Source organism: Helianthus annuus, chromosome 10 (genome assembly GCF_002127325.2).
Source record: "Helianthus annuus cultivar XRQ/B chromosome 10, HanXRQr2.0-SUNRISE, whole genome shotgun sequence".
NCBI lineage: Eukaryota > Viridiplantae > Streptophyta > Magnoliopsida > Asterales > Asteraceae > Helianthus > Helianthus annuus.
This window is the reverse complement of record NC_035442.2, coordinates 141,496,468-141,568,556: the sequence shown is the minus strand read 5'-3', so window position 1 is coordinate 141,568,556 and position 72,089 is coordinate 141,496,468. Positions and strand designations below refer to the sequence as shown.

At 33.7% G+C, this 72,089-nt stretch overlaps 6 protein-coding genes across 8 annotated transcripts; 3 read left to right on the top strand and 3 right to left on the bottom strand.

Moving 5' to 3' along the window:
- Nucleotides 1-6,080: 6,080 nt before the first annotated feature.
- Nucleotides 6,081-6,713, bottom strand: LOC110882567. The gene has a single exon (XM_022130556.1). The coding sequence runs from the start codon at nt 6,711-6,713 to the stop codon at nt 6,081-6,083; it is 633 nt and encodes a 210-aa protein (XP_021986248.1).
- Nucleotides 6,714-34,723: 28,010 nt separating this feature from the next.
- Nucleotides 34,724-37,454, top strand: LOC110885721 (beta-glucuronosyltransferase GlcAT14B). The gene is made up of 4 exons (XM_022133431.2): nt 34,724-34,993; nt 35,324-36,027; nt 36,104-36,179; nt 36,700-37,454. Exons 2-4 carry the CDS (start codon nt 35,442-35,444, stop codon nt 37,313-37,315), a joined length of 1,278 nt encoding a protein of 425 aa, XP_021989123.1. The 5' UTR covers nt 34,724-34,993; nt 35,324-35,441; the 3' UTR covers nt 37,316-37,454.
- Nucleotides 37,392-41,346, bottom strand: LOC110885719 (protein SPA1-RELATED 4). 2 transcript variants are annotated; one of them, XM_022133429.2, is made up of 8 exons: nt 41,107-41,346; nt 40,380-40,998; nt 40,111-40,268; nt 38,919-39,642; nt 38,662-38,805; nt 38,263-38,574; nt 38,119-38,178; nt 37,392-37,761 (listed from the first exon to the last, which is right to left on the bottom strand). In XM_022133429.2, exons 2-8 carry the CDS (start codon nt 40,899-40,901, stop codon nt 37,573-37,575), a joined length of 2,109 nt encoding a protein of 702 aa, XP_021989121.1. In that variant the 5' UTR covers nt 40,902-40,998; nt 41,107-41,346; the 3' UTR covers nt 37,392-37,572. The 2 variants fall into 2 exon arrangements, with proteins under 2 accessions (XP_021989121.1, XP_021989122.1); XM_022133430.2 differs by having other exon boundaries at nt 40,111-40,251; nt 41,107-41,325.
- A 2,910-nt stretch (nt 41,347-44,256) lies between these two features.
- LOC110885722 (putative ubiquitin-conjugating enzyme E2 38) lies at nt 44,257-48,047 on the top strand. 2 transcript variants are annotated; one of them, XM_035978656.1, is made up of 9 exons: nt 44,257-44,378; nt 44,421-44,457; nt 44,534-44,645; nt 45,432-45,599; nt 45,690-46,076; nt 46,712-46,775; nt 46,861-47,000; nt 47,085-47,396; nt 47,666-48,047. In XM_035978656.1, coding segments are annotated over exons 1-9 (1,479 nt in total). In that variant the 5' UTR covers nt 44,257-44,377; the 3' UTR covers nt 47,924-48,047. The 2 variants fall into 2 exon arrangements, with proteins under 2 accessions (XP_035834549.1, XP_021989124.1); XM_022133432.2 differs by having other exon boundaries at nt 44,259-44,457.
- Nucleotides 48,048-51,186: 3,139 nt separating this feature from the next.
- LOC110885723 (thioredoxin 1) lies at nt 51,187-53,141 on the top strand. Its single transcript, XM_022133434.2, has 2 exons — nt 51,187-51,490; nt 52,589-53,141. The coding sequence occupies exons 1-2, from the start codon at nt 51,247-51,249 to the stop codon at nt 52,900-52,902; spliced, it is 558 nt and encodes a 185-aa protein (XP_021989126.1). The 5' UTR covers nt 51,187-51,246; the 3' UTR covers nt 52,903-53,141.
- Nucleotides 53,142-59,620: 6,479 nt separating this feature from the next.
- Nucleotides 59,621-64,346, bottom strand: LOC110885724 (MLO-like protein 11). The gene is made up of 14 exons (XM_022133435.2): nt 63,659-64,346; nt 63,390-63,447; nt 63,071-63,297; nt 62,853-62,969; nt 62,256-62,316; nt 61,991-62,160; nt 61,329-61,414; nt 61,195-61,244; nt 61,074-61,114; nt 60,838-61,008; nt 60,697-60,732; nt 60,553-60,620; nt 60,343-60,403; nt 59,621-60,262 (listed from the first exon to the last, which is right to left on the bottom strand). Exons 1-14 carry the CDS (start codon nt 63,788-63,790, stop codon nt 59,849-59,851), a joined length of 1,692 nt encoding a protein of 563 aa, XP_021989127.1. The 5' UTR covers nt 63,791-64,346; the 3' UTR covers nt 59,621-59,848.
- Between the last annotated feature and the right edge of the window lie 7,743 nt (nt 64,347-72,089).

Sequence of the window (72,089 nt, the reverse complement as noted above, 5' to 3'; positions counted from 1 at the left end):
TATACTTCAGATATAAATGATTTATGTTAGTTATCATAAACGGACTATACGGATAAAATTATAATGGCAATCTGAATTTAAAATACTAAAAAAACAAACGCATTGTACCACAAACGTAAATAAAGGGGGATCGAAAAGTAAATGTAAGATATATGTTTTTTCGGGTTTTAAATAAAAACTGAAAGTCTATTACTGTAGCGCTTCTGCTTGCTGGAGTTTCGTAACCAATAACTTGGAATTCGTTTTAGACCAGTTGGAATTCGTAACCTAAGGAAATATGTTCAGCTTCAAGTATATCATGTCATCCAACAACACCGTACCTATGGTAGAAAAAATATGAAAAAATTTGTTAGTAATACATATACAAATAGGGTAAAAGATAAATAATAAATAAGATAATAAATTGATTGACAAACCTTCTTTGACCATCAGTATTGTGTGTACGAAGATTCTTAACCCAAGTATTTCCTTTAAGAACTTTGATCTTTAGTTCAGAAAACTCATTTAAACCACTTAAGTCAGTAATCAATTTGGGAAGGATCTACATTTTGTAAGAATATTAAAAATATGTAAATGTTATTAAATGAAAAACACTAAAAATAAACAAAAAAATAAACATAAAACAGCATAATATAATACCAATTCATTAGTTACTGTCATTGCGAAAAAAGGATAGTTAGGATCGTCACTAACTTGTCGATAACCTTCCACATTGCTAATATGTTCATATTCTTGCTCAATCAAAGGAGTGTTGTTTAACAAAACTTGACGACCGTGTTTATTGAATATGGTAATATTAAAATGTTTCACATCGTTTATTTTAAAACACAGAATATCCCCAGGATTTAAACTTAGATCTTCAATAAATTTAAACCAACCATCAACAAAACAATAATTTGGACCAATCTTTCTAATACGGACTTCCCATTTATGATTCTCGGATACGTTAAGTATAACCATGTTATCCGGTAAAGGCTAATCATAATGTTTTGAAAGAAAAGTATCTGGTAGAACCTGTAAAAAAAATCAATTATTACAAATTTATGTGTATTATGTTTTTTAATAAATCGATATAAAAAAAATTAAAATCTATAATAAAATTACGTACCATTGGACTATGTAAAGGATTTTGAATAATTTTACAAAACGGTTTTCCAAACTCTTTATTTGGATCATGACAGAAGAGCTTGAACTTGAAAGTACGATCACCAAGATAGTTGAAAATAATGAAGAAATATCCATGGCCAAAGTAGTTTAAAACCTCACACCATCCATCCGTAAAGTAGAATACATCTTCTATTAATATGATAACAACACACCATGAATGCAATTCATCAAATTTAAGATTAACAGTTGAGGATTCTAACTTATTCATCCATATAAATCTACTCATACATATAGGTATAGCCTGAAAACCAAAAAAAGAAACGGAAAATTTCTTTCGAATAAAAGATAAAACAATACGAATCATTAGTTTAAAAAAATAATAATGAAAGTTATGTACCTGTTGAAGGGATAGCGGATCAAGTATAGTTATGATAAAATACGGACCATGACGATACATGTTAACCCAAACACGAAAGTTCAGAAAGAAGACTAACAATCGAATAGTACTTGCAACACATAGAATGAAAGAAAAAATTATGAGTATGTATTTATAAGAGAAAATTGATAAATTATTCTTAAAAATACTATAGAATCAAAACTTGTTATAACTATTTATTTATGTAACATATAACAAATTGTAATACTTTGATTAGAATATATTCATTTTTATTCATTACTATAATTGTAAATATATTGTAAAATACTTGATTTTAAGTAAACATTTAACAAAAATATCAACCAAAATAACCTATATCTATTTATGTAAAATATTGAAATAAATAATGGGAAAAAATAAGTTAATGTAATATACTAAAACAGACGGATATAGCATACCAAAATGAAAAGATCAATATATATTTAAATATTATAAAATCTAATACAATCATAACATATCAACTCAAGTTCATTCAACCCTCTTATCATCTTCATTCACAAAGCTCAAGAAGCCTACAATCGGCGGTTGAAGAAATTGGTAAAGTTACTTTACCGACTTAATTTCCGATGACATGAACGGCATTCTACGGTTTGATTTACACACTTATTTTCCGATCACTTGAATCGCAATCTTCGCTTTGAGTTACTTTACCGACTTGTTTCCAGCGATTATTAACAAATTAGACGTGAAATAGGGTTTTAGGCTTTCATGAAATTTAATGTTGTTTATGTTAGGTGTATCTAAGAGGGATTAGATTCTATTGCATGTGTTTAAAAGTATAGAATTTCGGTTAATAATGTGATTTGGTTGATATATTTTATGCATATACTTGTGAAAAATAGAATTTCTTGGTTAAGATTGTTATTTGATTGATTGAATAGCTTATAAGTATCACATAAAACTTAAGATTGAGCATATTTTTTGTTGACTCGTAAGGTGTTTGTTTCCGGCTATTATTGAAAATTTAGACGTGAAATCGGGTTTTAGGTTTTTATAAAATTGAATGTTGTGTATGTTCTGTGTATCTAAGATGGATTATATTGTATTGCATGTGTTTGGAAGTATAGAATTTCGGTTAATAATGTTATTTGGTTGATATATTTTTTGGATCTTCTTGTGAAAAAATAGAATTTCTTGCTTAACATTGTTATTTAGTATGACATAAATTTTAAGATTGAGAATATTTTTTGTTGACTTATATTGAAGTAGGCTTACATTGATGTCATATACTTTTATATTTCATTATATATGATAATATATGTAGACAATAAGATTCAACACTAAAAAAGAGGATGTTGTTAAAAATTGATCAACTAAATTGAGTATATATTTATTTACTTGTAATCAAATACATTGATCTGATAACAGTTCCTTTGTTATTGTTTAAAGTCTACATAGACAGATTTTATGTACATTATGAATTAGGATTATTGTTGCTATAAAGGCATATTTATAAAATAGTGTGTATCTAGTATAGCTTAAGACGTATATGTATGCATTCAAGTTGAATACTAAATGTTTATAACAGTAGATGCTATGTTACAGGTATATAAAAATGAGTTCGTCATGCTTAACTGTGTTAGGTGAGGATTCCTCGTTCATACTGGTATGCTACAAATGTTACAAAAAAAGTATATATAAATTGTGTTAGATAATATCTAAAACATAAATTTAACCACAGGTGCTGCCAATTGACCTTGTTAAGGGTGTATATGGTGATTATTGGCAAAGAACCAAACTAATGATACATCATGAAAGTCGAAGAAGTTGGCCAGTTTATTTGAGAAGTATAAGCGGGGAATCTGTTATCACTGACGGAAGGAGTAATGTGGTAAGGGATCTTCATTTGACAAAGCAGACGTTCTTGTGCTTAAGGATAATGGAAGATAAAAATATTGAAATAGATTGTTTCGTCGAGAACATATGTGGTGAATCTTTGTTAAAAGTAAACCGTCACGGCATTTTAAAGATAATAGTAAGTATACTAATATGTATGAATGTATTTCTTTATTATAGTTGTAAAATAAATTCTATACATATATATTTGAGAATAAAATGCTACATAACTTTTCAGGTGATTCCAGAAGCTTATGTCACAAAATGTTACTCTTACACGCCAGTCAACGATTATTATAACATATGTGCAGCAGGTCAGATTTGGAAAGTTGAGACGAACAAAATAAATGATAATTATGTTTTTACAAAAGGTTGTCCGAAGTTATTTCATGATCTTGGGATAGAAGATGATGATATACTGTTGTTGATGAAGACGGACAGCAAAACATTTGAGTTAAAAATTTATCGTCGAGGAGTTGAGGTTGTTTTGACCAACAAAGAATAAAGTGAAGATGAGTCTCTACTGGAAATACCTAAAGACACATACTACAAAAACGTCCAGTTTGTAAGTATTTTCAACTTAAACTATAACAGTTTACTAATAAATACAACTTATTTATGTATCTTATTGTATACCAGACATTCTGTGATGATGATGACTCGATAGATCAGATGATTTTTGATGTACTAACCTTACATTTATGTAGATTAAAATACATTACAATCCGATTTTGTAATTTTATTAACTATCATACACAGATTCATGAAGGTAGTAAAAAAGAGGAGGTGAATAACCTTACATTTATGTAGATTAAAATACATTACAATCCGATTTTGTAATTTTATTAACTATCATACACAGATTCATGAAGGTAGTAAAAAAGAGCAGGTGAATAAGAACATTGCTGGAAAAGAAAAGTCGAAGGTAGAAACAAAGATTTCGATGACAGGAAAGACAAACCAACCAACAAAAGATGATGTAATTATTTCAAACATAATACTAGATGATTAGTTTCATTAATATATGTAGACATATTTAATTAATAGTCGTTGGTTATTGTTATCTAAAGTTAGTGGTTCTCTTAACAGCTTAAGAAGAAAGGAAAAACGGTAGAGGCATATTGTCATGCGGAGGTCAGTAAGGAGCTGATATGCGGGACAGAAGTTGAAATGCCAAACGTCTCAACAGTTGGACAGAGAACGCAGAAACGGATGTACGTATATGCTAAAATAACAATATTTAGTGATCAACATTTGTTATAATTTTAGATATTAGTCTAAATATAATGTATGTCTTAAAAAATAAGGTAAACGAAAAAAGAAAGAGAGATGATCATACATTGAAGATATTGGATGTTGAACGAAAAGTTGTTGCAAGGACAAATACTGTTGAGAAAAGTGGTAAATATGAATTCACACAGAAAGGAGAAAACCGCATGGTATGTTTTTTAACATAGTCAATAATAAACAGAAATACTATAACATGCATATGGCTGATTTACTTGTTAATTACGGCATTCATGCAGAGAATGCCTGCTAATGTTGTAAGATTTTCCGGATTCAGAAATATAGTACATGAGTTAAAAGTGAGGAACATGAATGGAAAAACCATCAATATGAATCTTAGGTGCCAGAAGAATGGAAATGCTGTAAGGTATGCAATCGAAGGTTGGCCAATGTTCATGAAGGAGAATGGCCTTCGTTTGGGTGACACACTACATTTCACATTTGTAAGTTCAGGAAATCTCCTGATCTTATCACACGTGGATGGGGTTAATGCAAGTTAACAGGTAATCTAATGATGAAGGTGTTTGTGCAGAAGAAATCATGACTCTTTTGTGCTAATGTTTTTATGTTTACTCTTTTTTGGACAAATCATCTATGATTATCATGTTTTATTTTGTTCCTAGGTAGTTTAAGGTTAAAGGCAATTACTATTATATCATCCAACCATGTACCATATTTCTGAATGTAATTAACAGTTGGTATCGTGTATAAACACTTGTTGGTTATCAATGTTTAAATATATATATTTACAAACTAACTTGTGGTTGTTTATATGTGCTTCGGATTGTTTATATAAATTGTAAGTAAGATGTATTACAAATGTAATGTAAAAAAAATCTGAAGTAAAAAGTAAAGATAAATATCGGAAAAAAGCAATGAATAAAATGACAGTTGGAAAGTAATATTAAAATAGTGAAACTATAAATCAAACTATAAATTTGAGAATATCTCTTTGTACACAACATTTGTAGTTTTATTAGTAACGTTCCCATCAGCGTCTAATATTAACATCCTTAAACCATCCATGCTTTTGACTCTTGAAGCTGCAACATATAGTTGTCCGTGAGTGAAAACAGGCTGCTTTAGAAACAAACCAACCTTCGATAATGACTGTCCCTGGCTTTTATTATCGTCATTGCAAAACACACAGCTATCGGGAATTGCCTTCTTTGAAGCTTGAAAGGTATTCGTTTGTCAGAGGGGGAAAGATTGATCATTGGAATAAAAGTTCTAGTCCCAATATTATTACCAGAAATAACTTTTGCTTCAATAATCCGATCACCAAGTGTAACGACTTGTAATCTTGTACCATTACACAGACCGTTTTTCTAATCAAGGTTACGTAAAAGCATGATGGGAACACCAACTTTTAATACCAACTTATGATTCGGCATTCCTGAAACTTTGAGACCATTTAGAACATCGGGGGGTAAACATTGTGTCGAATATGGTCATTTACATTCTCAGATTGGCAGATAGAATCTGAACTTAGATACTCTTTATGATCACCAGGAAACATTGCTAATAAGGTATCATTTATCTCGTGAACAACGTCGTTCTTTGGAGCAAGTATAGCTCTTTCTTGAAAATAATTTGGATCATTGAATGATTCAAGTATCGAAGGATACACAAAGTTGATCAGACTACCGATAGGGTTAGTGGAATTAGTAATCAACAGTTCTTGAGGTATATCAATAACAGCTTCCCCGTCATTGTGACCACCAAGTTTTCCCTCGCCAATATCCAAAAGCCATTTAGCAAACTCTTTCGTCTTGTCAATATCACCATGATTCATGCCAACAGTTAGCCTCATGTTTTTTGTTAGCGTTAGTAACTTGCAGTTATTCCATATATATGACGAACTCAGTGAAGCATTCACGATATCTTGTCTAGAGCCATTTGGAACAACAGGAAGAATCTGTCTAAAGTCACCACCAAATACAATTACCTTTCCTCCAAATGGTAAAGCTTCACTATTTGAACAATCAGGCATCAATATATCTTTTAAGGTTCTATCCAATGCTTCAAAGGCATGTTTATGAATCATTGGAGCCTCATCCCATATAATAAGTTGTGTTTTTTTAAAAGATATGCAACTTCAGATCCAGGCTTCATGCGGCAAAGAGAATCCTCATTTAGATTCAGAGGGATGGAAAACCGAGAATGGGCTATTCGACCTCCAGAAAGTAGCAAAGAAGCTATACCACTTGAAGCAACATTTAAAACAATTTCAGACTTACTCCGAATTGCTGCCGACAATGTCTTCCAAAGAAAGGTCTTACCGGTGCCACCATATCCGTAAAGAAAAAACACACCCCCTTTGTTCATTCTAACAGATTCAATAATCTGATCAAGAACATTACGTTGCTCATCTGTTAAAAGTACTAACATACTATTCAACTCATCTTCCATAGTATTTTGGTCATAAGATAACTCCTCGTTGATCAATCGATTGTTAGAGGAAGAAATAGACTCGTCATCAGGGTAAGGCATATTTGAATAGTTCCTCAGCGATGAGTTATTACGAAGTAAGAACTTTTCAATCTCTAACAATGCCAAATTTTTTATTTCCTCATCAGAGTAATGTAAATCTGCAAAAAAAAAAAATAGAAGATGTATTTAATAATACAATAAGTAGTACATTTGAATATTAAAATATAGTTTAGTAAATATGATATAAATGAATTTGAAGGGTAAATAATCAACATTTTTTTGATAAATAAAGTTTCTTTTATTTCATTCAAATAATATATTTATAAACAGAAAAATATTTAAATTGATAAATATATGACTTGAATAAATAGATAACATGCAAAAATTAAAAAAAAAGACATACCATCAACATGTAAATGTTTTTCTTGTCTATATAAAATGTCATCTGATAAATACGTCCATGTCTTCTCCCATACAAAATCTGGTCTAGACAAACTACCAGACATCAGCATTGTTCCAAATAATGTACGTAGATAAGTAGCGCTTCCATACACATTAGCTTCTTTAATAGCTTCAACGTACTCGTTGTCATCATCCAAAAGCCCTAGCGCATAACATGCGTCCCTGAAAGTTGGATACAAAGTACCATTTACAGTACGAATATCTTCAAAACATGTTGGTCCCTTTACTTTGTTCAATAATAATCTTAGGTAGTATGTTTCACCAGCTGAAGGAAACACCGAATGAATCCTACCGATTGAAGGATGTCGTTTCCTTACATCCCAACTGCGAGTATTTAATTTAAAAACAAACTTTGAAGGAAACTCAACATACGTAAACTCACGTGCCATCGGTAATCTTTCGTTACACTTCATCCAAGACAAGAACATAGTAGAAGCAACAGATGGTTTGTTAAGAACCTCGTCAATGTCATCGTCTGCACCATATACTACGTTTTGCTGACCAGGTAAATGAAACGGCAATCGAATAACTGGAGGATATCGAGAATGAATATCAAAGGAAAAAATCTTCCAAGCAGATTCGCATGTAGAAATATACCGGCAATCGTAATACTTTTCTATCTCATCGACTACAGGTTCCTGCTCATCATCATTTGCACTATCAACAACTCTAAGAGTAGTTCTAGCTGGGCCTTTGTTAATGTACTTGAACAAATATTTGATAGAACCAACTTGATTGCACCATTCAACATTAATATGCGCCTGGTATCTTTTTAACAGCTTTTTACTATATGGAACAACATATCTATTTTCTACGTTGACGCGTGATTTAACAACAGATACGCTAGAATCCCTTCTACGATAAACTGGAAATCCTTTTTTATCCAAACATGTTTCGTTAACAATTTTTTTAGGAAACTTCTTGGAACACTTACGTCGATCATGAAAGGACAATTCATATTGAGAGCACCACACGGACCATGAATCATGTAGTCTGCCACAAGTTTATATAACTCTGGATCCTCGGCTATGTCTGGAATTTCGGCAGAAATGATTGGATCTAGTTGGTCAACCGATAGTATCTTGCTGTCAGGATGCATGAATACACATATGTGTGCATGAGGAAGTCCGCATTTTTGAAATTCAATAGTATAGACAACTACAGAGTACAATAACAAAAGTATCATATATTAGAAAAAATTGTATAACTAACTCATATTATCAACAATAAACATAGATTAATAATAATACTATTAATAAAAAATAAAGTAACATTATTTAAAAACTTTACCCTTTAAATGTTAACGTATAAAATAAACATACCAGAATTAACTCTGCCCAGCAAGTTGCCTTCTTTCAAGTCTTTTGTTATGGAATCCAGTTTTATCTTGAAAATTCGACACAAAATGTTCGGTCTATCTTCAGGCCTTATGGTGGTATCTTTTAAAAACCTTTCAACTTCCGGCCATTTTAGATTACATGTAATAGTAATGAAAAAATCTGGATACCCAAACCATTTGCACAAAGACATTGCATCTAAGTAATTTTGCATCATATATCGAGAACCGCTAGTGAACGAAGAAGGAATAAAGATACGTGTTCCAATTTTTGACATATCTTTTTTGCCAGAATTATTTGCATTCTGTATATTCTGAAAACTTTCTGACCTCAAATGCGTTTGTTGTCACCATGTGTAAAACAACCTTTCACTCTCAATCATAGTGTAAGCATCAACAACAAATTGCTGGAAAAGTCATTCTGCATTATGAATAACAGAAAACTTATCGACACGATCTTGTAATCTATATGCAAAGAACTCACGCATAGTACACATTGGACGTTTGCTCTTCGTGTCTAGATTCAGACCTCTATGAAGAATGTCAACCCTGTACATATCTTCTCCATATGGAAATAGAAGAGGGTATTGTAGAGAAAGATAAGAAGGATGTAATTCACTTATGCGCTCAAGTCGACCAGATTTGGTTTTCACAACTATATCACGATTTTCAACAGCTTGAGTAAAATCTCCAATAACTAATGCAGCAACTTCAGAAGCTTCAGGAAGATTATATGTTCTACCATCTTTGGATCTTTTACCAATAAGACGAAGCTTCAAGTCGATGTAAGGGTTTTCATTTAAACAGTTTCTAGCTTGTCTATAACTTTGAACCAAAGCGTTGTGAGTGTCTAACATAACTTTGAGTTCCTCAATGATCTGAACATCAAAAGCATTCTCAGTTGTCGAAAAAGAAGTGTTTGAGCCCCCTGTAAAATTAACAAATAGTATGGATTAATAATGTTTACATCTGTATTACTAAAATTAATAGCATATAAAAAAATATATTACAATATAAAGAGTAAGACATAAAGACATACCCAACAACATTTTGTTGATTAAATATTTCATTATTTGTGTCGTATATATACAACTGGCTGAATTTTGGCTCATCTCCATCATCAGGTAACAGACTACCAATATTATGATAATTTTGACCACTTAATCGAAATATATAAGGCGCATTTCCACGGTTGATACTTTTGTCAATCCTTCCTCCCATAGATGTAAATGAGAACATAGAATTATAACGGCGAATGTATTTTTGAAAAAATTTGCTCTTCGCATTGGCGCCAACATATAGATCTTTCAAAATATCTGGAGGCTGTTTTAAATCAGGTAACAAAACTTTACCGTACGAACAGCAAATTGAATAGTTAACTTTATTTCGCTTTTTTTCTCCCCTATCCGCCTCTGCTTTCCAAATCTTTGCGTTACATGATCCACAAACGATGATCTGGTCACCATGATCCAAGTAGTCTATATTTTTTTTACTTAAAAGATTAATATTAAACGTTTAAAATCTATGTTGCTAAAATAAAATATAAAAAACAATATGTAAAGCAGTAATAAATAAAGGAGGATCCGCTTTACCTTTTGAAACTCCTTTTAAATGTTGATTTATAATATGAGGAACCTCGTTATCATCATCTGCTGTCAAATCAATAATAGGTATAGGTGTTAAGTCTCGACGTTTTCTTACTAATTTTCGCTTTCCAGATGACATTTTTGTCAATGTTGAAGCGTTGTCTGATGCGAGAACAGTATTTGTTGAAATTCTAGCTGAAGACGAAGGTATGATGTCAACACTTGAAGTTGATGATGAATTGCATGTAATATTTTTTATAATACCACTGGAAGATGCAATGTTTCCTAAAAAATAAGTATAACAAATAATATAAAATTAAGTAATAACAAAAAAAAATTAAACTGGATAAAAATATTCAATATTTAAAAATATATAAACATATGTTTCATAAAAGTAATGCTTCATAAAAAAAAAATTAATGTAAATAAATTACCTGGATTAGTAAAATTAGAGGGACTTAAAGAAGTTATGTCTTTAATCACGACACTTGATGATGGACAATTTCCTAAAGAAAAAAATACGTAGTCACATTAAAACATATCAATCAGAAAAATCTAATTTAAGAAATTAATAAGGACGAAAAAATAAAGTGATACCTGAATTGAATTTAGATGAACTGGAAGAGACATTGATGCTTGATAAGACGCTAAAAGATGATCTGTTCAACGTAAAAGTTGTGTTCGAATTAATATTCTCTTTATTTTTAGTATACGAAGTTACTGTCAATTGAGTCTGTGATGAGATTTTATTTAATCTTTTGCTATTCAAATATAAACGTCTAGCCTTCTTTCTTTTAGCAGCCTCATCCTTGTCTACATTACGTATATCAACTAAAATGAAATATCCATTAGTAAAATATATAAAATAATTTTTTTTAATAAAGTTACATATATAGAGTAAATAAAAGTTACCATTCGAAATATCATACAAAGGATATGATGAAGAAGCATTCGTGTTGATGTTTATTCCACGGGTATTAGATGATCTGTTATACATGGGAGGTGTGTACGGACTAGAATTATGTTTATTATTAGGAATTGAACAATTGAATGTGGATTGACTCTGCGATGATATTGTATTGAATCTTTTATTATTCGAATATATTTTTCTAGCTTTTGTTCTTTCAACAGCCTGAGAGTTGTCAATATTACTGCATATATTAACTGAGATGAGATTTTAATTAGTAAAAATTGAAATGAAATGAAAAAAAATGCAGCAATACTACTTCAAACAGATAATTAAATGACATACCGTTAGATATATCAGACAAAGGATTTGTTGAATCCACATTTATATTACGAATGTCGGGACTTGATGCGGATGTATGTTTACGAATTTGTGACATTTACTTCACAGAAAACTATAATGTGTTATCAAATAATGTTGCACATTAAGAAATGTATACTGATTTCAGAAGACGTACCTTATATAATCTGAAAGCGGTAGGTATAATATTATAGTTTGCCAAAGTAGATGAGTGATTTCTTTGTTGTGTGAAGAAATTCTTTGTTGTGTGAAGAAATGAGTGTACATATAAATAAGAATCTATAAGACTATAATAAAGAATTGAAAAGGAAATAAGCTTAATTATGGGTATAGATTAAAGTCATACCAATTAACAAATAAAGGCTTATTTAATTCACTAAATTTAGTAACTAATGTATTTAAGGTAATCATACGTTTTTATAATTTAAAGATTAGTTAACACGAAAGTTATATATGGAAATGAAAAAAATTTGTAATACGATAGGTAATATAATTGTTAAAAACAATATTATTTTTATCTTATTTTAAAAAAGATTAAAAAGATGTTATCAACTATAAGTCAACAATATTAATGTCTCTCAATAATATGTTTAAATATTTTTTTTTTAATTCTATAATCTAAGGAAAGAATTACATTTCTGTTATCATATTACGTTATTACATTAATAGTTATAATTTAATAGTTATAATATAGTATGCGTGGGATTTATGTGAAATGTAAACAACAATCATAAACCTGGAATTAACAATAAACTAAATTCAAATAATGCTTATTATTCATAACAAAATATCAAATTCTCCAAATTCAAACCATGTATTGTTTTAGACCACACCAATAAAAACCAAATAAAAAAACCACGAATTCAAACCATGTCTTGTTTTAGACGACACCAATAAAAATGAATATTTAGAACACAACCAATAACGTAATGATATGAAAACTTCCAAAACTATTTCTCGATTTTAGGAATGATGAGTTTCATCTTCTCTGCACTATTGGCATCCTTAACCTCGCCTGATTTATGGACCTTTGTTGCAGACATGTGAGAATCTTCCTCAACATCATAGACTTCAACCAAGTTTCGCTTCACGTCATCCTTAACTAACACGAAAGCAGGAGTATCAGTGACATCTAAAGCAATGACATCCAAAGCAATAGGTGAAACGGTGCTCGCAATGTTAGATACAGGAGTCGTGTTCTGGTTTTCTTTGACACCATAGTCCTAACAAAAGCAAAATTTAACAGGTTAGAAAGGCCCGGAATAGTTGAACATATATGAAATAAAACAATGGATAAGAAAAGAATAATTCACACAATTACCTTAAAACCATCAGATGACTCAGACTGAAATTCTGAAGCACCGATATTCATAGAACAATTCTGAGAAGACTGCATAATTTAAAAAAAAAAAACAGATATCTAGACTTCAGGATACTACAATGTTGAAAACGTAAAAGAAACAGGTCAAAATTTTTATATAACATACACTTATCTGGGAAGAAGATTGCTTGTCTTGAAGCTGAGATATAACGTTAGGATCCACAGTCAGCTTGAGTATACCATACTTATGGATGTTATACTTCAAGACATAGCTGGTAACGTCTATTTTAAAAGCAACAGTCTGGCCAACCAACGCATCTACTTCAGCAGGAATCTTCATAGCATCAGAGCGCTGCTGACAAAATATAATACTTATCAATTATCAACAAATATGAACATTTAAGTAAATTTCAAAGAAATTCAAAATGCCTACTAAATGTAAACTTACAAATTCAGGGTTGGCATTAAGAATCTCTTCAACAGACTTTGCTACCAACTTCCGTGCTTCACGATCAAACAAAGTAAGTGTAACAGAGGCAGAAGGGTCTTGAACTCTAAGTTGAATCTTGTACATAGTGAATATGGGTATGTTCATATTATAAAATAATAAATAATAGATAGTGAATGTAACAAAGGTTCGGAAGGTATATTCACTTACTTGAGAGAAGAATTTATAGTTTTAAAAGCACAACGATCAGAGATACAGGTAAGAACCTCTTTTGTTACAGCTGAACCTGATTCCTGTGTGTCATCACTCAGATTAACAACTTTGTTGATCTTCTTGTTACATCTACTGCAACCCTCATAGAACCATCCTTCATCTTTGTAAACACCCATTATATTACCCAAAACAATGACCTTGCAAACCTGAATAAGTATATAATAACTTAATAATATATACATCTAACTTGTAATGTAGAATTGAATATTAACAAAAAAATATACCGTCGTAAACGAAAATACATCACAAATATTGAAAAATATTTGCTCTCCAAGAATTCCTCTTCAACAGACTTTCCCATGGAACCAAGGCTCGTGGATTCAGTAACTTCAACAGAATTTTCAATCAAACTATTTAAGAAAAAAAATGAACATATATTATAATAAAGTATAGGCTCATCAGAATATTCATAAATATTAAAAGTTAAATAACGATAAGGTAAATAAGAAAGAATATATTGAATATTTTTATTAAACCTATTTCTGAACTCGTCGGCTTCAGGACAATCATGATTGCAAAAAAGACGACTAACCGTGTATGAATTTTTAACATACTCAACACCTAGAAAGAAAAAGTGGGATATTAAAAAGTAAAAAAAATAATATAATACATTTGAATATAAAGTTTACAATCGAATAATCATTTTACAGGGATACACCAGAAAAAAAAATTAATAAGGAAAGAAAACAAACCATTCCACCACTTGACCTTCCCAAATTGCAATATAATGATTGCATGAACATTTTTCCCTTTGATAGTCTCAAAAAACGACAAAACTTGATCACAGTATTGATCCCACAGAGTAAGAAATAATGTCCGACGCCTGTTGATTTCAAAAAAAAGGGTAAAGAATAAGTTTAGAATGTTTACTTATATATTTATGTTAAAACAATAAAACTATAATTACTATTAATTGTAACAATCATATGTATACTGCATTCTAAGATAATTATTACGATGCTTACTCCAGATCTAAAATCTCTATGGTAACTTTAACAGATTGCTTCCCACTTCCTTTGTTAGTTACAGTCTCTTTTGGAAATGAGCGAGTAAAATAACCAATGACATCTACAACAATACAATATCGATCAATAAGATTTGGTTAGTCAGTTAAAAACAAAAAAATTAATGAAACACAAAATTATATTTTAAAAACATAAATTAATATACATACCGACTGTAGAGTTTGAAACAGCATTACTGTTCAAGATGTCAGCAAAACTCATGAAATCAATGCCGTAAGGGGATCCACCAATATCTTCACATTGAATAGCTTCGGTTGTACCCTGGAAACATAGCCTGTTTTGATTGTCATCATACCTGTAAGTAGAGTTATTAAAACCGATAGTTGGATTCCTGATAATTAAACATTGCTTTTCCACTAATGATTGTTGAAATTGTCGTAACACTCGATTCAAGCATGTTGCTTCAATCTTTGTACCCTGTATAATGTATGAAAAAATAACAAAATAAATAATAATCAAATAGTATAATAGTATAATAAAGTACAAATTTGAATATATATTGATAAATTGATAAAAATTAAATAAACCTCTTCATCAATCAGAATCATGTCCAATGAGTATAGTTGACTGGGATTCCGCCTTTCAGGGTGTTCCCAAACCCTGATCACCCTAACCTTGACAGAAAACTGCTCTTGAAATGCATCAACAGCTCTCAACATAGTGATGTTATGGTTCTCCATAATATCTATGACACGGACCAAAACATACTTCAATATACGAATCACAAAAACGAAAGACCAACGCAAAATATTAAACAAAACAAAATGCAGAAACATTTTTAGACGGAAAACAGAGTTTAAAAAAAATTGTGTTTTCTTGCAAAAATAATATCATATATAAGAAAGTGCAAGAGTAAAACGTAACCTAACCAATGAGAAAATATGAATGACACAATGATGAAATGAATGGAGTTTTGAAACACTACTTATAGGAGCAATATGAAAAGGTATATAAGGAAAACATCAATTTATCAATTTAATCATAATCAAAATCAATCAATCAATATAATCTATAATCTATAATCAAAAAATGAATACAAAAAAATATATTAACCTTTTTTTAAGTAGAATTTTCTAGTATATTTATTAATAAAGTTCGACAATTAAATAAATTGTTATTGTTATTACATATAAATAAATATTAATTTACAGTTAATCAAAATTCAATCAATTAAATATTATTTCTAAAAATAAGTAAACATCATTTACGGTTATTATTATAATTACAGTTATTGTATCAAGCAATTACATATCAATAAATATTAAATTACAGTTATTCAACAATCAAATCAATTACATATTATTTCTAAAAATAAGCAAATCTATTTTAGGTTAAATTATATATTTTAAGGAATAGTATCAATCAATTATCAAGCATTATACTTATATAAATTATACTTATATATGAATCAGTTTTCTGTTTACCATTTTAATTTTGTATATATAATTTCTGTAGATATAAGATATAAGATATAAGATAGATTTATATAAACAAAATTACAATCATAAATAATAAATTTTATATTGAGAAGAATTGACAGTAACAAAAAAATAGGATCTGGATATCTTAAAATATTAATTTATACATTATAAGTATGATTGTTAAATGTAGTTATCAACAGGTAAGATAATAAAAGTTGTGGTAAATTAAATTTTTTTCTATATGGTTTATTTTGATTTATCTGTTTTAACATTTTAAATCAAATAACACAAAGTCAAATTTTAAATTTTATTTATGATATTATGCTAATTGCGATGCGACAATGGGGAATACAACATTACTTAAAACATATATTAAACTTTTTACCATAATCATTATATGTTGTCAGTATAGTCGTTGAAACAACAGGTAAGATAATAAAAGTTGTGGTAAATTAAACTTCAAAACCATAATCATTGTTAAATATAATAACCATAACTAATTTAATATACATATCATATCAAAACTAAACGACGAAAGTAAATGTCGAAAAAGTACTAAGTACACCTAATATGAGGAACAACCCTTTCAACAATCAAATGTTGTTCAAGTTCATCAAAACAAAAATAAACCGTGTCACCCACCTCAATGCCAGCGGTATTCATGAATCTTAACCAGCTCCTTAAAGCATAACGATAACCTTTCTCTTTCATCTCTCGTCTAGTACCGTTAGGAAACTCTATTGGAGGACTAAGGTGCATAAGTCTGATAGTGATACTTGTTAAACCCAAATGCAGTTTGGCCATTGCTGAAACATCATCAGGCAGAATCTGTATTGTTTTACAAAATATAAGTAATAAGAAAATTAATGTTAAAATATTTTTGTATTATGTCAATAAAAAGTATATAATATTTAATATTTATTAATTACTAAAAACATATTAACACTTACAAAATCTTCAGCAACCATACGAACAAAACGAATATAACATCCAACTTCTTGTTCAGCAAAAGCAGGTGGATCATCTGAAATCGGATTACCATCTTTTACACAATCAACAGGTGCAACTTCAACCATAAAACATTACATATAAAAATTATTAAATATATTTAATATTAATATAGTAACATATAATTAATATTATATAAAGAATCAGCGAAATGTATAGTTACCTCATCGACATTTACATCATCAAAATTCATTTCAACGCCATTTTTACCAAAAATTTTAACGTGGAAAGAATAACCAAACCATTTTGTAAAATAAAAATAACAACCCGCCTCCAATTGATATAGACTAACAATAACATCAATACCATTGGTAAAGCAAACTTTACCACCAACAGTTTCTATCTTAACATGAAACGTCTTGTCGCTTAAATGGATAGTTGAAATTAAATCACTAAGTGTATCATCATGGGACCTGGGCAGGATACACTCAGGTATTACCTGTAGGAATAATAAGAAAAACAAAGTAAAAATATTAGACTTGTAAACTGTTCTGAAAAAGTAATGTATTAAGATAAATTAACAGAAATTTAAAAATAATCTTACAGTAAAATAAGAAGATCTAGATAAGAGAGATGTCCAGAAACAGGTAGGACTCATACCATTAACACAACATGTTACTTTGAATCTGGTAGAATCTAAAGGATTGAAGATTACCAAGCAGCCTGTTTTAAGTCGTAAATGTGTAACGACATCTGACCAAACATTGAAAAGGAAAAACTTTCCTTTTGCTTCACTTATGAAAACAACAAATGTTCGTCCATCATCTGTTTCTATCAGAACATTAGTTGGACCTTTATCGACACCCCACATTTTAGCCGCAGCGTTAGATGGAATCGGCTTACAAAAACAACAATTAAAAATAAATTATAATCATATTATAATTAATACAAAACAAAAAACACAATAATAATACATATAATTTCATGACAGCAACAAAATAAAATTTATAATTCATGTTAGAATTTATGAATTACCATAAGAAGTTCATCCGATCGATTCATAATTCTACAGAAAGAAGGCTCCCTGATACTAATTCAATTTCAAAAAAGAATAAACTAATAAACAATAACATGTTAAGCATACTGTTCAAAACAATAAGATGAAATCGAATAAAGATTATAAAGGATTTTAAAAAAATAAATGCAAAACATATATAACATGAAATCTAATAAAGAAATCCTAAAACAATAAAGAGAAAACGATTAAAAACAGATTAAATAGAAAATATAATAAAGATATGATAAAAGAAAAATATAATAAACAAATCATACAAATCATAAACTTTACATAATTTATAAAAATTTATAGAGAATCTATATATAAAAAACAAATATTAAAACTTATAACCTACTGAAACTAATAAATTACCTTGATGAACTTTCCACCATCTTGAAAACCTACAAACAACAGGTAAAAAAAATAACAAAAAAACCCCAATCAGATTATATATTCAAAAATTAAAAAATAAGAACAAAAAGAAACAATGTCATGAAGTTGTTATAAATATAAATCTATACCAAAAAATCGATACACTGAACAGTATATTAACAGAAATTGATATTCATTTAAAATATGAAGATTACTGATAATAATGATTATGAACTTCAACTGAATATGTGTAGTGTAAATAGAAACTCTATTACTCTAATGATCGAATTATTATTGTTTTTTCAAGTCCGAGAAGAGAAACTAGGAGATCGAGTAACTGCGCTCCAACAATTTGTTTTGCTATTCGGAACAGTATATGTCTAATTAACATCGTTTTTTCATATATTCTTGCGAAATAGGATTATGTTGTACTTTTTATTGATAAATCATATATACAGACTGATACAACATCTATTATCTATAAACTCATAGAATACAGTAAGCTTCTTCATGTGACATGTATTATCTTTAATTTATTCATACACTTTATTGTATTGTTTGCTTTTGACATAGGCGATTTTGGATACTTACATTATAGATTTTGTTTCCCTTGGACGTTTTTGTAACGTGTGATCTATCTAATGTTTTTCTGGTCATACATTGTGTTTATCTTTATTAAATTTTTGTGGTTAATTTTTAGAATGATCTGTGAAAAAAAAAAACTTAACTTAGTTTAGCTTTATCGATTTCTACTTAGATTGTTAAGCCAATTTCAAACCTTTCTTATGTTTATGTTCTGTAATTTAGGCCTGTTGCTAGAGGAGTGGCATCCAGGTGCTACTTTTTTGTTATTTCAGTTAATTTAAGTTTGTAGCTGAAGGAGTTTCATCACTTTTATCCTTTTGATATTTTTCCGTTGCTTCAAGGGAGGAGTTTATATCGAGACTATTATGACACTAATTATTTAGTTTATAGAAGTATTTCAGTTGGGTTTTATTTCCTTGAAAATTTTTTGTTATCTATTTATCTAGGTATATATTGCAGAGAGTATCAGTGTCAAAAGTGACTGAAGAAGTCAAAGTCGTCGCAATCCTTTGGGTAAAAAAATAGATCGAAATAAGTTGTAATAGTTTTTTGGCTCTGTCTTGGCGCTTTATTTTGGGTTTGTATTGTAGTATGGCTGGTGGATTGCCTCCATGTACTGTATTATGTTTCTTTTTTGAGGATTCTATACAATTGGTGCTTGCTACTCGCAATATTTCTAAAGATATTATGTTGGCCTTTTAAAAAAACCTGGCTCAAGTTAAAAAAAAAAAGACTACATTTGGTAAGCGAAGTTTGAACGAGAGAGAATACACTCTTTTGGTAGATAATTGTTTAGATGGCAGAACAACTTTATAACTCTAATTGATATGTCATACATTTTGCATCACTTTAAGTATGTATTAATCATAAATAATAAGTATATTAATAACTTTCTCCAGCCCGGGAAGCAATCCCAGGTGATAACCTAGTCTATATATAAAAAACAAATATTAAAACTTATAACCTACTGAAACTAATAAATTACCTTGATGAACTTTCCATCATCTTGAAAACCTACAAACAACAGGTAAAAAAAATAACAAAAAAACCCCAATCAGATTATATATTCAAAAATTAAAAAATAAGAACAAAAAAAAACAATGTCATGAAGTTGTTATAAACATAAATCTATACCAAAAAATCGATACACTGAACAGTATATTAACAGAAATTGATATTCATTTAAAATATATGAAGATTACTGATAATAATGATTATGAACTTCAACCATATATCTTCCCTTATTTAGTGATAAGAACAAAAAATCAAGGATTCAAAGACGCCGTAAGAGAGGACTAAAATACATACCGTGATTGTTCGAATAATCAGTATATGCTTGCTGAAAAGAACGATACAAAACCAAAAAAACCCTAAGATTTCGATTATTCAGTGATAAGAAGAAAGAAATCAAAGATTCAAAGATGCAGTAAGAGAAAAGTAAAATACATACCGTGGATTTTGGAATAAGAAACCTAAGATCTTCAATTATTCGCACAATCGGCTGCTGAAAAAGAATGATACAAAAGGAAAAAACCCTAAGAATTCGAAAGAGTATGAGAGAAGAATAATAGATGGAAAAATTGATCGGATAATTGCTTTATATATGTAACGACAAAACAGGACCCGGATACATAATATGGATCCCGATTCGGGTTTCACATCAGGGAAAGTAGAGGAATAGAAAATGGCGGGAAAATGAGTTATAGAGGCTCTAGATGGGGGACATGTGTCCCATAGGTATGGCTTTTATTAGATTTAAAAGATATTAATAAACGAATTGAAATGAATAGTGATTTTAATACTATAATAATCTATAGTATTTTTAATACTTTTATTATTTTAATATTATTACTATATATTAACAAACGAATTGAAATGAATAGTGATTTTAATACTATTATAATAATAATTATTTTATTTACTTTTTTAACTTTAATTAATACTTTTTTTAATATCAGTGGTTGGGATAAGTTTGGTGTCAACCGGTATCGAACCAGTACTGGTATCGAAAATACCGGTAGGGTCCTGTTTGGTATCAGTACATGAAGGTAAAAACCGGCACTAATACAGAAAACGCCAAAAGTTGGTGCCGAATTGAAATTGGAAATCTTTTGTTTCAGAAAGTTCAGTGCTACTACCCGGTACCATTTGCTCATCCCTGATCACGGTTACCGTACGAACAACGGTATCGTACAACTTTTTTTTATTTTCTTCAACTTTTAATTTTTTTCTTTTTTTAGTTTCAGGGGTAGGGATGGGCTGGGTGCCAACCGATACAGAATCGGTACTGATACCAAAAATACTGGTTACGGTACCGGTGTATGAAGGTAAAAAACGGTAGTGAACCGGTACCAGGAACGTCAAAAGTCGGTACCGAATTAGTACTTAAGATCTTTCGGTTCGGCAAATTTGGTATCGGTACCAAGAACAATTTGCTCATATCTGACCACAGGTTTCATACGAACAACATCGTTACCATATAACTTTTTTGGTTGATTTTCTTTCGGTTATCTTTTAGTGTTTTTTTCTACATGTCAGCAGTTCCGTTCGCAACACGTTCGTAATGATTTCAAAACACATATAAACACAAAGTAAATAACAAAAGAAATTCGCCGCATAACTTCTTTAAACCTAGTTCCATTAAATCACCACTCATTGTATTTTTTATTCCCATGCACACCCTCATCAAAAACGTATACCCCACAAAAACAATCATTCCATATCTCCATAATTTACAAATATATTCTTCAAAAAATAACTCAAATTTCAAGTTTGAATTTTGGAATAATAAGCACAATTCCATCCAAAAATTTGAGAGTCAATCAAATCAATCAATAACCCACATCAAAGGAATTTAGAAATCAAATCCCTACAAACACTCCATTCAACATTGACCATCATCAAAATAGATCAAACGATCCAATAATTTCCAGGAACAATGTAAACAATTCAAGAACACCAAACTAGCATAAGAATATCATATGAACATTATAAGCATAAGAAATCAAAATTAAACAAAAGATCTAAATAATAGATCAATGATATGATTGATATACCTTTAATTTGGATTACCTTTGGTATTGTTTACAGAATCGGTTGAGATGACAGAAGAGAGATTAACATTAACATAAGCGGTCAAAAGAACCATCGTTCAAAATGAAAATCAAATAACAAAAAATCTGAACAAAAGATTATGATACAGTATACATACCTTTGATTTGGATGATCGTCCTGTAAAAACCCTAACTCAAAAACATCAACAAAATATTAAACCTTACCAAACATAACTAAAAAAATTACGGTTTCGTAAAAAAATGTTATTCACGAATCTTACAAATATGATGTCGACCATATTCGTATCGAGTGGATTTAACGATTAGAGTATGAGGTAAAGCCTAAAATTAAATGAGACAAATGAAAATTTGAAATAAAATTTACCACAAATCAAGGATTTATGAAACACATGATGATGATCAGAACAATGATCTCATCAATTTTGAAAGAATCCACCATCGAAGAGCGAGACGATGGAGAGAACGATTAGGGTTTGTGTGTGTGGATGTTGGAATGAATGTACGAAACGAATTTAATCGATTTATAACGAATCCAAAAATAAGCAAATGGAACTTGGAAACGGGAGGAAAGCCTGTGAATTTTTTAAGAATCGATTTATAAAGGATCCAAAAATAAGCAAATGGAACTTGGAAACGGGTGGAAAGCCTTTGAATTTTTTAAGAAAATGGTAAAAAAAAGTCAACAAAAGATGTGAACTTCGTGAGGGAATGACACGTGTCCCCCATGTGTTTTACTTTATTAGTATAGATAGAGATAAATTACGTGACATAATAAAAACCTTCATCATAATTCTTGAATTTATGCCCCATTAGGAAGCCAAGGACCTCGTGAACCACCATACTGTAACACCCTAACACGTTTTAACCAAAAACGTCGCAGCGGAAATATGAACCATAAAAATTTTCTTTCTTATGTTGTTCTAGCGTACTTTAAAACATTTAAATCAACTTTCTTTAACTAAGTTCATCATTCATTCTGGATTAAGATGACTATGTTCACATATGAATACAACTACGTGACCACTTCTCCGTACAATCCATGATATTCAACTCGATCTTTGTCCACTTATCTCCTATGATGATGATGATCTGAATCACCTGGGGTCACCATATACATAACCAACACGTTAGTAAAAGGTGACATCGTACATAATTATTTGAATATGTAAATAATCAATAACTACATAGCAATCTAACTATCTTTACTACACCATAATTATATCCTTTCAAACTTGTTCATTACACCAGACCTCGCACCATTGAAGGCCCAACGCTTGCATACCTGCATTCCTGTTTCATTCTCATTAGCAATAAGGTTAGCAAGACAACATCTCAAAGTATTGAAAACCTACAACTTCGCTTAAGCACATACCATTAATCTACATTAAAAAAGTTACAACCCGTGATTACAGTTGCATGTATCCATATACATACATACCTATCGCATACAAACGTCCCACATACAAATACGCAAAACATGTACTCATTAAGACTATATAATTAATATATACATGCAAGTCACGTTCATTTGTTCATATACAATTATCGTACTTAAATCATATACATCACAATTCATCACTAATTACACGCGCAAATAAGTTAATCCTTGCATTGCAACGTCAATGATTCATAAGATCAACATTAGCATACCTGTACCCTCATTTTATTCTCAAGTCACATGAATAGTAATGTTAACCTTCAAACATATTGAAGCTATGTATACATATATACAAGCCCTATTCTTTTCATGTACATTCAATGTCACTTCATACGTACGTACCTACATACATATATTTATACACATACATTGTGATACCCCAAGAAAACACACAACACAACTAGCTTCCTCAGTAACAGTGTGCTAAATTTCGGGACGAAATTTCTTTCAACTTGGGTATGATGTGACAACCCGTGCTTACGAAGTTAGCGTCGTTATACTTACCTTGTTTATAAAAATGCATGAACTTGTGTGACGAATAAATTATACTTATCTAATTTATTTTATACAAACAAGTATTCGAAGCAAAATCCATATCGTGGTTGAACCGACCCGAACCGTTTGAACCATGGCATAACCTGCGTAACTCGAACCTTATGAGGTCTGAACCATAGTATGAATCTTATACATTTATATCGTTGAACATTAATTATTCATAGTTGACTATTAGTTAAAAAAATTATTATAAACTTCTAATCACGTTGCTTGTCCAAATGCAACACATGTTGCATGGAATGTTATTTGTTTCTCTAGTATTGTATAAATAATAATAATAATAATAATAATAATAATAATAATAATAATAATAATAATAATAATAAGAAGAAGAAGAAGAATAAGTAAATAAGTATTAGTAATAAAATGACAGCAACAATTGCAGCCATTCTTTTCTTGTTTCCATGACTCACGGCCCAACCCGTACCCCAATATCCTTGTGTGTGGCCCACACACATACTCCAAATCCAATTCTATTTTGTGTTTTTATAGGATACGTAATGCATTAGTTGTATAACACCTCACAATTCAGAAAACCCTACAACACAAAACCACGATCATACCACCTCCTCTCCTGCTGTCGACCGAGATCAGGAACATCAAGGCTTCAAACTTTCGGTTCAAGGCTCAATCAAACTTCCTTCGCATCGCTAGGTATCATCCCTTGTCTGTTATCAATAGTTCTATTTGTTTATACATGTTTTTCGGTTGTAAACTTCTCATTCCTTGGCTGTATTTTCTGATTGATGTTGAGTTTTGATGTTATATGCTGATACATATGATCTATGTGTTAGGAAAATCATAAATTTATGATGGTTTGATCGATTATGGTGTTGGTTAGTCGGTAGGGTTTTGAGTATGGATTGAATCTAGTTGGTTCTTGATGCTTTAATGATAAATAATCTGAACATGACGATAACATGCGGTGTGTGATGTTTAAATGTCATTGTTGATCGCTAAACACGCTAACGGAACCACTCAAACTCGCATTTAGGCGTAGTTGGTTGTAAACAGATCGTTATAAATCGAAAAATTGATTTTCTGAAGTCTAAATTATATGTTTTCGAAAAACAAATCAAATGGCACTAGAATCATATTTTTTCGAGGTCGTTTGCTATTTTTAAAGGTCCATTTTGTACAGCAACAAAAGCTGCATTTTTCTGCAGAAAATGTTGGTTATGTTTTTCGTCATAGCTTGAAATATGTATAGAGTCAGGAAACGAAATTTGTACTGTAGATGACCACTGATGTCGTTGTAATTCTCCAACTGGAATTTCGTCAATCGGACTTACGATGAATTTTAAATAAATTTTTCCGTGGACTGCAGTCAGAAAGTGACGAATCTGATTACAGCCCGGTAAATGAATTTTATAAAATAATTGGTGATGAATTGGATCCCGAGATTTTGACACAATAATATTTGGATTGTTTAAAACATTCTGTAATTTATTCGGAATTTTTTTACACGAACTATTCCGGATAACAATCCGAAAACTGCCGAAAATGCACTATATTGCTGAAAATTTTATTTAAGAGTATTTTAAGTCTTTCGTGACACTTGTGTTGTCGCTAAGCTATGTCGTGATAAATGCATGCATGATATTTAGTATTGTATGATATAATGTACTATGTGCTAGATACGTGGAGGATTCGTGTTTCTGCGTGAGCACACCCACTAACCCTTAAACGGTAATCATGTTTGGACGTGATTGACCAATTCCACCTCACATATTTCTTTCCATAACTTAATCTGCCGAGCTAATCTAAGGTGAGTTCACACTTTCTACAAAGCATGGGATTCCCGGTGGTTGTGGAATGCGTTAAGGAATAATATTGAAACCTGCTTGTCCTCCTTGGGTAGGATACGTACCTCCATCCTTCTTGGGAAGGATGACAACATTGAAACCTGCGTATTCTCCTTGGGTAGAATTCGTACCTCCATCCTCCTTGGGAAGGATGAAAATATAGAACTTACTAGACAAAACTCTATCATGAAGTCCCTCCTTTTTATATCGACTTAATCGCCGGGCCATTGGCGAACGGGTCATTAGTTAAATAGCGCTATTAGGTCTGATAAGCCTCACACAGTGCCGCAGAGGACGGGAGTGGACTAATGTACTTAGGCACTTATTCAGTGATGATAGACATTGACGCATGGCACATAAACATGACTCCAGTCAGTAGTCGATATGGTAACGGGTCTAGTGGTTTACAACATGGGGTAGCCCCCACGGTATATGGTTTGGGAAACAAGGAACTGGGTAACTTATGGTTTTCGAAACATCTTATGGTTTTTGGAACAACTTTAAAATAGACAACCAACAGTGAACTCACTCAACATTTTTTTGTTGATTCGTTACTACATGCTTTACAGGTCGTTAGGTACTTAGCTGGAGCTTGCATAGAAGGAGTCATTGTGGAACATGGACCGTTGTGTGTTCATGATAAACTTATGAACTTTAAATTTATAATTTTGGGTTTTGAACTTAATGCTTCCGCTGATAACTTAGACTTTGTTAAGTTGTTTTGACACCAATTATATTGTTTGGTTTGGATTTTATTTATTTATTTATATTGTTCAATATGATTGGTGGCTTGATCCTGGTCAGTCACGCTCCCTGCGGTGATACTCCACTTGTGGATTTTGGGGGTGTGACATACATACAAACCTACATTCATGTTTATATCATTCATTCTACCTATGAATTTCATATCCCTCGTGAGCCAACATAATCGTTATTTGCATTCGTACATCATAATTAAGCTTTTGCAATCCTTGAGTAGGATATACTACTTTCCGGAAGTTCATCGGGGCCTTTACATTAGCCTTAGGGGATATGAAGGTTTCGGAATGTAACAATACCCAAAATCAACAACTTACATCTGATCTCCACCGTAAGCTACGGTGGCTACCATAGCTTACGGTGGCTTTGAAACGGGCTACGGTGAGAACTATACTGTCTTACGGTAGAGAATAAACCTTCAGTGCCTACCGTAGCTACGGTGGGTACCGTAAGCTACGGTAGAGCCTAGTAACGCTCGGCTGAACATCCTTAATTCCACTTTTGACCCGCGTAGCGAATCTTTCGATTAAGCTAGTCCAACACGCCTTTTGCTAATATCTTAACTAATATTAATTCTTTCCACACCTTCCCTTAACATTACAAGTTCCCATTTCCGTCTTAAAATTTCTCAACTAAAAGTTATGACTGGTCTACCCCTATAATGAGGTCTTACCGATTTAACCTTATGCCAACCATTTCAACAAAACTTACCTTAACATTTCTCATTTATTTATACATTCCACTTGATTTCGAATATTCTAATACATATACATCTTCATGTAAATAAATTCGAAGTGATTGCGAAATCACTTACCTTTAGCGTCCATGTTCATGTCATTGCTTCCTCTTGACCCGTTAGCCATCCATGCTTGAGTCAATTGACAAGATTTCCATCCTTACATATCATTACGTTCGTAACATTGTTAGCTTATGTGAGCATACATACAAATATTCACTTTCTTTCTATTCATACATTAATTGACTTTCGTTAGTCAAATGTCGTATAAACGAGACATATACTAATAGTTATCTCATTTCAAATCCAAACAACTAAACTATCATCAAGCATAACACATAAATCATCTAGCACATAACACATTATCTCTCTACTCTGACAATCGTGTCTAATGGCCATTCCATGATATTCATACATTGTTGACTTTCAAAAAGTCAACTGTCTTGCTTACACACTTTTGACTTTTGAACATGTATTCATCTAACTATGGTAGACCATAATATTAACGTCCTACGCATTTCATACTCGTATTGTACGACATATACAATTTACATGTTCATCTAATTAATACACATACACATTCACATAGACATACTTTCACATGCTAATGCTTCATGATTCTACAATTAGCAAATATCATTCAAGGTAACTAATATAACATAATTCCAACATTATCCTTTACTAATAAGCTCGTATGTTTCACATTTAGCACACATTCACCTCTTAATAATCATAATAAAGCAAATCATTAAATACATGTGAGTATTACACCATTCAAGCACAATGTACAAGCCCCTAATGCATAATCAAAGCATACATTCATCCGAATTCTCATACAAATTCCATCTAACGCGCATTCTTCAAGTTAATTTACTACTAATCTCATCATTATCATATTTCATTCATATGTATCAAGCCATTACATACAATCTCCTCATCCTAACTTCACTTAGACATTTCATCATACACTTGGTGTGCGTACACCATTTAATGCACAATGTACAACTAATTTATGCATGATCCTCCAAGTTCATGCATAATTCATCAAATACAACTAGAATCAACTAACTTACATACCATACTCAAGCTATCTAACAATAATCCATTACATGCAATATACACATCAATGATTCAAGTAAGGATTTGACATGGGCAAAAGTTAGACTCAAACAAAACAACGAATTTACGACAAAGATGAATTTTCTACTAGAGCCAACAAAGTTTAGAAATATTCATTTCAACCAATAAACTTTGAGCAATGATATTCCATTCAACTCAACTCTATTTTGGATGTGGTTTGCTTCGTTTGTGAAACTCTCACATAGTAGAACACAGGCACATTAATAATTATCTATATAACTTATATAAATACGATTATTGATTTGTCCAAAATTAATGAAAAACTCATTATCCTTAACATTTTTTCCAATAGTCCCCTACACAAATGGAGATGGATTAAAACACACGAAATTCCCCGATGAAGCCTCGACGATTGAGTATTGCAGGATAGTTATCCAACATTATGATCACGGATTACTAGATTTGTTCTACCGTGATCACATGATTCGCATCATGTGAGGTCCCCTAGCTCTAATTAGTGAGCTTGAGGACTAAGAGAAGTGCAAACATTTCTCACACACAAATTTATACAAGGGCAGATCCACATAGTGGGTTCCGGGTTCAACCAAACCCGCTGAGTTTTGGATTTATAATAGAATGATTATATAAAAAGCTGGAATGAACCCATAAAGAACATATAGGATGAACCCATAAACAAAATTGAACAATGGTTCTTGTGGTTAAGCCCTTGGTTTATAAAGGATTATCTTGGGTTCGAATATGGCTTGTGGTGTTTTTATGAACTCTTTTTGTTTAAATAAAAACTTTAAATAATTTGGATTTCTTTTGTCACTTGTCAAACCTTCTGCCGGAAAGTAAAAGACACCTAAGACTACTTGGTGTGGATAGGCATGAAGCGCCATGAGACAGCCACGTCAGCAGAGGGCGTGGTAAAAAAAGCACAGAGTGGAAGGGGCTTGAAAGGTGGCATTTTAAAAAATAAAATAATAATAATAATAAACAACAACCAATACCATTGCCCCACGTCACACCTCCCTCCACGCCATGGATGGCGGCGTGGTGAAAGGCACAACACCGCCCCAACAATGCGCATACCATGTGGTATAACATAGACACAGATACTATCACCTTTTATGTTTTGGTAAACTCTTTTATTTTTTGAATCATCATCTTTCAATCGATTCTTTTGAGATAAACTTTTTATTTCTTTCAATCTATTTCTGTGTTTTGTGTATTGTTAGATACTTGAATTGAATATGAACTAGGTAATGGATAGTTTTTTATCTTTGGGTTTCTTCGTCAAAGTAAGTTGTATCATCTTTATCATACTCAGTAAATCCCACCAATAGCAAAACTAAGGTAGGGTTTCAGGAGAGATGTAGACAGACTTACCTCTACTCCGTAGGAATAGAGAGACTGCTTCTAGTGAGACCCCCCGACTCGATAGTAGTTTTGCCTCAAGCCTTAGACATAAGACACATAACACTCAACAATCGGGACATAGGCCGATTAGTGTATGTACCCTTTTGTCTTTTGGTTATCAACGGCACAACATGATGCATGATTAACCGTCTGCCGCTTTTAACGTTATTTTCATGAAATTAATAAAATAAAGTTAAAATTAATGCAATTTCACTTTTGCCCTCCGATGGCCCACATATATACATTATATGTGCAAACCGCAAGTCGTCGGATGTAATAACAGTAAATCGTATATGCATGGTATTTGATTTTGTTCCGGTGGGATAAAATTAGAAAGTGTGTAGTGTCCTAACATAAGCCTCTTGATCCATTTGCAACTTTTATTAAGTAGTCCTTGGAAATCTAACAATAACATTGATTTAACCCTAGTAAATTCATCCTTCTCTTTATCTAGAATTTGAATCATTGTCGTTACCAGAACTTTAAGAGCAAACAAAAGCTTGTCACTTGTTACTACGATGAGAACAACTTCATATCTTTTTTTTATGAATGATAGCAGTAAGGTTATTATATTTTCCGACAGTGGCGGACCTACCTTATAATAAGGGGTAGCCTCCGCTACTCCTTGACGATCCGACGGTAGTGTAAATTTTGGAAAAAGTTGACTTTTTTTACGTTTTTACGATTTCGTTACCCTTTTTTTTTAAAACGTTAACCCTATAATAATTTTCTAGATCCGCCACTATTTCCCGACACGGCCCAATCCTATCAAATCTGAATATTCTAACATTTGATTGTATAAAATCTAACCATCGAGAAAAATGAATCCATAGAAAAAAAATTCATGAAATCACCACTAAATTTATACATGAGTTAACTGCCATTTTCGTCCCTGTGGTTTGGTCACGTTGGCAATTTCAGTCCATTTTTCAAAAATGCGCCATTTTCCTCCCCGACGTTCTGGAAAGGTGCCATTTCAGTCCAAAAATCATAACCCAGTTAAGTCGGTTAGTAAATAAGGACTGATTGTGTAAATTTGTAACATAAAGGACTGGTTGTGTAAATTTGTAACACCACCACCACTAGCCCTGCCACCACCACCACTCCGCTGCCACCACCGCCACCACCACCACTCCGCTGCCACCACCGCCACCACCACCACTCCTTCTCTCTCTCTCGTCGTTATCTCTCTCTCTCTCTCTCTCTCTCTCTCTCTCGTCGTTATCTCTCTCTCTCTCTCTGACTGTGATGATGATTGATGAAGATGAGTTGCAGGTTGTCGGTTTTACAGCGGTGAACGGAGGTGATGACAGAGGTGAACGGTGGTTTACGGTGAAGTGGTGGTGGGTTATGGTGATGGTGCAGCGGTGAGGAGACGGTGGTGTTGGTTGTCGGAGGTGACTACGGTGTTCGGATTGTGCGGTGATGAGGAGCGTGTCGGAGTAATGATGATGGAACGAGAATGTGATGGTGAATCGGTGATGGTGAATCGGTGATGAACGAGAATGTGATGGTGCGGTGATGAACAATGAACGATAATGTGCGGTGGCGGCGGCAAACATCACGTTTGCTTCAAATAGAAGCCTCCGGATATTACCCCGCCAAGATACGTTCTGTTTCAAGCTTTGTTCGATCCACTCAGACGACGACAAATTCATCAACATCATCGCCTCTATTAATAGCTGTTTTCCCTTATAACGTAGCCTCTACCAGGAGCAAGACCAAAAGAATACCAATATGTTTCCATTGTATTGTGGGAAATAATATTTGAAGGAAGCAACACTAACAGCAGCAACAAGATTATCATCAATCATCCTCCAATCCCATCTGTGCAACTCTCTCCAACAAAACCAAAATCTCTCTCACCGGAGCCTATGCTTCCAACTTTCCAAGTATATTAAATCATTAAAGATTTTATAAGTGCAAGTATACACTTCAAACTACGTTCAAATTACGCATGGAAAAGACGTTTGTATATTTATTTATCAAAAAACTACACTTAGGCTATAGGGTGTGGTCATGACCCTTATAACCACCATGACCCTCCATGTTAGTGCCATGTAACACATCTCTAATCCACCATCCAAAACCACTACTCTAAGGGTGTGGTCATGACCCAAACCACTAGCCACTTATTTATTTTAATTTATCTTTGTCTAAAAAAAGGAAATGATTTGTTGAAAAATGGAAAGGAGGACCATGGTTGCCATGGTTTAATCCATGCAAACCATGGTGGATCAATCAAGGGGGTGGAGTAGCATTCCATTCATGTTCCTAGGTGGCAAATCATGTCTCAATCATGACCCCCACACCTTATAGCCTTAGGATGGAAATAATAAATACATTTATTATGCATTTTGGTATCGTAAAATTTTATTTTGACTCGAGTAATCCTTTTGTTTTAAATATTACATATCTAGAAAAATAATAAAATAAGATCTGATGAAAAGAACGTGCACCCAACTCGCATTTATTTTGTGCTTGCATTGATTTTAAATCTACAAAAATAAATAATGGAAAGTAGAACGTAAATAGTTTGGGGGAGAAGCGCATTGTGTGGCAGGGTCCACAGAACAATGGTGAACCCAGGAGGCAAAAACTTCCCTTTTGTAGATTTCCTTTCACCATTTTACCAATCGGACGGCTAACAAACAACAATCAATGTTAATGGGTCGCTACATCACTATTAGTTTATCCTCCAACGCCACACATTCAATTTATAAGATTCTAAATTATCTTTACATGTATTTTATAATTTATAAATTAGATTAGAGCCCGTGTAAACACGCGGTTTAACAAATGAAAATACTTCTAATTTGTTCAAATTTAATCATAATTAAATGAGGCTCTAATATTATTCGAAAACAAACTCACTAAGACCCTTAAAATACGTACAATATGGTATACTTATTAGTGGTCATTTGTAATATAAAGAACCGTTTTGTGACGGTCTACTTCATTCTTTTGAAATTTCTTTATATGTTACATTAAGAGTCTACGTGTAAATACATTATATAATTCTCACGATTGTCTATTAATATATATATATATATATATATATATATATATATATAATATACATAATAAAAAAACCCTTAAAATATGTGATTTTTACACACTTTTTATATGCTTAGCTAAGTGCTGATACATTTTATTTTTTAATGATGGATAATAAACTTTATCAAAAAAAAAAAAAAAAAAAAAAAAAAAAAAAAAAAACTTTATGCAAGAAGCAAAAAGCTAAGAATACATGACCATATCAGCTTAAAGAGGAATACTTGTAAAAATTAAATTACAGTATGCTGATCATTCTAAGATATCATTTGATGTTACTTTTTATCCATAAAATTATAAAAATGAACTCGTGTTGATTTCGTCCAATACCTTAACTAGAGATTATCATTTTTTGGTTCAATACTTTACCAGCCAATTGTAACACGTACATTTGGGTTGAGACGTGAAGATCGTCAAGGACGTAATTTAAACGGTAAAGTCTACGTTGACTTCCACGTATCAATAAGTGGTCCATAATGAAGCATGGCCCACGTTTCTTAGTGCTCTCATATCAATTTATTTTTCTTTTCCGCATAAAACAAAACAATTCAATTCAATTCATATTAACTTTTTCTTGATTCTCAAAAATCAAAATTTCAAATCCGAGTATATATTTTCTATATATGTTAAAAGAAAACAAAGAAGTAGAGCTAATACAATTGACCTAAAACCATATGTAATTATATACACATTATAATGATAAATTATAAATCATATATTACATATTATAGTCATACATAAATACTATAACTAGTAAGTAATAAATTTTATTATAGTTTTCTGGTTTCAAAAAATACTTAAACGGGTTAAGGGTTAAATAAACTTTTAGACCTATTAAAAAATACTTAAACGCAGTGGCGGAACTAGAAGAAATATTCAGGGGTATCCCAAATTTTTTTACGATACATTTATATAACAGAATTTTTTTTTACCTGCATTACGGGGTGGGGCCGATCCTGAAAATTCAAGTGCCCTGAGTGAGCCAAAAAAAGGCCCTTAGGCCTTACCGAATTAAATTTTATAAACTAGTTTTTTTTTAAGTTATTAGTATTTAGGTTAACGAATCAATGTTTAGCATATCACATTTGGGCTAGGCTTTATGAATTAATATTGCCAATAAGTTTTAGATATTAGATTGGGCTAGGTTTATTTTTAATTTTTAGATCGAAATTAAACAATTCAAGAACTCAAGAAGAAAAGAAATAAAGAATACTCACAACTCACAATCACAATTAGCACAACAATCTAATACACTATTGGGTTATTATTTGGTTATTTGGGCTAATTACTATTGGGCTATCATTTGTTTTTTTTTTTTTTTTTTTTTTGCTAATATAATCAGTATTATTCGGGCTTGATTTCAGTTTGTAAATTGTTTTTTCAGGGGTGTCCTAGTACTTGTTGAGGGATGTCCTTAGTATAAAAATCGGGAAAAAAAAATTTACACTACCGGAAAAAAGTTGCGCCGTAGCCCGTGCTACGCCCCAACCTACATTAGGTCCGCCCCTACTTAAACGGGTTAAGGGTTAAATAAATTTTTAGACCTATTTTTAGAACAGATAACCCGATTAACCCGAATACAACTTGTTTTTTTAGAACGAGTTGTGTATGTTGACTAAACATTTTTTTTAGTGTCGTGTCATTAAGTACCCGAAAATATGTATATAAAATAATCACTAGCTAACCGTTATCAATGAAAAGCAATTAAATCGGAATGATAATATTGAATTTGCAAAAGTCGATGATGTCGTCTCGATCTGTGTAGTCTGAAAGTAATCTCCCTCAACTCAACCCACAAACCTCGGATTGTTTGTTCTTCACTGTCGTATGTTTCGCATAATGTCGTCTCAACACACAGATTAAAACCCAAGTAAGTGTTTCTGTCAAATCTTGATCAAAGATTCATGGGTTTTGTGTTAATTTTAATGGGTCAGTGCTAGATTTGCTAATTTTTGTTTTGATTTAATAGATTCAGCATCTTTTAGCTCCGATGTTGATGTTGCAGTTAGTTACACAGATTTGAATCTTTATTTACTTAGTGTTCAATGTTTGCTTAGAGATTTGGGTTTTTGTTGAATAATGATTTGGTTTTATAACTTGTTTTGTTGTGTGTGTTTTATTGTTATAGTTGAGTTTTGTATTGTTTTTATCGATTGTGTTCATAATATGCATCAATTGTTCTTGATGTTTTTGTCAACAGCTAGCTATCGATTTGACCGCCACACAACGGAATCTGATCCAGTTTGGTTTGTAAATTAACATCTTGCTGGACCATATTGTTTCACAGGGTTACAAATTCTCAAAGAAATTTGATGTGAATGAGATTAACACAAGTCAAAAACACCATGATGAAGTTTAAAGAATTTAAATTTCCTCACTTTGAAAAAAGATGGGTGCTTCCATTAGCAATGGCTTCAATCATATCCATTTTCCTCTTCACAATCTCTTTAAATTTGGGTACTGAAAACAAACTCAACTCGTTTCGAATCGGGTCAAATAAGACCGGATCTTTCGCTGAAGACAAGATCCAGTTCCCACCACCTCCGCCCCGTCCAACTGTTCCTCGTTTCGCTTATTTAGTTTCCGGGTCAAAAGGGGATTTAAACAAGTTATGGAGGACCGTGAGAGCGTTGTATCATCCATGGAACTATTATGTTCTTCATCTAGATCTTGAATCGCCACCCGAGGAGAGAATGGAGCTTGCTTCACGGGTTGAAAATGATCCGGTTTTTTCTGCAGTTGGGAATGTTTATGTGATCCCAAAAGCTAATATGGTTACATATAGAGGGCCGACAATGGTGTCTAATACGCTTCATGCTTGTGCTATTCTTTTAAGGAAGTTTAAGGATTGGGATTGGTTTATAAACCTCAGTGCCTCGGATTATCCTCTCGTGACTCAGGATGGTTAGTTCTTGAATCTTGGTTCGCTGGTTCGGTGATTTCGTGTTGATTTTAATCGATTTCTTGAACTTGATTGCAGATCTTCTTTATGCGTTTCGTGATTTGAAGAGGGATTTGAATTTTATCGAGCATTCGAGTCAATTAGGGTGGAAAGAGTAAGTACTGTGTAATAATACTTCACATGAAACTTATGACTTAGAGTTAGGGGTGATAATTTTTTGACACCACACGAAAACATGACATGAACACGAAACAAAGTTCGTGGGTTAGGGTTTGGTCTACACGGTTTTGGGATACCTGCGGACACGTTTAGCTTAACGTGTTGTGTTCGGGTTGACCTGGTGGGTTTGCGGGTTGACCCTAACTTAAACTAGTTGGATATTTGATGCCAACAAAAACATAACTATTTTATATGCATTTGAACTTTTGGTTATAAATCTGTAGTTTTAAAGTATTAGTATGCAAAAAATTAAAACAAAATAAATTAGAATTACGGGTTAAACTGGTCGTGTTCATGTCAACCCGTGAAAGAAACTTGTGTCATGTCAGGGTTATGTGTCTAACACGATTTTCGGGTTTGTGTCGTGTTCAGGTTGTCAAAATTTTTAGATTTGACCTGCTAACCCGCGAACACGACCCATTTAATACCCCTACTGAAAATGTGTGTGTATGCAGGAACAAAAGGGCAATGCCATTGATGGTTGACCCGGGACTATACCAAAACAAGAAGTCGGATATCTTTTGGGTTCAACCAAAGCGAGCTCTCCCGACAACGTTTAAATTGTTTACAGGGTCAGCATGGATGATCCTGTCACGTTCATTTGTCGAATACTGTATATGGGGTTGGGATAATCTTCCAAGAACTCTACTCATGTACTACACAAATTTCGTCTCATCACCCGAAGGTTACTTTCAAACGGTTATCTGCAACGCCCCGGAATTCGTACCAACCGTTGTTAACCACGATATGCATTATATATCTTGGGACACCCCTCCAAAGCAACATCCTCATGTCCTAACCATAAACGACACGGATAAAATGATAGCAAGCGGGGCAGCATTCGCACGCAAGTTCAAACAAGATACTCTTGTTTTGGATAGAATCGACCGTGAGTTACTACACCGTAAGAATGGTAGCTTCACCCCAGGCGGATGGTGCAAGGGCAACCCGTCTTGCACCAAGGTTGGGAAACCGACACGGGTCAAACCCGGTCCAGGTGCTCAAAGGCTTCGCCAGCTTATCGGGAAGTTGCTTCAAGCACCTAAGTTTAGTCAAAGTCAATGCCAATAGATATTATGAATTAGAATTTACAAGTATGATTATATAGAATTTTTGCTTGTAATTTACAAGTGAGATGCTTTTGTTGTATCTTAAATTTGTGTTATTTCATGACTTATACATCATGCAACAAGAGATGTACATTGTTCCGGTTCGAGATTGAAGTCACAATAATAATCTGAACTGCAAAAATTATAAAACTTATACACCTTTTCTGTACTAAGTTTTAAACAGAAAAAAACCTCTGCATACACTCTAATCCCAAAAATTTAAACCACCTCCAGAACCTTAATATTACCCATAGAATTTGCGGCAACCAAAGTGGACGATTGAGGGCGCCAACAGACGGATGAAATGAATTGTTCGTTGTCTTCCACTTCATTTCCTGATATCGGATCGGTGGTGTTGAATTTATATGACATTGCAGGCATAGGGAAGCCTTTGTGGTAGATGAAAACCTGTTAAAATGTTTATAAAAAGCGTATCAAAATTAATGAAAACTGTAAGTTCCGTGAGCATTAAACCTTTCATATTTTTCTGGGTAAATTGCATTTTACGTCCTTTAAGTTTCAGCAAAATTTTAGGCGTTGTCATTTAACTAACGAATTACAGCGAATGTCCTTTATGTTCGAATTTTTTACAGACACGATCCTTTCTCCACAAAAAGATTGCAAAAATAAAGGACATCCGCTATAAAGAAATTAAAACATAAAAGGACATCTGTTGTAATTTCGTTAGTTAAAGGACTGCGCCTGAGATTTTGCTGAAACTTAAAGGACGTAAAATGCAATTTACCCTTTTTTCTTGATAATTACCTCGTTTGTTTCTGAACCAGTAGCGATGTAGCCGCCTGATACTGATAGGCCAACAAAATTCTACAAAAAAAAAATAAGAATAAATAATAAGAATAACAATGCTCAAAACAAACACTAGAGCTCAAAGAACAAAACAGAAAATACCTTTACATTGACATGGCCAGAGAATGACTGAATCGGGCGGTCAATCACTTGAGATGCGGTGTCGGATAAATCCCAAAGCTTGAGTGTGTTATCGGTAGATGATGATACAATAGTTTTTGAATCTATAAACTTGATGTAACTAACGGTTCTCTTATGTCCAACCAATGTGTAGAGTGGCATACTTAAATTGCGTAAATCATGGTAATATACTCTATGATCTGCAGAACCAAATGCAAGAAAATTACTAGATTCACAAGGAAACTGAACACAGCACACATTCGCCTTTGTTTTAATGGTACCAATACTCGCTCCCTGCAGTAATAACAAAAAAAAAAAATAGTTATTAACTTATTATACATTCTGATATTGATCTAAAGCACAAAGAATATAATTAATTGCCTGATTAATATTCCAGAGCTTAACCGAACCGTCATCACTCCCACTGGCCAGCAATTTTGGATCGGCTGAGAAGTCAACAGACCACGCGCGTCTCTGGTGCTCTCTCATTTCCGCAGCTACTTGACCTTGCGTAACATCCCACACCTGAAAATTTCCGAACGATGATGAGTGGGTTGAGTAACGGGTCGAAACGGGCCGGACAAAATGACCCGTTGAGATAAAAACTACCCAAACTGACCCATAAATTCACATGTTACCTGCACGACACCTTCGAAATTACTTGAAGCACACTGGCTTTTAATGTAGCGATTCCAACAAATACTGCTTAACTTTGATCTTGTCGGGATTTCAACAATAGGAAAGTGGATGTCTCGATTCTCGTTCAAGATCGATTCATATTCGAAAACTTTAATCTTTTTATTAACACCCGCCGTTGCGAAAAACTCCCCGTCGCGATCAAAACTCAAGGAGCATACAAGGCTTGAAGAATTCAAAAGATCACCTAGTTTCAAGTCAGCTTTGACTTTTAATTTACTCGACGACATGTATTTCGACAGTCCCTCCATAAACGGATTCATCCACCCGCTATTTACCGCTCTATTTCTAGTTAAAAAGTAAGCTGATTCTAGCTTCTTGAAGTTTTTCGCCAATCTAGAACTTTCTTGATTTTCTTTCGGTGTTCTAATACGTTTTCTGGACCCCGAGCTTGCAAAGTCATCAGGTTTTGAACTGTTCATCGAATTAGAGTCTCCTTTTCTTCTAACTGACGCTTGAAGTTTTGTAACTTGTTGCAGATCAGACGACAGAATTGAGAAATCTTTCTGCAAGTAATCTGCAGCTTCTTGTTTTCGTTGTTGCAGCGTTACAAGAAAGTCGAGCAACATTTCTTGCTCGACAATCTTTTCTTCGAGCTCTATTGCAGCTTCACGTTCGTCTAGTTTTTCTCTAAGCCCGTTAAGAAACTCGCTTTGTAACACTTCACTACATCCAAGTAACTATGAAACATAAGAATCTTGACCAACAAGTAACAAGACTAGGGCTACAAATGAACCAAACGTTCAGCAAACAGTTCGTGAACCATTCGGCGGGAAGTTCGTTTGTGTTCGTTTATTAAACAAACATGAACAGAGGCCGCGTTTGTTCATTTATGTTCGATTGTGTTCAATAGTTCATTAGTGTATTTAGTTTTTATATTTTATATAAATACTTCGATATTCCAACAAATAAAATATCTAATAAGTATCAGTGTTTTATATAGTTTGTTTTCATTTGTGTTCATCAACGTTCGTTGCTTAAAATTAACAAATGAACATGAACACGTTCATTTCCTTAACAAACGGACACAAACATAAAATCCCGTTCGTTAAGCATTCATGAACAATTCGTGAATCGTTCGGTTCGTTTGCATCCCTAGACAAGACAAACTATTAGTAGTTCTTTTGAACTTACTCTATTTTGGGCCTGCTAGCAGGGTCGGGATGCAGTAAACGCATCGAAAAGAAGGCTTCCTTTGGCCACTTCAAATGAAATTGTGGAGGTAACATACGATGTTTAACGACAGACATGTTGGAGTTCTTTTCTTCTGGCGAACTACAAGGGTAATATAACTGTTGATAGAAATAAACCCAAATGGAATATAACTGTTTGTATAATAATAATAATTAAGTGAAACAAAACCATAAGAAGCTGAAATCATTATCAAAAACAAACACACACACCTCAAACAGAAGAATCCCTAATCGATAAACATCGGAAGCACAAGAGCTCGGACCATCAGCAGCTTCCTCAGGGCTTGTATACCAATTTGTTTCCATTTGTAATATCTTTTTCATAGGAAACCTATCTTCTTTCTCTTCTGTTTGTTTACCATTAGATTCACCCCAATCGATTTCCGACACTTTATTATGAGAAATATTTGAGGATGTAACATCCTGATAAGAATCTGAGCCCGAATCGGAGCAAGACGCGGACTCTATAAACGATACATGATTAAACGACGACATAACAAAGCACGAAGGCCGATTGTTGTGAAGAACAACCCCTTGGCTATGTGCTGAGTTCACAATTTTCGCTATTTGCATAAATATATGTAAGCATTCTAGCGCATCAACCACTCGGTTCGCGTTGTCTAACCACTGTCGTAAACTAACATCTTTACTCTCTAATGAACCAACTACTGTATTCTCATGATCATGATCATGATCAGATGAGTTATCCATATCATCCACCAATTGATCCATAAAAATCAATATAAATTTCAGCTCTAGAGCATGTAGTCACTACTAGTACCAACCCCATATCAGTTCAGAATAACATTTAAACACATGATCATCTGGCCTGAAAAAAAAAACACACACACACACACACACACACAAATAACAGTTATAACCAATTAACAATAGTAACATATATAATAGTAATGGTAACAGTAATTGTTTGTAATACCAGTAATAATCTTCATGAGGGGAACTAGAGATCTTTAACTTGTGCAAACAAGAACCATAATAATGGAATCTTTTTTTCTAGAAATAGAAAAAAAAGAAAAAAAGAAAAGAATCTCCCCAGATGTCTGCTGGTTGTTTTAATTGTAAACCAACATGTTTCTGAACTGAAATAAAATAATAGATATTCAACAGAAAGAATTAAATAACACCAGATAAGATGATTCTGTGGCTAGTGTTTTTGAAGCCCTAAACTGAACCATCGGTCGTTAACAATCTTTGGTTTCACCTTTTTACGTGGAGCATTTATGTCCTTTAAATCTATACCCACTTTATATGCACATATTATTATTATTATTAGTATTATTATTATTATTATTATTATATCAACGGAAGCAGATGCACAAAACTACGACAATTGACTAGTTAGTTTTAAATACATTGAACTGATATGATGGTGACACGATTAGGGCCGATTAGTCAATCATGTACAACTGTTGATGATTAGGATTTCGAATAAAGGGTAAAGAACAAATATCAAGATCATAACTTCAAACTAAAATAAACTAAAATATAATGTAATTCAAAGGAAAATAAAAGTGTACTAGAGACACCAAGTGGGTACCCATATCGTGTATAGCGGGTTCACGAGTTACGTTGGCGATGAGGTATCAAGTAGGGGGCGGTATACATAGCCGAAGCTGGTAAGTGGAGTTGACATATGCGGAAAACGACATAAGGGGGATTTGGGTTGCATGGGTTTATGGGAACACTAGCGTAAGTAGATGCGGGTTCCAGCGGGTTCAAATAGGGGAGATGAGATGTAACATGGTGTTTGGGTGATAAAACGGGTTACGTCTCCCGAGCACCCTTAAAGAAAATAAAGATTATATATTAAGTGGAAGGGTAAAATGGGTAAGCGGCAAAATCTTATCTTTGTAAGTTGAAGGGTAAAATGGGTAAGCAGCAAAACCTTATCTTTGTTAGTGATTATCTTCAAATCAATCCATTATTAGAGGAAAATTACGAGAGAAGTTAGAGTAAATTGCCAAAATCGTCCCTAAGGTTTAAGTATGCTTGTCATTTTCATCCAAAACAACTTTTTTGTGTCATATAGTCCTTCACTTTTGAGATTTTTTTGTCATTTTCATCCAAACGTCTAACTTTTTTTGCCAAAATCGTCCTTAAATTTGGGATTTTTTGTCATTTTCATCCAATTGTTTGATAGAAGAAATAAAGCAAATTAGATGTTTGGATGAAAATAGCAAAAAATCTCAAAAGTGAGGGACTATATTGTACAAAAAAGTTGTTTTTGATAAAAATGGCAAACATGCCCAAACCTCAGGAACGATTTTGGCAATTTACTCGAGAAGTTATTATAAATTTCCTTTTTTTTCATTTCATTCCATTAAAAAACTTTAGATACATGATTTTCTCTAAGTTTATTTCCACAATCTTTTATTCCTCTCTTTAAAAATGACTCAGGAGCATATCATAAGGATGAACAAAGCTATGTACACTCAATATGATGGTCCTTTTGTGGCCGTAGTACGTAGGTCCGTTCGTATTGAGGATTGAACTCACGTAAGATCGTTTAGGTCCCCTCTAGTTTTCTCCTATGATTTTGTAACACCCAATTTTAAGGGCGTTTTAATTTTATTCGATATAGAGATATTTATATATTAATTGGATTAGTTAATTATAGTTTTATAATTATTTAGTCGCTCCAAGACCGAGTACCTTTATTGTGATTTCAGTGGTGCAGTTGACGAAAAGGACACTCAAATCACCATAAAGGGTCAAGTGGTCAGTTAAGTATTTAGGGTCGTTGTAAAAAGGATCAGGAGATTGATAGTGATGCAGCCCACCGCGTCCAAGTTGGAAGGTGTAAGTGGAGAGTAGTCACCGGGGTATTGTGCGACAAGAGGTTCCAAGTCAAACTAAAATGGGAGTTTTATAGGGTTGCAGTTAGACCAACTATGTTATACGGAACATAATGTTGGGTCTTCAAGAAGATGTAGACATGTAAGCTAAAGGTAGCAGAGATGCGGATGTTGAGGTGGATGTGTGGATACACATACACTAGATTAGACAAGATAAGAAATTAGGTTTTTTAGGAAGATTAGAGGTAGCTAGTATATTGGATAAAATAAGGGGCGGGAGGTTGATATGGTTCGGGCACGTTAGGAGGAGACTAAAGACAGCCACGGTTAGAAGCGTGGAAACTCTGAATGTAGGGGGAGGGGTAGAGGCAGGTCGAAGCTAAAGTGGGAGGAGCAGCTTAGGCAGAATTTGCTATAACTGCACCTCTCTAAGGACATGGTCCAAGATAGGAGTTCGCAGATACGTATAATTAAGGTTGAAGAACTTTATGAGGATAATATGTTTTAGCATTAAGCTCATTCTTTAGGAGCTCATGGGGGGTTGGTCTTTCCTAAGGAGCTTAGCATGTCGATGCATTTAGTGGTTTTTGCATGTTATTGCCTGTCTGTATGTTTTTATGATGTGTTATTTGTCTCGGTTATTTGTTTTCGCTAATTGCGTGTTTGGTGGATTACTAAGAATATCTTCAGTGCACTATGTTTTGTGTTGTTTTTTGAGTAGCTATGTGCTCATGTGACTTTGATAATGTTATTTGTCTGTATATGACTTTAGAGTGAGGGGTCTCACTAGAAATAACCATTTTATCCTTGGGATAATGGTAAGACTTAACTACATCTCACATCCTCAAATGTTAATTGTAGGCTTGTAGCTTTACTATGAGTGGGCTTTACTGGATACGGTTGTTGTATTTAGTTTTAGTTATTATATAATTTTCTTTGTTAGTGTTTAGGATTTAAGGTATTATTATTAATTCAAACTAGGTTCAATAATATTTTTTTACCGTATTAATTTCTACAATAATATCTTACACTTCACTCTAATTTTTATGCCGCAAACCGTTCAAAATATATACTTTATTATATAGCCTGAGCGATGAGCCTTGACCCAACAACCAACTAGAGATGTAGCGTGTAGACCACATCAGGTTGTTCTACGTGGCGCCATGCAGCATCTCCGGTCCCACGACCTCCTAATCTTACGTCCCTCACACCGACTCAAAATTTAATCCAACGGTGTCAAATCTTTCGTCACTTAATCACATGTAACACTCCCTACCATAACTATCATAGAAACGCAGTCGTGGTTAAAGAGGGCTTTTGTTTCAGATTCTTGGTGGTTTAACATGCAATTTGATCGTGATCGAAACCCTAGAAAAGAGGGCTTTTGTTTCGATTGTTGCTGTTAATCACTGTTAACAATTTTCAGAAATGGATTTGTCGCCAATTGCAACATACACCCCTCGGAAATCAAAGTAAAACTTGTTATTATCGGTTGTTGGTACATCGTAATTCAAGCTATTTACGCGTGTAAACTTGTTTGTTTTGTAGGAAACGGGTTTTTCCGGGAAGTAGTTCATCGTATACGGAACCCGATGTGATCGAAATTACTCCTTTGGCTGATCAATCTTCGAAAACGAAGGTTAGGGTTGCACAAAAGGAGGTAATTGATGAAGTTAACTTGATTTGATTTTATGTTTTCCATTACGTGTGTTTTGTAAGTAGCTTGTTCTGTAAACAATATAAAACCTACAACTGGTGATCATATATTCTTATGACAATGATGGGGTGGGTATATATACAAATGTAGGGCAGGTTCGTGTTTCAGAACCGATCGTGTGTTGAGAACTGTGAGAACCATATATACGTAGATAGATCTAAAAGATAATGGGACATAGTGGTAGAGTGAATCAGTTACATAATTGTCTTATGCTTGGTTTTAAGAAGCGTGTGGCTATCCGATGTGTTTTGATCCCAAAAGCCGATCCCTGATGCGCGCACAGCGTTAGTTGTTAAGAAAGTACTGCAAAGATATATAATATTTTAATTTGTAACTTTTGAATACTAAATTATAAGATATTTTCCATCATGTCTAGTCAAATTTGTTCACTTACTCAACACTTTGCTCAATTGATGGTCGAATTTGTTTAATCAATAAAATTTGGACCCGTTGCAATCACGGTCAAATTTGTTCAAATACTAGTCAACTGCATAAGGCGTCGAATCAGACGTCATCATGTGACACACACATCATGGAGTCGCATCACGCGATGCGATCTCATCACGTGATGCGCGCATTATGCACTTCTGATGCATACATTTTAAAACCAAGGTCTTATGTATCACGTTCAAAGCTATAGATACAAATGGATTATGTGGTTTTTGTATGGATTCCACTTTTGTGCATGAGTGGGGACTTCTGTGATTATTTCATCACTCAATTTGTCAGGTTGTCTTTCATGAAATAATTGATGTTGACCTGGATGAAGACGGTGATGATCTATCGTTCCTTGGAGAAAATGGTGAGTCTAACAAAAAGATGAAGGGTATTTCATTGGGTTCCAGTAGTGCCTCAAAATTAGATGCGAAGAAAGTTGAGTCAACTAACAAGGGGAAGGTATAAGATTTTTCTTGATTCTGTTTATTTATGTTTGTTTTCTGGCGTTTAATATGTATAATTGTTGTTTTTCATCCTTGTCTGTTTCAGGAGATTCCAAATTCTTCCAAAAGCTTTAACCCAAAATCAAACTATTTTGATTTAGACGAATATGTTTTTGACGATGATTATTTGAAGTTGCAATCCCTTTTTGATAACGTTGATCTCCCTACTGGAGTTGAAGCCCCCATACCCTGGTTGCAAGATTCCGTACAAATGAAAAAGACGACCCCTGGAAATCCGTTTGTAACTTCAAATGCAGTATCGGAGGCTAGTGGAAGTCGATCGAACAGGGAAACCCCATCAAGTTCAAGGTTGGCTGGAAGCTCATCTAGAATGACAAAGCCTGTTAATGATGAAGTTATGAAAATGTTACAAGGTTTCAAGAAGTTTGATACTGTCATGGACCATTCGGATCATCATTATGCAACGACACAGGCAAGTTTTTGTTTTTCGCGAATACCATCATTAGCTTTCTCATTATTTATTTATTGGCAAATTGGATTTAAATAATCCCAACTTTCTTAATTTGGCCGATAATAATCTCAACTCAGTTGTTTGCCGATAATAATCCGAACTGGTCCACTTTTGGTCAATAATAGTCCGCCGTTAAAAATAGCTTAATGGAGCTAAGTTTTTTTCCGAATTACAAACCGATGTTTTAGGGATTTTGATTGAACGAGGATACGAGTCGATTTATGTAAAACTTACCTCGAAACGATGCTACAAACGACTTGATTTTTTGTTAATTGGAAGTTTAAACACCCGGATTGAAGCACCGTTTTCGTTGTTTGGGGCAGTATTTCGAGGTAAATTTTACATCAGTCAACTCGTATCCTCGTTTAATCAAAGCCCTAAAACATCGGTTTGTAATACGGAAAAAAACTTAACTCCGTTAAGCTATTTTTAACGTAGACTATTATCGGCCAAAAGTGGACCAGTTCGGATTATTATCGGCAAATAACTGAGTTGGGATTATTATCGGCCAAATTAAGAAAGTTGGGATTATTTAAATCCAATTTGCCTTTATTTAATTATGTATTTATTTCATACACATACGTATCGCATATCAGCCACCCAAAAGATGTGCTAAAAAGATACAAGAAGAGTGGAGGATTCTCGAGAAAGACTTGCCTGGTATGTCTCTCAAATTGACCGTTTAGTAATCCAATTGAAATATAAATAGTGAATGGATAATATATATTTTATTATTTGTTTGCAGACACAATATTTGTTCGAGTTTATGAATCAAGGATGGATCTTTTAAGAGCTGTTATTATAGGAGCAGAGGGGACACCGTATCATGACGGTCTTTTCTTCTTCGATGTGTGTTTTCCAACCAGCTACCCAAAGAAGCCGCCCGTAAGCCATCTTTTTATTCACTTGATATTAACGCATACAACGAATGGTTAACTTGATGTGATATGTTTAATATTTGTTTTTCAGCTTGTGCATTATCACTCTGGTGGTCTTCGGATTAATCCAAATCTGTACAATTGTGGTAAAGTTTGCTTGAGCCTTCTGAACACCTGGACCGGGGGCAAGCAGGAGAAGTGGGTCCCCGGCAAATCAACGATGCTCCAGGTTCTAGTCTCTATACAGGGTCTTATTTTGAACATGAAGCCTTACTTTAACGAACCAGGGTTTGCACGTTCGAGTGGTTCTGTACATGGAGAACAGGCTTCCTTACATTACAACGAGAATACGCTTATTCTATCACTCAAAACAATGGTCTACACCATGAAAAAACCACCCAAGGTAATACATATTCTTTTTTGGGTAAAATGCCATTTTCGTCCCTGAGGTTTGGCCAGGTTTGCGACTTTCGTCCAAAGGTTTGTTTTTCCACGTCTGGATTCAAAAAGTTCGAAATATTGCCATTATCGTCCGGCTCGTTAACTCCATCCATTTTTCTCTGATAAATTGGGGGAATTTCTGTCTTTTTTGTTAACTTAAAGGGCAATTCGGTATTTTTAAGGGGTATTGGTCTTTTTTTGTTGGTTAAATGCTGAAAGTGTTGGATGCAGAACTTTGAGGATCTGGTGGTCGGGCATTTTAGGAATTGCGTAGTGGATATTTTAATGGCGTGTAAAGCTTATACAGAAGGTGTGCAAGTTGGGTGTCTTGTTAAAGGGGGTGTACAAGATGTTGATGAAGATAACAGTAAATGCTCACAACAGTTTAGGAATGACGTGGCATCGTATAGTAAGACGCTTATAGCTGAATTTATGAAGATTGGAGCAAAAGAAGCTGAAGAATTCCTTCATTTAAGTATAAAGAATTAGTTTCCCCTAGATGCTAAATGATATTCACTGTTGAATATAAGGTGGGGTTTTTTTTGGACAGCAATAGAATGTGGTTTAACTGCATATTGTGGTAAAATTTATCTATGCAAGAGGAGTTCCTTTATTGATAGGACACAACCCTTCCATAAGGTGCTAAAGAGGTAGAACACGAAACGAACCCAAAAGGTGTGTTACTACACACCAACTTGAACCTAACGCATGGCGGGTTGAACTGAGACTATCTCCAATGCTAAGGGCGCCCTTAGATGCCTAGTCAGCTACCACGTCATATCCTTACAAATCCTTAAAAGCTTCAATTTTACCTTCAAGGCTTTAACCATATAAACATCCTTACATATCCTTATATTTTTTCCATGTCATCACCTATATTTCTTTTAGCTTAATTACTTAAATTATCAAAATGTATTTAAATTTAAATAATTAATACAAGTAAATAAGTATTACCTAAAATAAAAAGTAAAGTAGATTTGAAAAACATAAAAATTCCATTACACAAAAATAAACTAGATTTAATGAAAAAAACATATTACACAAACTAGCCAATTTTTTTCTTTTTAACAGTGGATAATGGAATATAACGCAGTTGAAAACAATAAATAAATGAAGTCCCATGTTGTAAATGTATTGAGTGGCTTGAGATAGTAGAGCAATTTAATTGAGACCATACTTAATTATTTATTGACAAAGAATAAAAAATATATATATATAGGAAATTAATGGAAGGTGTGGGTGCCGCTTAAATGTAAGATTATGGTATGGAGGGCTGCTCTAAACCGGCTCCCTACTATTGCTGAACTTATAAAGCGTGGTGTACGCCCTCAACAGACTTGCTGTGCCTTTTGTCATGCTAATTTAGAAACTGCTTTCCATCTCTTTACGGGTTGTATGTTTGTACAAGAAGTGTGGTACAGGGTTGAAACTTGGTGTCGCTTAAATCCTAATATACTGTTTGATGTTGCGGACATTTTGAAGGTGCCGGAGACCCAAACGTTGACTAAGAAAGCGAAACACGTCTTGAGAGGCATTGTGTATACGACTTTGTGGGTTATTTGGAATGAGCGCAATAATCGCATCTTTAATAACAAGCATCGAAGGCCAATAGAGATCGTTGAGACTATTAAGTTTACGAATTTCTTTTGGATTTGTAATAGGTCCAGATGGAAAGATGTAGATTGGTCTAGTTGGCATTTGTTTCCCTTGGGTTGAGTTGTTTTTTTGATGGGTTGCTAGTTGGTCCTTGTTTTGAGGACCAATTGAGCGTTGTTTTGAATGAAATTTTCTTTTCAAAAAACAATATAGGAAATTAATGAAGATAGTCTTAAAGAAAAAACATATTAAAAACAAACATAAATACTCTCCATTTTTTTCTTTTGATTTTGGATCAGCTGAATATAATGGATTAGTTGAAGAAACAAATAAATGAAGTCCAATATATTGAGTTGTGACTGTGAATATATTAATGGGCTGTTGGAGTAATTTAATTGAGTTGACAAAGAGTAAAATATATATTTTAGGCACAAGAACCAATATTTACTAGGCCCTTGCAGACGGACTTTTGTTATTAATCTGTGCTTTCCATCGTATGTTTGTAAATTGAACAAAGCCATTTATGGGCTAAAACAAGCTGCACGAGCATGGTTTCATCGTTTGAGTGTTTTTTTAACCACCTATGGTTTCTTATGTAGTCGAGCGGATCCGTCTCTTATTATTTTCAAGCGTCACTCTTGCATCATGTATCTTCTCGTTTATGTTGATGATCTTATCTTAACAGGAAATCAGCAACATATTCTCACGTCCTTTACTAAGTGTCTTCATACCGAATTTGCAATCAAAGATCTGGGGAAACTTAATTATTTTCTAGGTTTGGAGGTTACCTACACAAATAATGGTTTGTTCTTAAATCAATCTAAATACACCATGGATATTTTACAATGTGCTGAGATGTTGGATGCAAAACCTGCTCCAACACCTTTAAGCACCAATGTTTCTTTTTCAGATGTTACTCGTTATCGATCCATTGTTGGGGCCCTTCAATACTTAACTATCACAAGATCGGATATCTCGTATGCTGTCAATCAAGTTAGTCAATTTTTACACTTTCCGACTGTTGATCACTAATTCACTATCAAGAGGTTAAACGTAGTCTTCGTTACTTAAAGGGAACATTTGCTTATGGTCTTCATGACACTCGTCCTACTCACACTACACTACTGGGATACTCTGATGCTGACTGGGCACGTTGTTTGGAGACGCGTCGATCAACTTATGGCTATTCTATATTTTTAGGTGGCAATCTTATTTCTTGGAGTGCTAAGAAATAACCCACAGTTGCAAGATCTAGTTGTGAATCGGAATATCGGGCAATTGCCAATACTGCGGCTGAAATTGTTTGGTTAACACATCTTCTTCAGGAACTTCATGCTTTACCTCCTGATCGGCCGACTATTTTGTGTGACAATCAAAGTGCAATTTTTCTCACTCAAAATCCTATTTCTCACAAGCGTACAAAGCATATGATTTGGACTATCATTTCTTACGCAAACTTGTTGCTGCCGGAAAACTCGTCACCAAATTTGTTCCAACCAAGTTTCAGGTGGCTGACATTTTCACCAATTGTCTTCCAAGTCCTCAATTTAACACATTTCGTCAAATGCTTCACATTGGTCCCTCACCGTTCAGCTTGAGGGGGGATGTTACATAATATATGTCTATGGATTAGTTTGTACTTTATTGTAATCTTTAGGTAGTTTAGTGTAAATTAGATTGTCTATATAATGTATCTTATTCTTGATTAAGAGGCAATGAATACCAATTATTTCAGACGTTGATAGCTGAAAGACACGGGGGGTACATGCACCAATCAGTCTCTGTCCCGATTGTTTGAGTGTTATGTGTCTTAGGTCCAAGACTCGATACAAAACTACAATCGAGTCGGAGTCTCACTGGAATCAGTCTCTCTATTCCTATGTGGTAGAGGTAAGGCTGTCTACATCTATCCTCCTTAGACTCTATCTTAGCTTTGCTATTGAGGGATTTACTCACTGATGATGGTGATGGAACAACATTATTGAAATATTTAATTAAAACGAAAAAGTGAAAAAAAAATAACACTAGCCAATTCATTCAGCAATTCCCAAATATAAAAGCCCAAATCAACATAAACATGAAAAACCAAAACTAGTCATGGGTCCAGTCGCAAAAAGAGGCACGTGAGAAGCACGTGAGGTCTCATCCACCAACAGTCAATATCCCTCGGATAACCAAACAAACTCCATCCATCCCCCCAATCGCGTCTCTCTTCCATGGCCGGCGTTCTTGAGATCCTCACCGTTCCTCGCGCCTCCGGTGTACCGGCGTCTTCGATGTCTCGCATCGCCTCTTCTTCCGTCTCTCGGTTATCCGGCTGCCGGAATGCAGTAAACTTACCGGAATCCAGAGGTTTAAAGATCCGGTCATTCGCTTCTTCTGCATCAGTGAGCCTGAGGTCCAAAATCGGCCGCCGTACATGCCGTATTGTATGCGAGGCTCAAGATACAGCCGTACAAGGTTAGAATTGTCCATTATTTTACCTCAATTTCTCAAGCATTGAATTGTGTTAGATTGCTTATAGCATTTTTGTTTTACACCTAATTGATACTGTAATGACCTAGGGTTTCGTATGCCGATTTTACATTTTATTGCTCCGTTCAGTTTACAATAGAGCTACTCTTCAACTGCACAGATGCGCAGATGATATGATTTTGTTGCCATATTAACCCAAGCATTGTTGATTTTTAAAGTTGTTATGCTTCTGTAACGCAGTAAGTTGCCCCTTAGAATATGTAAATCCATGAATTTTGAGATTGAAAAGTCATGAATCAGATGCAGCTGTTGTGTGTATAACAAATGAGTGTGTATCTGTAAGAATTTGAGAGTATGTTGCAATCATGCTGGACATTTGGTTGTAATTATTCATCATCAGTACGTAATGTGTTTTGTTTGTTAACAATGTACAAAAGAGCTTCTATTCAACTGCACAGACGATATGATTTTGTTACAACACCAACACAGTTTGTTATGATTTTATAACTCAACAAGTTGCGCTAGAAAAAGGTTTAAATTCATTAACTCTGAGACTGAAAAGTATTTTGATGGACATCTGAAGTCATGAACTCAAATGTAGCTTTTGTGAGTATAATACATGAGTATCTGTTATATCATTAAGGATTTGAGAGTATGTTGAAATCTTGCTGAACATTCGGTTGTGGTTAACTGATTATTCATCATCATTCATCAATAAGTAATGCATTTTGTAATTTTTGTTCGTTAACAATGTACAAAAGAGCTACTATTCAACGGCACAGATGATATGATTTTGTTGCGACATTAACACAAGCATTGTTTCTTTTTCGATTTGTTATGGTTCTATAATGCAGCAAGTTGCAGTAGAAAAAAAGTTTAAATCCTTGAGTTTTGAGATTGAAAAGTAATTTGATGGACATATGAAGTCATGAACTCGTATGTAGCTGTTGTGTGTGTAACAAATGAGTACTGTTATATCTTTTAGGATTTAAGAGTATGTTGCAGTCTAGCTCAACAATTGGTTGTGATTATTCATCATCAGTAAGACAATAAGTAATGCGTTTTGTTCGTTGACAATGGCAGTGCTTCCTGTTACTGATGCAACATGGCAATCACTAGTCCTAGAGTCTGATCTCCCTGTACTAGTTGAATTCTGGGCCCCATGGTGCGGGCCGTGTCGCATGATCCACCCTGTCATAGATGAGCTGGCAAAGGAATACAACGGAAAACTCACTTGCTACAAAGTAAACACTGATGAGAGTCCTTCGATCGCGACCAAGTATGGAATCAGAAGCATCCCTACCATCATTGTTTTCAAAGACGGAGAGAAGAAAGATGCAATCATTGGTGCGGTTCCCAAATCAACATTGTGTACCTGCATAGAGAAGTTCTTATAGAGGTATTATTATGTTTATACTTGTTCAACTTGAATTTAGTGCCCTCTAGTTTGTTTCAACTCTATCAAGATTTTGAATTTTTAAGTATTTTGTTTCTATGTCAAGTTGATAGAATTGGGAGTTTAGCTCGCACGCTAGGCTGATTTAAGTCTATTCGTTTTGGCTTGGTTATTCAGCTATGTATGCGCCCTGCAGTGTATGTTTATGTCATTCAAGGATAAAAACCTTTTTAGAAATTGTAAAATGATAGCTGTGCTTCAACCTAACTGCTGTTATTAAAGTTCATGAGGTTTATATGAGAGCATTTAATAGCGAATCGATTTCAAGTTAAAAAAGTTGGATCAAAAAGCTGTTCGATTTATTTTAACACATCTTATAAGCAACACTTGTTTTAATCATGTAAAAGAATTTTAAACTAATCAATTCACCAAAAAATTGAAAGCCAAGTTGTTCAAACAATGATTGCTGAGTTCATATTTGGGTATATTTTTCAATCCTTAACAATAATTACTCAGTTGATTGTTCAAAAGATATAGTTTGGAAACAAAAAGATTGAAAGCCAAGAGAAACAGATCAGGGCTCTTAGGCCATCCGTAGTCATAAAGCCCCTTGTGGGGCGTTATGCGACACGTGTCGTGCCACGTCACACGGGGGCTTTATGGGGCGTTATATCACTAGAGCCCGTAGTCATAAAGCCCCTACCCATCATTACCTATTTAATAATTTGCAACTTTATTAATTAATATAAAAAAATTGCTTGTTTCTGATTGGTGGAATGTTGGAAAGGAACCAGAATAACGGCGCCATCTCCATCGCGCCATGGCAGCCATCTCCGGCCATAGCGCCCTGCGTTTCGGTGTGGGCGGCGCCATGGCGGCGCTATGGGGTGCCATACCGCCCCACTACGTATGCTCTTAGCTACATGCAATTCAGTCACGGAAAAGAGATCAGGAATGTTAACCCACTTGCACTTCAAACGATGTTAATTCAGTTAGAACACAAATATGAAATGTATAAAAAGGTAAAATGTATGCATCTTACGGCTCGTTCCTGTTTTTTATGCTTTGTTACAACACATTTTTATTAATTACTTGCACTACCAACGAGTAACAATATCATCTTAATCTAACATAATATGTTTTCACCATTGTGGCGTTGGTCTTTCAAGGCTTTATGGGGGTGTGATTATTGTACAAGGACGAGTATACTACCACTGATCATCATTAGTTATAACTAGAGGGGGCAATCTTGACCCAAAGTCTTTCAAATGGGTCAATTTGGGTTGCTTTTAAAATTATATGGGTTGGTTTGGGTAAGATATTTTAACTAATTGGGTCACAATGGGTCACTTGAAATTCCATCTTGTTTTTTTCGGGTCAAAGCGGGTCGACAACATTAAAGAAATGGGTCGATGTGGGTTAGTGTCTTAAAATTATATGGGTTGGTTTGGGTAAGATATTTCGACCATTACCGACCGTTTCCAGCCGTACCGTCTCGACCAGTACCGTTTCAACTCGTACCGTTTCGACCTGTACCGTTTCGAATCGAACCGTTTCGGATCAGTACCGTTTCGAATCGAACCGTTTCGACCCGTACCGTTTCAACCCGTACCGTTTCGAATCGAACCGGTTCGCATCAATACCGTTTTGAATCGAACCGTTTCGACCCGGACCGTTTCAACCCGTACCATTTCGAATCGAACCGTCTCGGATCGCAATGGATTTTGGGCCGACACGACTTTCCGCACGAGACGAGTTTCGGGTCGGGACGAGTTTCGTACCGTTTCGACGCAAACCGTTTCGACCCGTACCGTTTCGAATCGAACCGTTTCGACCCGTACCGTTTCGACCAGTATCGTTTCGACCCGTAGCATTTCGAATCGAACCGTTTCGAATCGAGCCGTTTCGACGCGAACCGTTTTCGACACGTACCATCAGACGATTTAGTGAAATATGTATGCTTTCAAGGTTTAGTGAGATAGAAGGTCACTGACACGTTCACCGAGTTTTCATTTTGTTTAAGCCTTTAGAGGTGTAATATTCATATTTATATTTCATCACCTGGAATCTTATAGCTGTTTTAATTTTCGTGTATGATACACAAACACAATGTGATCACCAAATATGCATTATTTTAAAATATCTAATTCTCATATATCCATTGAAGTTAATCTTTAAATTTACTGCTCATTTTCTATATTTCCCCCAATTACCATCATTCTGTTTCTTCACTTAATGACCAGCACCCGTTATTCCATTAATTTATAAACGTAATTATGATTTCGTTATGCGGTGTTCCATTATTGTTGTACCGACGGAGAGGCTGCACTGAAGAAGCCCACTTTTTTGACCCAAACCCGTCCCGACCCGAACCCATTCTCAACCCGAACCAATCCGGACCCATTTTAACCCGACAAAATTGCCACCTTGATGTACAATCTCTTAAAAAAAACATTTTTTTAACTAACCCGACCCAAAACCCGTTCCGACCCGAACCCGTTTCGACCCGAACCAAAACAACCCTTTTTTTAATTGACCCGTTTTGACCCGAACCCATTTTGACCCGAACCCGTGTTGACCCATGACCCGACCCGACCCGATCCGACCCGTTTGCCAGGTCTAGTTATAACTTTGATTAGAAAATATGCTTATTACCATTATCCATGTGAAAAATGCATGAATGTAATGTGACAACCGTCACTTTTCCATACATTCTGTACACTAAATGAACAGTGATCTGTGCTTTAATGAACGTACATGATCTAGTTTACAAGACAAATAAGTTTCTGAATTCCATGCACGTTTTATACTACAAAATATTGCTTTATGCATAAACGAGAGCGTTACGTCATAAATTAGTAAACTCGCCGGTATGACACACTGTATCAACAAAACTGCAGAAAGCAGTCAGACATTAGAATTGAGACCTAGGCGTGGGTCCAACAACAAGAATACATTAAAACCCAAGAATACATACAAGGGTTTATATATATACCATCCGGAAGCTAAAATACGCACTAAAAAGCACCCGAAACGCACTTTAAGTGCAGAAATTTATAAAATTCAGCTATAAAACAGCTTTTAACACATAAATTTCATGCATAATTTATGTTTTATCATCCAGAATGCTTCCCTAAGTGTCAGGAATTAAAAGTGTCGCAAAAGGATACTTGAAAGACACTAAACGGTGCAATTTAGCACTTAAACGAACCGGTATCTAACCGAACAACCGGACTTTACCCAGAACACAAAAATAATGCTAGAAGCATTGTTTTTATTTTTCGAGCTAGTTAGGGTCCCCGAACACCCTAACACACTATATAATTAATAACACACCAAAACCCACTAACCAAACACTTGATATCTAACTAGAATCCCTAACTTGAAGTTGAAACTCAACTAATAACCCCCCCCCCCCCCACTTGATGGCCGGTTAGGGGACATGTTCCCCACATAGGATATTCTTGCATTATTTTATTAGATTATGTTGGAGAATATACCAACATTTATACCATATTCTAGACACATTACACATGGTGTAAAGAAATGGTGGAGGATTTTTATAAGAACCCCTAGACTAACATCTTCATCTTCATTAGTTCACCAACACACCAAGACTTCTCCTTCTTCTCCAAAGGCTACGGCCTCAAACCCCCCTCACCATATCTTCATTTCCAATCAATCTACAACCAATCCATGGTGATCTAGAGGTGTAAGAAGCAAAGTTAGGAAGGTTGCAAGCAACGGATCTTGAAGGACCTTCTTAGTTCGCTATTAACCATCACTTTTCTTCACTTGAACTCTCCTAGCTTTGAGCTAGTGGTAAGTCTCTTAGATCTACTCATTTTACATCCTATGAAGATGGTTAATAGATGATATCTCATGAACACTAAAGGATCATAAACAAAGCTTTGAACATAGAGCTAACCTAATGATGAAATGTTGTTGAAATGTGATGAAGTAATGTTAACATGAAGTTGTTTTGATTCTTGTTGATTATATGATGATTTACTTGTTAATATTGATGTTTGATGTTGTTGTGATCACTAAACATGTTAACGGAATCAATCGAACACGAGTTAGAAAGACTAAAAGCTGAAAACAGCATGCTGAGTTGTATTTTCAGCCGACTTTAACTGGCTGTAACAGGACCTTAACAAAACGAAAAATGTATTTTCTAAAGTCTAGATTCATTTATTATGAAATACGGTTCTAATGGCACCGGAATCATAATTTTTGGACTCCGTTTACTATTTTTAAAGTGTCTTTTCGTAACAGCAGCTAGAGCTGCATTTTTGCTGCTGAAAATATACGTTCTGTTTTCTGTCATAACTTGAGTTCTGTGTAGAGTTAGATCATGAAACTGGTACTGTAGATGGATCCTAATGTTGTAGTAATTATCCCACTGGAATTTCGTCAATCCGACTTAAAATGAATTTTTAGTGAATTATTCCGTGGGCTGCAGTCAGAAAATAATGAATCTGATTGCAGTCCGGAAAATGATTTTTTATAAAATATTGGCAATGAACTGGACCGCGATATTTTTACACAATAATATTTGGATCGTTTGAGATATTCTGTAAAAATTTGGAAATTTTTTGGAATAAGTTAACTATTTTATTAAAATACACGAAAACAGTCCAGTTTTGGATATTTAAGTTGAAATGACATAAGTTGTAATTTGCGTGTCTAAATGTCGAGTATGTTATCTGAGGAAAAATATATATATTTGTTGATTACTAAACTTTGTGCTAGACGTATGTGGTATGTATAATACGTGCTAGTATATTAGGACTTGTATATACACATACAACATATTCAGACAAAATACATAATTCGGGTGCAAAGTGCAAAATACAAGATACTTATATTTATTTTTGAGAAAATAATATAAGTAAGATGCATAGTTAAAAATATAAAATATTTTTAGCACAAGAATACATATACAAAAGATAGTGACTGTACTTGTGCGATACAAGTCTAGTGACTAACGTTAATAAAACACGTTTAGGTCACGACGCTAGCTAAGCAAATCCGGTGAATTTTACGACGCAAGGAACGCAAAGTTGTGAGTTCATGCTCCCCCTTTTCTTTAACTGTTTTGGTTTTATAACTCTCGGGGGTGAAATACATGTTACAAATATTACAATTTTTACAAGTGGTAAAAACGCAAGAAACACTCTTGGTGAGAACGAGTACCGAGTGCAATACAAATGGAGAATACAAAAATACGAGAAGCACACTTGGTGAGAACGAGAACCGAGTATGATGTGCTTTAAGAAATGCCTAGAAGATACTAGATCATGTGAGCATAGACTTAATACTATAAATGCCATAAAGTCTTGGTGAAAACTAGTGCCAAGCCATTAAAAACATTCATTAATTAGGGACGAGGGTTAGATCTAACGGGTACGGCCGAACCCCACTCATGGTCAAAACTAGTACCTAGTAGTGCTTCGGAGTCCCAGTCGAGGGTAATCGACGCAGTCGAGGTTAATCGACACAGTCGAGGGTAATCAACACAGTCGAGGGTAATCGACACAGTAAAGGAGCCAACACTAATGCTCCATATGTTCTCACATGTCTCAAAGGAGCCAACACTAATGCTCCATAAGTCCTCATATGCCTTAAAGGAGTCAACACTAATGCTCCATAAGTCCTCACATGCTTTAATGTCCTTGTACAAACATTCAATTAGTACGTGGTGTACACAAGAAAACTTGATTTATACAAGAATACTTTATTTAAACAAGATACATACCATGTTTTCATACATGGTATGCAAAACGCATGAACTCGCTCAACTTTATGTTGATGTTTTCCAAAATTACATGTATTTCAGGTGACAGGATGGATCTTGGGCGCAAGTGTCATAACTAGAAGTAGATTACAAGCTTAGATGTCATCCACTTTTGTTGAATTGTAACCTAAACGAAGGTTGTGTTTTAAAACTTAAATAACAAGTGTTTGTAATACTCAAAATTTTCCGAATGGATGAACTTCGTTTTAAATCATGTAGTTGTTTATTATGATTGAATGCAATGATAACAAGCTAGTCACACATCATACGGCCACAAAAGACAGGGTGTGACATGTAATCCGTGCTTTGTTGCATTAGTTGAAAAAACTTATATGGAGTAATATAAAGGTTTCTTAGCTCCTAGACAAGAGAGGAAAGTGTCTTAAGCATGTCAAAGTATTCCAAAACAATGGAACCAGAAGTTAGACCATATGCTCAGAGAACCCTTCGGTTTGGAAAAAATAAAAAAAATTAATGAAAACTTTATATGATTTAAAAGAATTAGTGCGAATGGAAACCTTGTATGATAAGCCAGTAGATGTGTTCCTACACAAAGACCCAGGTGTTGTGAATGAAGTTAAAGTAAATAACTAAATAAGATATCGATTCTCAAAGTGTTGTTTGGAAAGAAAATGTTATGAGAAATTAGATCAGACGCTCCACTAACCCAGTTCATAGTGTAACAAGTTTCTCAATAACAAGATAAAAATTTTACTAAAACCAATGGGGTGGTGGTCCATTGGCAAAGGCTTTAAACACCTTGGGAGAAGGAGGTTGTGAGTTCAAGTCTTACTAAATTGTATTCTAAAATGCAAAATAATTATTGATTTTAATGTTTAATACAATTAAATGATTTGGTAGTTCTATTTCAAAATAGCTATAATACCAAGCTTTCTACCTCAGTTTTAAATACCGAAAAAACACGGAAAACATACAAGAATATCAAATAACTGCAACCTACAATTCTCAGTTGTGAATACCACAACTCTTGCTCCAATCTACTGTTCTCTCTTTTATTTATTCATTTGTAATATTTATATAAACTAGTTTTATCGTAATTATTTCACTTTCATATAGTATTACAAGCAATATTCTCCTACACATATTAACATGTAAAAGTAACCGTAAAAACTGTCCATCTTCACCTTCATTCTGGCTGAGCTGGCAACGACGACGATCTCGTAACAATTACCGGCACAAAACTTGGTGAAGCTGCAGCAGACACAGACGCACAGGGTTTAAGCAATGGTGTACCAACCCGGCTTGAGTTTTCATTAGCCACAAACGGTGAGTCCGAACCATCCGGCATTAACACTCTATGTGTCGGCAACTCGATTTCCAGACCCGGACTGGGTGCCAACCTTGCTCGTGGACTATCAAGCTCTTGGTGGTCATGGTCATATTCCTCTACAGATACCACGGTGCTTGTGTCGGTGTGAACTGTCGAGTCGTCACCGTATATTCCTAACCGCCTTCTCCTTCTTCTGGCTGCTTTTCCCCAACCATGGATTGTGTCTCTTATTCTTTGCGGAATTAATGCAGCCTTGTAATTTGTACCCATCTGCAGAGTGATATGAAGTTCCAATGAATACAAATATATAAATATTTGATTTTACGGGGTTTTGTGGTATGATAATATACCTGTGTAACGAGTGCATACAGTGGTAGGGTGCTATAGCTGCACAAGAACTGTCCCACAAACCTATATGATGGAAATCAGATATAAGAGCATTGAGGATGACTCGTTTTGACTTTTGACCCGTTACCCAACCCAGCCTGACCCGCCCGTTTTGTGCCTCTAAAGCAACATGAAAGAAATCAAGGTGAAACTGAATGGAGATATATGCCTACCCCAAAAATAACCGCATATACACAAGCAGATGGTTCTTGATAAAACAAGAATCGTAGCCAAATTGCCACTGCAATGAAACAAGAAATAGTTTATAAAACTCACGTTTAATAAACGTGGCTATAAAATCAAGTGAAAGAAATTACCCAAAACCAGAAGAATGAAGCTAGCTCAAATGCGTTCTGCATAGAAGTTGGTAGCCATATTAACAAAAAAAAAATTAATTAACCGAAATGGTACCAAAAATAAAAGGAAAAAAATGTGGTTAACTGAAAAATGATGCTGACCTGGAAAAGAATAAAATGGATTAACGAGAGCAATAATTCTGGCTTCTTAAACCAAAAAAGTTCATCTCGGGGCTTTAGTCTTGTTTCTGCAACATACCCTGTAACTCCCGCACTCTCTAGTGCCAAAGTCGCAATAACATGTTGCAGTTTCGTCCCCACAAGTAGAACAAGCTGAGCATAAACACACGCGATCAGAATTCAGAATATTAATACAACAAAAGAAAATTAGTACTTACAGTGATTGGAATAATGGCAATCCAGAAATAAAGATTTGATCCTGCAAGAAATGTACAACGGTTAATCAAGATTTAAGTTTTTCAATCACGGGTTTAATACATAATTGGTTAATATTTATACCTTTCACATTAAAAAGCATAAAAGCAACCACAAACCCCCAAAGTGGACCACTGCAAAGACCCGAACAAAAAAAATTATATTCATGTATACGATTGGTAGATGTGAATAAATAAGCAAAAAAGCAATATCTTTACCTTACTCCAACTATTCTTTGAAACTCTTCTTCCATAGAACGGATCATATAACTGTGAAAATCATATTTTGATGTGAGGTTGTGGTTCTGCCATTGATAAGAAAACAAACTGTGAACAATAATACGAAGCTACATGATCTGAACAATGTTGATATACACCACAATAAGTTTTATGAGTATTTAGCATAGCATATTGATATTATTATTAATTTTAGAGTATAATACCATTTTCGTCCCTAAGGTTTAGCAAGTTTTGCGACTTTCATCCAAAGGTTTGTTTTTCCGCATTTGGATCCAAAAGGTTTCAAATATTGTCGTTTTCATCTGGCTCGTTAACTCCATCCATTTTTCTCCGTTAAGTCAGAGGTATTTCCATCTTTTTGGCTAACTTAAAGGACAATTCGGTCTTTTCCATTTTATGTAAAGAGACCGAGTACCCATGAAAAAGACCAAATTGCCCTTTAAGTTAACAAAAAAGACGGAAATACCCCTGACTTAACGGGGAAAATGGATGGAGTTAATGAGCCGGATGAAAATGGCAATACTTTAAACCTTTTGGATCCAAATGCGAAAAAACAAACCTTTGGACGAAAGTCGCAAAACTGGCCAAACCTCAGGGGCGAAAGTTTTACTCTTAATTTTATTTATATAACTTTCACATACCAAGATGAAGGCTTTACGCAGTGTAAGGTAATCCGCACGAACAACTGAACGCCCAAATTGCCGAAAGAAACATACCATCCAAGAAAAGAAACCATTTATAACCATCGAATTTGATGAGTGGAATTTGGCAATTGTGGATTGCCTCCTCATTGTCTTATTTCTTGATATTTCTGCATTATAAATATGGTAATTGAATATACGTTACCAATTTAAATTTAAGAATAATTATAAAATAGATATACATATATATGCATGCGTATAATACCGGTTAACACATCATGCCGGTCCACTTGAGCCTCATCCTCCCATTTCCTCCAACTGTGGATCTAGATGGATTACAACAAACAAAAATTTATCAAAACTATCAACATGATGTATTTTCATATTCAATTGTTTTTTACAGGAGTAAAATGTCATTTTCGTCCCTCTGAGGTTTGGCCAGTTTTGCGATTTTCGTCCAAAGGTTTTTTTTTCGCATCTAGATCCAAAAGGTTTGAAACCTTGCCATTTTCATCCGGCTTGTTAACTCCATCCATTTTTCTCCATTTAGTCAAGGGTATTTCTGTCTTTTTGTTCACTTAAAGGGCAATTTGGTCTTTTTCATTTATGTAAAAAAAACCGAATACCCCTGAAAAAGACCGAATTGTCCTTTAAGTTAACAAAAAAGACGGAAATACCCCTGACTTAACGGAGAAAAATGGATGGAGTTAACGAGCTGGATGAAAATGGCAAGATTTCAAACCTTTTGGATCCAGATGAGGAAAAACAAACCTTTAGATGAAAGTCGCAAAACTGGCCAAAACTCAGGGACGAAAATGGCGTTTTACTCTTTTAACAATTATGAATAATACAAGTATGTAACCTTCACGACAGCCAGAAGCATTGTTAAGCAGCTGTAAGATACATGAGTAATTGCCATAACAAAAATAAAGCGGTGTAATTGCTCAAGGCCTTCGTATGATACAAAGGGTTCGTAATCCTGTATACGAAAATGCCAAAATGGTAAGGTAACTATTTAATAAAAAGGCCTTATAAAAAGATGATACATGAAGTAGCGCGTGCCGGATTATTATAACTCGCCTTTTGACAGGTGTTCTGGTTCAACACATTCAATACCCTCCGATGAGGATATGAAAAACTCATAAAAAGTTTCCGCTTATTATTATTCTCCTCCATTTCTTCATCGACTTCAGATCTGGTGCATGGAGCAAATGCGCTGTCGTAGTATTTTGACGGGATACATATGTCTGATATGATGCTAGAAGTGGCTGTAAGAAGGAGAGATATGAAGCCAAGAAGCATCAACTCTACACACAAACGGCATAAACATGATGATGAGAATAATGAATGTCATATGAAGCGTTAACATTTGTTTAACAGATTTTGTATACCGAAATACCTTCTTTCATTTTCTCCACTGCAGCCAGCAACGGCTTGCGGTTTGTTTTCTTCAACCACTGGCACGTTAGAACAAATCGTCAAATAAAACCTATGTTTGTTGTAACAAAAAAAACTCACACATAAAAATCAAACCTAAATATCTATCTTAGGTGTCCTACACAAGGATACAATTATGCCCAAGGATACAATTATGCCCTAAATCACAAATTAAATCACAGGTGTTACTTATAGAACTATGTGTTTTGTATTAAGATGATGAAAACTTACATTGCTTAAACGATGAATTGATCTCTCCACAAGCAAAGAAACAACAACAAAGATGGTCAAGACAGTAGCCACAGACCATGTTGGAGTCAAAGCCAAAGATCTTGATTCTTCTTTGTCATCCTCTGATGTCATCTTTCACCAATAACATACAAACACGCACAATATCCAAGAAAATTTCTTGCTTCTTTTTTCTCAGTACCCAGAACAAGAACACCTAATTACTCAAAACCCAAATCTCCCAATACAAACTTTACAGTTTTACAGAACAATCTCTCACAGACATTTAGTCGAACAGGATGTGTGCACACAGTAAAGACCCACTTTTCCTGGAGCTCAGTAGTAAAATAAAATATATGTAATAATAATTATAACTACTGGTTAGGCAAAACCAGTAAAACAAGATTTGTACTTTCCTATACGATCTTTATAATCTTTACATAACTATGTATACGTTGTATAAAGATTGTTGAAAAAGGAAGTTTCAAACGAATCTTTACTGGTTTCCAAGATACACCCAACTCTCTTTTCGCTCAGAAATAATGAAAAAAATACAGCTTTGAGTTGTTTGTGTAATAAAGAAAGATGCAAAGTACACTTTGGGATGAACAATTAATATACAAAAAAGGGGTTTTCTTAGCAACTTCGGACCGTAGTCGATAATCTCTCCAACTGGAGACTCATTTGCTCTTTCAGTTTCTCACTCATAATATTATTCAGAGAGAGAGAGAGAGAGATTTGCGCGTAATTAGCGGAAACGACGTCGGTTGTTCAAATGCGAGTGTTTTCTACGGTCACTGATTCTTTTTTTGGGACCTTATGATAATTATAATATTTTTATTTTTATTTTTATTTTGATGAATTTATGAATATAAATTTGTATCTATTTTTATATATTCTTGTTCGTTTATGCAAAGACATAACTTTCTGGAATATAGTGGAAGATAAAAGGTATTATTCTTTTTTAGATTTTTATATTAAAGGTATTACGCATTTTATTACCTATCTGTTTTTTTTTCCTTTTAATTTTTGGTGAAAACTTTAGAAAGAACACAAAGTATTTGATATTTTTATCATTGGAAAAAGTTTTGAATGTCTCAAATTAAAACTATTTTGAATTTTGGTATTTTTATGATGTTTTCCCTATAAAATTATTTAAATTTCTTGTTTTTATGTTTATGTGTTGTAAATTTATAACTAATAAAATGCTTAAATTTTATTGATTTAATAAGAATGTTAAAAGAATAACCGGTGTTTGGTTTGTAACTCGAAATTAACGTATGATTATATTAGTTTAATAATATATATGTATGCCTAGATTTGAAGGTTAATTTGATATCTATTTTATAACTCAGATTGATACTAAACACTTTAATCTATGATTAAAAATATATATATTTAATTGTTTATTCATAAACCAAACAAAGGATTTCGTTCACAACAATAACATGTGGCTTAGAAATATGATAAGCACATTATTGGGTTGATTCATTCATTTAGTTACTTAATTATTGAGTTAGCACGTATCAGCATTTAAAGTCTAGTTGAATAAAACAATAATTAAAAAGGCTTGTTGATTTAATTGGTATAAACTAATTTTGTTACATTAAGAGTTTTATATATTTCAAAGTTGTATGTGATCACAATAAAATAATCCAATAAAACTTCACTTCAAAGTCAATATTCTTTTACTTAAAAGTTAGTAATCTTTTAAGTTGAAAGTTTTCGAGTTTTTTCCCAAACTAGTGTAGATACAAAAAATATTTACATATTTGGGTACTTTGAAAAATATTTACCTATTTGGGTACTTTTCTATATCCCTTTAATTTTTTACCTAATTTATACATTTCGTTTATTTTTCTACCCAAAGTTAAATTAGATTACTCACAGAATTAGAATTAGCAAAAATATGAGTAATTATTTTTTTGTAGAAAGATAAAAAATTTCGAACAAGTTTATTTAAATTCAAGCAACTTATAAAATAAAGTTACAAATTTCGAATTTCTTGAAATTTGAGTTTTAAGAAAAGATCCTAAGTATTTTAATTATTTCAATTTTATTAATAGTGATTATTTCTTCAATATTCTGTATGTATAAGTAGTTTGGTTTTTTTTATAGATATTAACCCCAAACAAACTACACAATTTGGACCATCAAATCCACCAACTATTACCCTATAGATTATATGGTTTTTTATAATAATTTTTTGCATATTTTTTTTAACTTTGCAGATTTTTTTTAATATATTTTTGCAGATTTTTTTGAATATTTGCAGAGTTTTTTAATTTTTTTTTTCAAAAAATAATTAATCATATTTTTGCTGATTCTAATTATGTGAGTAATCTAATTTTACTTTGGGTAGAAAAATAAAAAGAAATGTATAAATTAGGTAAAAAATTAAAGAAATATAGAAAAGTACCCAAATAGGTAAATATTTTTCAAAGTACCCAAATAGGTAAATACTTTTTGTATCTACACTAGTTTGGGAAAAAAAACTCGTAATTTAAGTATATTCAGACCAAACTTAACTTTTTTTCCTTTTCTTGGTATTTTGTTGCCTTTTCTTTTTATTATTCTAGAACTTTTTTCTAATTAAATTTAAAATTCTTTTGTAATTTCGATTATATATATATATATAGAGTAAGGTTAACATACAAAAAGCCTTATCATACATCACGTAGGAGACAATGGTAACCGTTGGATCAGGGGTATAATCACGCATGGGACCACATAATCACGCATGGGACCACATAATCACGCATGAGATTATAATCACGCACGTTCTATGATAATAACGCACGTTATATTTTTTGTCATGTATGTTAATGTAGGTTAAGCCTTGAAGTACATTATACTTTCTCTATATATATATATGTCTAAAAATAACAATTATTATTTTACTAAAAACATTGAATTAACCAATAAATTAATAACGATAGACAATAATTATAATGATTATTATATTAACACTCCAAAAATCCTAATTAAAACGATTAAGTGGAAGTTATATATTTTATTAACATTTTAACAATGATTATATGGTTGGTTCTTGTGGTAAAGTCCGATTTCAGTTTTGGTTTTTACTTGTTTTTTAACTTACATTTACAATCTTCATTGTTCACTTGTTTGTAACATGTTAGACAATCTCCAACTCAAAATATGGTTAAGTGAGATGGATGCCATGTGGTGTCCGATTTCAGACGAACACATTAGAGGATTCGTTTGAATTGGGTTGAGTTGTAAAGTCATTCATTAGGAACTCCAAACGCATGCGGATGAGATGTCTGAGATCGACTCTCTATGTGTGTGTGTATATATATTTGAAAGCTTCAACGACTACTTTAAAAATCATTTTAATCACTAAAGCCTTGAACAACTCCATAAATGCATAACCAATTTACATTTTAACCTTCAAACACTCTTACTGACTTCACTTTCAACACTCATACCAATAACAATTCTTCCTACTTTACACAAAGAAATGATATGCTATGTAGATTAGGTTTATCCTCAACACAAATGTCAAATATGCACATGCGTCACAGCAGTTGACATACGCGACAAGTGTTGAAAATGCAATGAATACATACACATTAGTGAAAGTATTGCCCTAGAATGTCTAAAAAAGCTTTATAGAGGTGCCATTGATGTTTATTTAGAAATATATTCGAGGATTACTAGAGGTACATTCAACAAGGCACCGGTTTCTTAGAATGCTAGGTGGCATTGACTATATCCATTGGCTTTAGAAAAAAAGTGTCCGTTTGCATTGAAATGGTAGTATACATGAGGTGACATACATCCCACCATTATGCTCAAGACAGTTGCATCATATGACCTCTAGTTTTAGCATGCCTATTTTGGAGTAGCTGACTTTAGTAATGACATAAACGTAGTCAATCAATCGTCAATGTCCAATTAAAATTAGAAAGTAACACGCTTCGAAATATATCTTGAAAGAGCCACGATAATAAAGACTTTCTCATATCCACAAAGCGACATACTAATTCTATTTAAAAAAATGTGATGAATCTGTAAGAAAGAATGTTGAAAGAGCTTTCAGCGTCCTCCAAAGTCGATGGGGGAGCCATACCAGGTTCATTGAGAAGGTGAATCATGAAAGCAATAAGCAATGTGATGTATGTATGTTTTATATTGCGCTATATGATTGTGGAGGATGAATGAGATGCTTTATCTCAAGTGATCGGATGATGAAGATGATTTAGTAAATTTACCGACAACATAATTTGCACATGGCTAGGTTCCATGCTATACGTAAGCAGTGGCGGACCAATGATTTTTTTTTCCAAATGGGTCCATTTTTTTAAGTGTTCAAAATTTTCATAACAAAACGTTAAAATTTTCGGGTCGGTTCTCGTTCGGTCGGGTCTGGGCAAGGTTTGAATTAAATTTAAAAAAAAGAAAAAAGAAAAAACAAGCTATACAAGGATTTACCACTACACCAGCTTTCTATTTGTTTCTATGGTGTTCACCTAATAGTATGTAGGGGTCCTTATAAAATTTCATATAACAGATCTACTAATTTTTTAAAAACCATTAGGGTCCAGGGACCACGACCCACTCTATGTGGATCCGCCCTGCACGTTAGAGTTAGGGGTGTTCAAAACCGGATATCCGAAAATTCGGATATCCGAATTTCGGATATCCGAAATTTTCGGATACCAGATTTCACTATCCGAATCCGTATCCGAAATTTCGGATATCCGAATTTCGGATATCCGAAATTTCGGATACGGATTCGGATAGTGAATCGGATATCCGAAAATCCAACTTTTTATTTAATTTTTATTTTTTTATTATTTTTTTCATATTCGGAAACGGATATTTTGGATAGTTTCGGATATCCGAATATAAGTTTTCGGATATTTTCGGATATTTTTCGGATATTTCGGATATTTTTCGGATACTTCGGATATTTGGATATCCGAAAAAAAATGAAAATTAAATTTTCGGATATTTCGGATATCCGAAATATCCGAAAATTTTGAAAATCACTATCCGAATCCGAATCCGAAAAATTCGGATATCCGAATTTCGGATATCCGAAATTTCGGATATCCGATTTTTCGGATATTTCGGATTCGGATATCGGATATTTCGGATCGGATTTTCGGATACGGATACTTTTGAACACCCCTAGTTAGAGTGAAATCCATCATACGCTTTGAGCCGGTCCCACTTGCTCCCTACACCCATGACCGCGTACACTTATGTAGCCACTCGTTGGACATGCCTTTGGTGTATCATTTTTAGTTTGTTACATAAACATACATAAGGCTTAAGAGTTTTGTTCTGATTAAAATATTGTTTATTTGTGCTGAATTATCTCAAAATTATTAAGCCATTTGACCTTTACTTTGTGACAATAGTTTATTGGGTACCTCTGCTCATATGATAAGTTGGTTTGGGGATCTAACTAGTAACCAAACACAATATGACTTATACAGTTATTTTATTATTTTATAATATTATATTTAAGCATGTATTTGCACACCCACATGTGCATATACTTACAGAGGCGGTTTATTAACGAATGTCAAGAATTCTCATATTTTGAGAAAGGAAAATATAGTGAGATAACAAAACACATGGCTCTACTGTTTGTAATTATTCGAGATTAGCCTTATAAAATAATTTAGTTGATTATTCATTGGGTTGTTGAGTGCTCAGAAAACAACAACAGCGTCAATATTTCAAGTAATTTGGGGAACGATTGGTCGAACGACATCATCAATTCATCACATCAACGATCGACACCAATCTTGCATTCCCTCTTACAACGATCGACGTTTCAGGTTCGATATTATGCGACTCGGTCATTTTTTCTACTCCTATAAATGCATATCAAGTAATTTTTTACAATTCCGGTCATTTTCCTAATGTTAGTTCAATCATTTTGCTACACTACTATTATTTTGTTTATTTTATAACAATTAATCAATTATCATCGTATTGTGGTTTTTAGATATATAACTGATAAGTTTATACTATACGGAGGGGGCCCATTTTTTCGCCCAAAAGTTTTTTTTTTATGATTTTCCGGGACGACCCTCTAATAATTATAAGAATAAGACTACACAAAGAATGGTATTAATATATAAAAATATAGTAAAATAACTAAATAATATATATATATATATATATATATATATATATATATATATATGGGATCGGGAGAAAACGCTCAAAAGTGTGAGAACGGTGAGAACGCTTCCTGGCCCAACACGTGTCACGCCGCTTAGAAAAGGGCGGAGGGGCTTTTTTGTCCTTTCATCTTCTGCTTTTCCAGTTCCGCTTTTCTCAATGTTGTTTTAATTTTTGGTTTTTAACATTTTTGGCGTTAACCAATTCAATAATTAATGGCGTTTTAATGGTTTCATTGTATCAACATTTTGGTGTTTATGGCGTTTATTCACATCGTTTGCCATTGGAACTAGGGGGCAAGAAATCTATTTGAATGATGTTTTCAAAGGCGTTTTAAACAAGATGGCCTATTGATAATTTTTTTTTATAAACATTTTGGCGTTTGTGGTATCTTGGCGTTTTACTATTCTTAAATTATATTTCAACCACTGGAAAAAAAATACAAGGGAAGGAAATAAATTAAAAATCCTAGTCGGTTCTCTTTTCCCAGTCTTCACTGTCATCAGTCTCTCTCTTCTTTAATAGTATAAGAACTGTCACCAAATATATGGCGTTTTATGTAAAACTTAACAAACCCATCGATTTGATTTTTTTTGCTTGCTCGTCTGTTGAACTGGCTTTTTTTTGTGGATGTTTGGGGACATAGATCTATGGCGTGTGAGTGGGTTTTTTCGCTTTTTCTTTATCTGGATCTTCATCTTTATAGTGAACCCACTCTTCAGTGTCATTAACCTCTTCTCCTCATCCAAACCTTCTTCAAGAATAAAAAATACAAAATGCCATATGACTAGCATCAGTATCTTCTTCTTGAAATTTTGTCCATCTCATGCAGCAAAATCTTTCTAAGTTACTCCCCTCTGATAATAATTCATTCAATTTATTTGTTGGCGTTTTACAGTGGGTGGTATTTAGTAGTATTGGCGTTTGTTTTTTTGGTTTGATCAAATGGAAGTTGCTGAGATGTATCATTTTATAGGATGTCTTTTAGGCGCCTAAATTAGGCGGTGCATTATTATAATAAAGTATTTGTCTTTTCAATTATTGTTTTTGTAATTAATGTTTTTGATAAGCTTTATCTCTGAAGTCTGTAAGACGTCCCATCTTTTAAGTTTGGCGTTTTAGATTCTTCAGTTTTTACTGATTTTGTATTTACTGTTTCTAGTTACATTTTCAAGTTTGCTTTTTATTTTTTATTTTATTGTTTTTTTTTGGGTTTTTTATAATAATTTTTCAAAGTAATTTTATTATAGTTTTGGAGTTTTTTGGTGGCGTTTAACTGGATGATATCGTTTAAACAAGCATTTTGGCTGTTTTGGCGTTTTTATTATATATGGCGTTTTTATTATACAACAATTAACTGAAAAAGAAAATAAAAAAAAGAGAATACATAAACAATTGATCTTCCAAATCTTCTCTGTCTCCAGTCTCTTTCTTCTCTTTTTGAATCATGTTAACTGGCTGGTTCGACTTTCGTATGATTCATTTTGTTTTTTTTTTGTTTTTTCAAGTAGTTTTTTGTGTTGCTGTTTGGAAGCACACAGTCTGACATCAGCATCTTTTTTATTGAAGTTATGTCCATCTCATGCAGCAAAATGTTATTGAGTTTATATTCTTCAGCAAACAATCTTGAATTTTTACAATCAACGATGTTTGATTTTTTAACTTTTTTGGCGTTTTACCGATAAAAAGAATGCCAAGAAATAAGACCACCTTAAACCTCAAATTTTGATCATGCTAAAATCAATAATGTTTTGCTGTATGAGATGGACAACATTGTTAATCCTCGGTTAAGAAAGATAACTGACAATGTTGTCCACCCCATACAGCTAAACTTTATTGACAACAAACCTCAATAATGTTTTTGTATGTTTTGACGTTATAAATTGGATGGAAGTTTAGGATAAGTCAATGAGATTTTACTCAATGAAATGGACAATATCCTCACTTAAGGATTTTGTCTGTTTCATTGAGCGAAATCTTACTGACAGCCAAACTGAATTTCAAAAAAAAAAAAAAAAAAAAAGTTTTGGGGTATAAGATATTTGATGTTTGGGTTTTTTGGCATTTCTAAGGCGAATGGGTTATATAAAATATGGCGTTTGGGTTTTTGTGTGTGTTTTTAATTGAAGGTCTGAGATGTTGTATATATAGGATTTTTTTTGGCGGGATTTTACTATAATTAAGTTTGGCGTTTCATATTTAATGGCGTTTTACTTAGAATAGTCTGTGATTTTGGTTTTTGGCGTTTTATTTCATGATTTGGCGTTTT

Excerpts from the sequence above, each read along its gene's own strand:
- LOC110885722 (XM_022133432.2), top strand. The coding sequence starts at position 44,414 with ATGGATTTGTCGCCAATTGCAACATACACCCCTCGGAAATCAAA. Across the intron at positions 45,600-45,689 it reads AGTCAACTAACAAGGGGAAG|GAGATTCCAAATTCTTCCAA; the intron begins GTATAAGATTTT and ends TGTCTGTTTCAG. Across the intron at positions 46,776-46,860 it reads TCTCGAGAAAGACTTGCCTG|ACACAATATTTGTTCGAGTT; the intron begins GTATGTCTCTCA and ends ATTTGTTTGCAG.
- LOC110882567 (XM_022130556.1), bottom strand. The coding sequence starts at position 6,713 with ATGATTCATAAACATGCCTTTGAAGCATTGGATAGAACCTTAAAAGAT.
- LOC110885724 (XM_022133435.2), bottom strand. The coding sequence starts at position 63,790 with ATGACATCAGAGGATGACAAAGAAGAATCAAGATCTTTGGCTTTGACT. Across the intron at positions 62,970-63,070 it reads ACCAGAACACCTGTCAAAAG|GATTACGAACCCTTTGTATC; the intron begins GCGAGTTATAAT and ends TTTCGTATACAG. Across the intron at positions 61,245-61,328 it reads CAAAGAATAGTTGGAGTAAG|TGGTCCACTTTGGGGGTTTG; the intron begins GTAAAGATATTG and ends GGGTCTTTGCAG.
- LOC110885721 (XM_022133431.2), top strand. The coding sequence starts at position 35,442 with ATGAGATTAACACAAGTCAAAAACACCATGATGAAGTTTAAAGAATTT. Across the intron at positions 36,028-36,103 it reads TCCTCTCGTGACTCAGGATG|ATCTTCTTTATGCGTTTCGT; the intron begins GTTAGTTCTTGA and ends ACTTGATTGCAG. Across the intron at positions 36,180-36,699 it reads AGTCAATTAGGGTGGAAAGA|GAACAAAAGGGCAATGCCAT; the intron begins GTAAGTACTGTG and ends GTGTGTATGCAG.
- LOC110885723 (XM_022133434.2), top strand. The coding sequence starts at position 51,247 with ATGGCCGGCGTTCTTGAGATCCTCACCGTTCCTCGCGCCTCCGGTGTA. Across the intron at positions 51,491-52,588 it reads TCAAGATACAGCCGTACAAG|TGCTTCCTGTTACTGATGCA; the intron begins GTTAGAATTGTC and ends TGACAATGGCAG.
- LOC110885719 (XM_022133429.2), bottom strand. The coding sequence starts at position 40,901 with ATGGATCAATTGGTGGATGATATGGATAACTCATCTGATCATGATCAT. Across the intron at positions 39,643-40,110 it reads GCTAGCAGGCCCAAAATAGA|TGAAGTGTTACAAAGCGAGT; the intron begins GTAAGTTCAAAA and ends ACTTGGATGTAG. Across the intron at positions 38,575-38,661 it reads AGCTCTGGAATATTAATCAG|GGAGCGAGTATTGGTACCAT; the intron begins GCAATTAATTAT and ends TTATTACTGCAG.